The sequence below is a fragment of the Mytilus californianus genome, unplaced genomic scaffold (genome assembly GCF_021869535.1).
Source record: "Mytilus californianus isolate M0D057914Y unplaced genomic scaffold, xbMytCali1.0.p SCAF_62, whole genome shotgun sequence".
NCBI classification, from domain to species: Eukaryota; Metazoa; Mollusca; class Bivalvia; order Mytilida; family Mytilidae; genus Mytilus; species Mytilus californianus.
The window spans coordinates 315,563-387,651 of NW_026262715.1; the positions used below are offsets into that span (position 1 = coordinate 315,563).

Sequence of the window (72,089 nt, forward strand, 5' to 3'; positions counted from 1 at the left end):
ATCCAATGGAGGTCAATAATTTCCATTAAAATAAAAAAAATATTGCATTCTTATTCAACAAAGACAAAAGTTTATGCTTATATATCCTTATATTATTCACATCTTATACAAATGTACAAATCTAAATGCATTTATAATGTCTAATTGCATTTGAGGTTGCTTTATTTCTGATATAAAAGAAAAAATGTTTGCATTTTTATTCAACACGAAAAAAAATTTAGTACTGTATCTTTTCCCTAAAAGTTAGCATATTTTATGAAAAACAATCAATTCTGATGTACAAAAAATACTGAAATCTAATGGAATTTCGTAATTTCTATCAAAATAAAGAAATTGTTACATTCGTATTCACCGTATTCAACACAAAAAAAGTTGAAGTATTTTTCCCCTTACAATTTGAAATGAAGCATGAAACTCTTATAAAAAAGTCGTTACTTGAGGCCTTTTGATTTTGAATAAAACATACCACGTTCAAGTACAAGAGAATATTAAGTAATAAATATAATGCCTGAAAAGTAATTTATATATTATTTATGTGTTATTGCAACCCGTTGATTAAAAATTAACGAGCAAAGGTGTCTACCTAGAGGTCCGCGTTTATCGAATGTAAATACTGTGGAGTTCGTTTTACATAAGAATTTTGATTATATACATATCCGTCAGATCCGTGCATATAATTACTTTACTGATCGATCGCTGACCGTTGTCAAGGTAACTCTCACATAGCTTATTTGACGTATCTGACGGATTCTATGGGTCATCGATCACCGATCAGTCATCGATCAGTCAAACATCCGTCACCGATCATTCACCGATCAGTCAAGTTCACGTCAAACAGTAACGCCTAAGGTTGCAAGTACTGTAACATGTGTCTCTACACATGCACAGACTCACTATAAAATCCGGGAAATTGTTAGTTTTTAGTCTTTCTCCGTATATAAGAGCTCAAAATGAAGCTCGGGGTATTTTTAAGAGGTTGATTTCTGAATTTTTCGTCTCTGTTCTAAACCTCTAGTTTGCTTCAACCAAATGTTATAAAATTTATACGTAATGCTTTATAATGTTTTATGTTTATGCAAGAGGTGGCATCATCAGTGTCCCATGGACACATTCCCCATTTATTTCAAGCTCTAACGTATTATTTCTTTTTGTAACGCAATAGAATCGGAATAACATTACTGTGGTTGAAGAGTAGCCACAATCAATTTTGATTTGACCGTCGCAAATTTCCGTTTTACTGTCTCCGCTACGCATCGACAGTAAAACTGCATTTGCGAACATCAAATCGCATATTGACGGTGGGGACTCCTCAACTACAGTACCGTTACTCCTGTGAACTTCATTGAATTGATTTTAATTTAATGAAAGTATGTGGAAGATTTTCATATTACAGGTCTACATAACTTCATTTCTTATTTTATATATGAACAAAACACATACGGCTGGTCATTTGTATTCCCGGGCCATATTCTGTTTCGTCTATTATCATGGAGGGGCCTGATTTTGGGGGGGGGGTCTCATCACGATTCACGAGATGATTTTTTTGTCAATCACGATTCACAGAAAATAAATTTCCATGATCACGGATCACGAAAATATAAAAAAAAAAATCTGTAGAAAAACGGATCACGATAGCGAAAATGCGCCGATCACGAAGAACGAAAATAACCCATCAGGCCCCTCATCATGTATAGGAGCATGTAGTTTGTTTGTTTGGTCAAAGACTCCAAATCTGAACATCATGTGTAACAATTGGACAAATCAGATTTAAATGAATGGAATAAACACGGCTGCTGTAAATGACTTTACTAGTCAAAACTGATGTTTTTTCATCCAATTTCTGCATACAAACAATTAACAAAACATGGGGCAATAAAGCAATTTTCATTACTTTTAATGGCAATTAGAATGCTATCCTAATATTCAAAATATTACAGTTTGAAGCACTGAAAGAAAATAAGTGTTTCCTTCAAAATCAGAGTCTTGTACATGTATTAATACAAAAGTATGACCAAAGTTTAACACCTCCCCTTCGACTGATAGTTATGGGCATAAAAGTCAATGATAGACATCAAAAGTTCAATGTAGGATAAAAAAAACATAATTTACATAGTTTTTTATCCCCCCCTCCCCCCCCCCCCCCCCCCCCCCCCCCCTTAAGCCCCAAACTATTTGTTACAAGACAAAATGATTCTTTGTAAAAAGATGCTATTAAAGATGACATTCTTCTTTGCAGATCGACAAAAAAAATATTTTTGTGTTTTTAGAAATGACAAGATGAACACATCACGCCCATTTCCGTAAAATCAAATTCGGGGACATACCAATTTTATTAGCTCATTATAATGCAAATAGTTAAATCCTTAAGTTCAGAGTTTTTTACAAAAACGGTGGACCAGGAAAGGGGATGTTTTTGGCTTTTTGTTGTCATGGCAACGGAATTTTTTTAACCCAAAAATTAAAAAATCTTGTTTTTAGGAACTTTTTTAAGAACTTTTGAATTAAATTTGTCATTAATGAATGGACACAATTATTTATACATGTTTTATTCAGTTTTATTTTTTTTATAGTCACTTGTATATATTATTATTTCAGAAGAATTTAAATACAATTTTTCTCTAAAAAACGTCAAAAATTGCAATTTTGAGCTTTTCACTTGAAAAAACGGGACGGGCGATTTTCGATTTTTTTTCATTAAATGATTGGGCACTCCTCCCTGAACAAAATGATGTATCATATTGGTATAATACTACTAAGAAAAAAATCCAGGTATCATGCAAACCTTACCTTAAGAAATAAACACATTGATAAACTTAAAAAATGTGATATAGTTTGGTATGAATAACATAATTAATTGGTTTATCTGTTGGTTGTGTATCGTACAGTGGCAAATATATTATACATGTTCAGGATGAGAACAAATAAACGATGTATATATCTGAATTATTTGTATTTAAAATGTACATGTAAGACTACCGGGGTGAAAGAAGCAGATGGATTGGCAATGAAGGAAAAAGACAGCATCCCAACGACAAAATACAATTTTAAATTTGTAAAGATTTTATTTACAACCTACACATCCGTAAAGAGAATGTCTGTATTTCGAATAATTGTCTTAAACAATTTATATGTGGTTTTGAAAGATGTGATGATATATAACTTGAATTATATTTTTTCTCCAACTATCAAACCCTAAATTGACGTGAATCTAAGAACAACATGTCTTTGTAACATTTCTCTAAATTTCAATTTAAAGTTGATTTGTTGTCACACATTAAAATAAAAAGAGTTAATCACAAAAAACATGAACATAATAAAATTGTTAATATTGTCGTTACTTTGAATACAGAATACAACTGTACAGATCATGACAATCAGTAATTGATAGTATAGAAAATAAAAATAAAGAGAAGTTATTTTGAATGACAAAATGCACAAACAGACCCGAGTCCGAATAAACTCATTGTCTGAAAGAATTATTCATGTTTATTTATGTTGATTTCCTTTTCACGTCAAAAAGAAAAACCTTTCCGTCATCATGATTACAAACAAGCAGAATATTTTCTTTTTTGTCAAAATAAATTCCATACGGCTTATCCAGTCCATCTGATTTAGTAAGAAGTTCTCTGTGATGTTTACCATCATCTGATATAACTATTACAGTGTTGGTGTTATAATAAGTCACATACACATTCCTCTCATTATCTGTTGTCACACAACCTAAATCTTGAAATTTATCCTGTTTATACTTCCAAATTAGTTCTCCATCTAACGAGCAGCAGTATATTGATGTGTCTATACAAACCAACCTGTCTCTGTCTACTGTAATGTCGCGGATATTGTCTGAAGGTAAAGGTATAGTACGTATTACTTTACCTGTCAGGTCCATCACATGTATTATACTCCTATCAATAACAACGTACAGGTTATTATCATTATATGATATTCCGTAGCAGTCACCACTGGTGTTGATTGTACTGGTGACAGAACCTGTAGATATATTTATTATCAGTATGGTTCTGTGAAATAAACAGGTTACTGCTACAGTGTTACTATTTATCACTGTCATACAATATGGTTGATAGGACAGAGGAATGTGATAGATATCAGTACTGTCTGTATTACAAATAATAAGTCGGTTATTACTATAGTCGGTAAACACTAATGTATTGCCTGTTTTGATACAGCTAGTAATGAACAGATTTTCATTCTTTGACTTTTTTATATTGAACTGTTGACGCAAATTGACAGAAACAGGAAGGTTGTATTTGACAGGTGTTTGAGCTTGGATGAATGATTCTTTTGTGGTTGATAAATTTTCTGAAATAGAAAATGATGCATCGAATTTATTATTTTAAAACATAATTGGTTAAAAAATATAATGCAGTTAATGACTTAAAGAGATTGAAAGTTGAAAAATATTTTGTTGATGTGTACACTATATCAAATCTTTCACATCCCCAAACTTTGAAGGATTTTTTGAGGATTGATTTTTTTTCATCGGTTGCTACACATGCTTATTACTATTGTGCGGCCTAGACGCGCTCATATTTATCTTTTTTGTAGAATATATTTTTCGTCTTGTTTTGGGGAAAGATATTTATTTTGTTTTTCGGTCTGTGCGTCCGGTCGTCCGTCTGTCCCGCTTCATGTTAAAGTTTTTGGTCAAGGTAGTTTTTGTTGAAGTCGAAGTCCAATCAACTTGAAACTTAGTACACATGTTCCTTATGATATGATCTTTCTTATTTTAATGCCAAATTAGAGTTCTACCCCCAACTTCACGATCCACTGAACATGGAAAATGAAAGTGCGAGTGGGGCTTCCGTGTACTATTGACACATTCTTGTTTTTTAAGAATAACATACGAATTGATTGATTGATAGATTGTCGGTTGCTTGACGTCCAGTGGCAAATATTTCATGTATGTTCAGGACGAGAACAAATTAACATTAATTACAATAGGTAGGTCCGGAAAAAGAGGTCAACTGGGTTGCAGGTCGGGAAATTTGGACTGCCAATTGGAAAACGAGGGTATGTTGTAGGGACAGATATTTTGCCTTGCAACAGTCCACCGCGGACCCCTCAAAGCGTTGTCCTAACAGACGCATCGGATTTAAAGTCCTAATTCTGACCGCACGTGTCTGCGTACTTGATACCTCTCGCACAGTCAAACGGACGCCCCATTTTTGCAAGGGTTTTACTGTCGGTCGGAAAAGACCTGAAGTGACCATATTTCTTTTACCCAGTCACCGTTGGGGATCGAATTTATTGTCTTTTTCGTTTCTTTTCTACGGAAATTATAGAGCCAACTGTTAATAAACCACAAACACTGAGAAAACTTGGGTCACAATGAATAAAAATAGAAACACACAAAAGATATTGGATTGATTGATTTATTGATTGTTGGTTGTTTAACGTCCAGTGGCAAATATTTCATGCATGTTACGGACGAAAACAATTGAAAATAAATACAATAGGCAGGTCCTTTAAAAGAGGTCATCCGGGATAAAGGTCTTGAAAAATTAAGACTGCTACTGGAAAATGAGGGTATATTGGTAAGGAACAGGCAATTTGCCTTCTAACTGGCAACCTGTGAACCCCTCAAAGAGTTCTTAAGTTGTAGAGAGCGTTGCAATCCTTCTACGCAAGGCATCGGATTTAATTTCCCCTTTCTGACTAGACGTGGCTGCATACTTGTACATCCATCAGAGCAAAACGGACGACCACGTTGGCAAGGGTTTTTACTGCAGGTCGGAAGAACCATATTTCTATTCCCCGGTCACCCTTGGGGCGATATTGGACAGAAGAGTGGATTTGAAATAAGTTGCATTATTGCAGTCATATACGAGTTTAATACTGTATAGAACTACGATCAACGTGCCATGCTATAGAGAGACTTCTGTTTGGTATTGCCTTACTGTAAAGAACTAACGTTTTGGTTGTATTCTTAACACATTCCCGTCTTGAAAATGAACGAAATATTTGCAACTGGACGTATTAAGCAAACAACAATTAAACAATTGATCATTTATGAGCTGACCATTTTGAAAGGCTTTGTGTTGTTCGTGGAGTTCAATGTTTAGTTTAATGAATGATTCTTCATGAGTATTTTTTTCATAATAGGGATATTCAAATAGTAGTATAAATATATACATTATGATGTCTTTCGGTTACGCACAGATCTAAGAGGGAACAAGTTTAACAAGGAGGCTTCCTATCCCAGGATAGAGAAATTGGCACAAATCTCTCTAAGAAGCTTCGCCGCAAGGGACTTCAGGTGGATCTGTTGGATGTATAAAAACAAACCCACATCAGATCACGATTGGGGCGTTATATTAGTGACACTTATAGGAATTTCTGCATATTAACCTTTACAACGGTTTTGAAGATCCTTATGTTGCCTATTGCAAAGAAATAATTTTGACCATATGCACCATTCCCTTATTTTGTAGCTGTCAATATCTCAAAGCCATTTATACTAGTCGACCCTTTTTCAGGTTTGACCATACAATTTGTTCTTAGTTTGTGCTCTTTCTGATTAAGCCACTGATATTTAAACGAAAAATATAATCAGTCTTTACAAATATTATGTTATATGATTTCTCAAAAGGAAAATACAATACCACTGATATCTTATAAACCCAAAAGCTGGCTTTGGGTTTACAATATGGTCACCAAGACTTCTTCTGACTGGTAGTAACAACATTGCCAAAGTGAGGCGTATTTTAGTTGCATAGGGTGCAGAAATACGATGTCTCGTGTTAAGGTAATAATTTGAAGATATGGTATGATTGCCAATGAAACGAAAAAACTAACGGCCTGATTTATGTCTAAAATAATAAACGAAAAACAAATATGATATAGTACAACAAAAGACAACGACTGAATTACAAGTTACTGACTTTGGAAAGAAGCGTGGGGTTAAACATGTTTAAAAGTTTATTAAAAGTCAACGTACCCTTCAACCAAAGTCTACGTGTTGCGACATGTTGTAACACACAATAGAATAAAAATATTTTGTCGATATTTTATATATTTGAAAATCGAAATTCAAAACATGACCTTTGACATTGACCTCATTTTCTTGTTGGTGGACCCTGTTTTTCATATCCGAAGATCCTAGGTCTCATCACTTATGATTTACTAATTACAAGTACATATCACTTATATCAAAAGATAAGGGGAAATACCTATGATATGGAGTCCCCGTATCGCTACGGCCATACTTATTTTTGACATCCTAAGGTTTTTGACATCCTAAGGATGTAACGAGCAATTAGGTCAAATAATTATGTTAGTTTCTTTTATTGTTGCGAAGGATTAACAATCACAAGGAAAACAGTGTTTTGGAAGATAATTCTTACAAGGAATATTGTTCGGTTAATCGGTGTTAGTTTCAAAAGACAATAATCTGTTTGATATCATATACCAAATTTATCAAAGCGACAACTTGCCAAACAAAACAAAACAAAAACAGAAACTAAAAGTGGCGGAACCCCCCCCCCCCCCCCCCCCCCCAAAAAAAAACAATTGGTCTTTGCACATCAAAGAATAATTGATAAGAAGCTACTTTCGGTTTTCTCAAAGTTTCTATTGGTTTCCAATCATAGGTATCTTCATACGGTTTCAAAAAATATATAGGTTTCCATATACTCTTATCTGAAAAAGCAAGATTATTTGCTACTTCCGGTCTAGAATTTGTCACTTCTAGTCTCATGTGATAGCTATATACACACTCATTCTAAAAATATATAGTTTTTATTTTCTTTTGCCTGAAGAAAGGAGATAATTTTGCAACGTCCGGTCAAGAAAATGTCAATTGTGGTCTAAAACTTTAGCAGTTTTTACACTGATTCCAAAATATATGGTTTCTATATACTTTTGCATTTAAAAATGAAGATATAAGCCACTTCCGGTTTATTGAAGGTCACTTCCGAATGATAGGATAATGTATGCCTAATAAAAAACAAAATATGGTTTCTACGTACTTTTTGAAAAATGGCTACTTTAGGTTAACTAAAGAGCATGCGTCTTCTAACATTTGACAAAAGATCCTATGGCTTTATCATGAACAAAGTTAAAGTAAAAATCAATTAACCTTCAATTAGAACGTTTCGGGGGCAATAACTCCTGTAAGATTTCATTGGAATGATTCAGACCAAATCTATCATATTTTCATCACAATAAAGCAAACATGTTGCACTAGTTCTTTTATTGATATCTTTAGAAATGCCAAAGGAGATAATAAAACAGGCAAGTCAAAATTGAGAACATGACCCTGCCCTTTGACCTTGACCTCATTTTCAAGTTAACACCAACGGAGCTCAAATTAAAAGAATAGGTTTATGAATTACCAAATCAACATAAGGAAGTACACCACTAATTCATGGCCCCATTGCTTTCTATGTTAAATTCCTCAATTTCAAGCAGGCACAGCTCTTTTTTTTTTAAGTTCAAATAAAGTGACAATCATTGCTTTTCAAAGCAGCACTTTATGGTGTCTTGTACTGAAAAAATCAACATACCTTTAATGGCAAATAAGAAAGAACTGGTTCCCGGAACTTCTGATGTACCAAAACAGGTACTTCAGATCTGACAAACAGGCAAAATGTACCCTCTTTTTAAAATGTGGTGCAGTTTTTTTAATATTCAAAATTATCAGTCAAAAAGTGTTCTACAATGATCACCAGTCATTCAGCTTTCATTTGATACCAAAAATACCTAAATATTCTACATATTTTGAAAGTTACACTCATGCGTAGGAACTATTTTGTGTTAAATATGTACTACTTTCTGGTATGTGCTTTCTGGCCGAGCCCGAATTAGTGGTGTTACACCTATAATAGAACTTAACTTGCTATATTGACTTCAGCATTACTTTATTTTATTCTATGATCTATTGCAAGCAATAAAAAAACATATAAAGCTTTAGTCCAAATACTATTTTACTAGTTTTAAGCTCAAATTGGACTGGTAGTAACATATGGATTATTCAAAGAAAACAGCATATGGATATTACCAATGGCCAATATAGTTTTTTTCATTCTCAATACCATTGTTCTATTTATTAATTTCTATTAGGAAAGCAATGTACTTACCAATAGTCATCTCTTTACCAGAGGTTTTCATTTAATAAAAATATATTGGTCCAAACCTATGACATAATTGAGAATATTGTCCCCCCTTTTTACTTCAAATTGGAAAAGGGACATTTTTGGTATAAACCATACTTCTGTGGTACAACATAGATTATTAAGAGCAATTTATATATCCCTCAGCTGGATAACTTGCTAAACTGGTTCAAAAATGCATGTACAGTGAGATTTTGGAATTCTTATATGAGTATATACCAATAGCCTAGATTGTAAAAGACTACCATAAGAAAATCAATAAAACTTGAAAAATCATAGGATTATTTGACCAAGAGCTAGTTTTTTACCATGAACAAGTCATAATATACATGTTTTATTGATTTCAATCCCAAATAATGCAAAAAAAAAGAAATTGGAGTCAAGTCTTAACGGCATGCATGTTGTATGACCATAAAAGGCTGAAATACCTAATTATGTCATTTTAAGGGCTGAAATTTCCCATAAACAGAATTGTTCATCCAAAAAAGATGTTCAACATGATTACTGACATCAAATATGACTAATTTTCATTCGAATAGGTACAACTTCTAAAAATTGATATTCTGATAATGGTCTGTAATAGGAAGTTCACCACTAATGCATGGCCCCATTGCTTTCAATGTTAAATTTCTCAATTTCAAGTAGGCACAGCTCTTTTGTTTTAAGTTCAAATAAGCAGCACTTTATGGTGTCTTGTACTGAAAAAATCAACATACCTTTAATGGCATATAAGAAAGAACTGGTTCCCGGAACTTCGGATGTACCAAAACAGGTACTTCAGATCTGATAAACAGGCAAAATTACCCTCTTTTTAAAATTTGATGCAGTTTTTTAATATTCAAAATTATAAGTCAAAAAGTGTTCTACAATGATCACCAGTCATTCAATATTTTTTTGACACCAAAAATACCTAAATATTCTACATATTTTGAAAGTTACACTCTTGCGTAGGAACTATTTTTTGTTAAATATGTACTACTTTCTGGTATGTGCTTTCTGGCCGGGCCCGAATTAGTGGTGTTACACCTATAATAGAATTTAACTTGCTATATTGACTTCAGCATTACTTTATTTCATTCTATGATCTATTGCAAGCAATAAAAAAACATATAAAGCTTTAGTCCAAATACTATTTTACTAATTTTAAGCTCAAACTGGACTGGTAGTAACATATGGGTTATTCAAAGAAAACAGCATATGGATATAACCAATGGCCAATATACTTTTTTTCATTCTCAATATCATTGTTGTATTTATTAATTTCTATAAGGAAACAATGATCTTACCAATAGTCATCTGTTTATCAGAGGTTTTCCATTTAATAAAAATATATTGGTCCAAACCTATGACATAATTGAGAATATTGTACCTTTTTTTCTGCAAATTGGAAAAGCGACATTTTTGGTATAAACCATACCTCTGTGGTACAACATAGATTATTAAGAGCAATTTATATATCCCTCAGCTGGATAACTTGCTAAACTGGTTCAAAAATGCATGTACAGTGAGGTTTTGGAATTCTTATATGAGTATATACCAATAGCCTAGATTGTAAAAGACTACCATAAGAAAACCAATAAAACTTGAAAAATCATAGGATTATTTGACCAAGAGCTACTTTTTTACCATGAACAAGTCATAATATACATGTTTTATTGATTTCAATCCCAAATAATGCAAAAAAAAAGAAATTGGAGTCAAGTCTTAACTGCATGCATGTTGTATGACCATAAAAGGCTGAAATACCTAATTATATCATTTTAAGGGCTGAAATTTCCCATAAACAGAATTATTCATCCCAAAAAGATGTTTAACATGATTACTGACATCAAATATGACTAATTTTCACTGGAATTGGTACAACTTCTAAAAATTGATATTCTGATAATACTCTGTAATAGGAAGTACACCACTAATGCATGGCCTTATTGCTTTCTATGTTAAATTTCTCAATTTCAAGCAGGCACAGCTCTTTTGTTTTCAGTTCAAATAAGCAGCACTTTATGGTGTCTTGTACTGAAAAAATCAACATACCTTTAATGGCATATAAGAAAGAACTGGTTCCCGGAACTTCGGATGTACCAAAACAGGTACTTCAGATCTGATAAACAGGCAAAATTACCCTCTTTTTAAAATTTCATGCAGTTTTTTAATATTCAAAATTATAAGTCAAAAAGTGTTCTACAATGATCACCAGTCATTCAATATTTTTTTGACACCAAAAATACCTAAATATTCTACATATTTTGAAAGTTACACTCTTGCGTAGGAACTATTTTTTGTTAAATATGTACTACTTTCTGGTATGTGCTTTCTGGCCGTGCCCGAATTAGTGGTGTTACACCTATAATAGAATTTAACTTGCTATATTGACTTCAGCATTACTTTATTTCATTCTATGATCTATTGCAAGCAATAAAAAAACATATAAAGCTTTAGTCCAAATACTATTTTACTAATTTTAAGCTCAAACTGGACTGGTAGTAACATATGGGTTATTCAAAGAAAACAGCATATGGATATAACCAATGGCCAATATACTTTTTTTCATTCTCAATATCATTGTTGTATTTATTAATTTCTATAAGGAAACAATGATCTTACCAATAGTCATCTGTTTATCAGAGGTTTTCCATTTAATAAAAATATATTGGTTCAAACCTATGACATAATTGAGAATATTGTCCCCCTTTTTTCTTCAAATTGGAAAAGGGACATTTTTACTTCTGTCGTACAACATAGATTATTAAGAGCAATGTATATATCCCTCAGGTGGATAACCAGCTTTAGTCCAAATACTATTTTACTAATTTTAAGCTCAAATTGGACTGGTAGTAACATATGGGTTATTAAAAAAAAACAGCATATGGATATTACCAATGGCCAATATACTTTTTTTCATTCTCAATATCATTGTTCTATTTTTTAATTTCTATTAGGAAAGCAATCTGCTTACCAATAGTCATCTCTTTACCAGAGGTTTTTCATTTAATAAAAATATATTGATCCAAACCTATGACATAATTGAGAATATTGTCCCCCTTTTTCTTCAAATTGGAAAAGGGACATTTTTGGTATAAACCATACTTCTGTGGTACAACATAGATTATTAAGAGCAATGTATATATCCCTCAGCTGGATAACTTGCTAAACTGGTTCAAAAATGCATGTACAGTGAGATTTTGGAATTCTTATATGAGTATATACCAATAGCCTAGATTGTAAAAGACTACCATAAGAAAACCAATAAAACTTGAAAAATCATAGGATTATTTGACCAAGAGCTAGTTTTTTACCATGAACAAGTCATAATATACATGTTTTATTGATTTCAATCCCAAGTAATGTAAAAAAAAAAGAAATTGGAGTCAAGTCTTAACTGCATGCATGTTGTATGACCATTTAAGGCTGAAATACCTAATTATGTCATTTTAAGGGCTGAAATTTCCCATAAACAGAATTGTTCAACCAAAAAAGATGATTAAACATGATTACTGACATCAAATATGACTAATTTTCACTGGAATAGGTACAACTTCTAAAAATTGATATTCTGATAATGCTCTGTAATAGGAAGTACACCACTAATGCATGGCCCCATTGCTTTCTATGTTAAATTTCTCAATTTCAAGCAGGCACAGCTCTTTTGTTTTAAGTTCAAATAAGCAGTACTTTATGGTGTCTTGTACTGAAAAAATCAACATACCTTTAATGGCATATAAGAAAGAACTGGTTCCCGGAACTTCGGATGTACCAAAACAGGTACTTCAGATCTGACAAACAGGCAAAATTACCCTCTTTTTAAAATTTGATGCAGTTTTTTAATATTCAAAATTATAAGTCAAAAAGTGTTCTACAATGATCACCAGTCATTCAATATTGATTTGATACCAAAAATACCTAAATATTCTACATATTTTGAAAGTTAAACTCATGCGTAGGAACTATTTTGTGTTAAATATGTACTACTTTCTGGTATGTGCTTTCTGGCCGTGCCCGAATTAGTGGTGTTACACCTATAATAGAATTTAACTTGCTATAATGACTTCAGCATTACTTTATTTCATTCTATGATCTATTGCAAGCAATAAAAAAACATATAAAGCTTTAGTCCAAATACTATTTTACTAATTTTAAGCTCAAATTGGACTGGTAGTAACATATGGGTTATTCAAAGAAAACAGCATATGGATATTACCAATGGCCAATATACTTTTTTTCATTCTCAATAGCATTGTTCTATTTATTAATTTCTATTAGGAAAGCAATGTGCTTACCAATAGTCATCTGTTTATCAGAGGTTTTTCATTTAATAAAAATATATTGGTTCAAACCTATGACATAATTAAGAATATTGTCCCCCCTTTTTTCCTCAAATTGGAAAAGGGACATTTTTGGTATAAACCATACTTCTGTGGTACAACATAGATTATTAAGAGCAATTTATATATCCCTCAGCTGGATAACTTGCTAAACTGGTTCAAAAATGCATGTACAGTGAGATTTTGGAATTCTTATATGAGTATATACCAATAGCCTAGATTGTAAAAGACTACCATAAGAAAACCAATAAAACTTGAAAAATCATAGGATTAATTGACCAAAAGCTAGTTTTTTACCATGAACAGGTCATAATATACATGTTTTATTGATTTCAATCCCAAATAATGCAAAAAAAAATGAAATTGGAGTCAAGTCTTAACTGCATGCATGTTGTATGACCATAAAAGGCTGAAATACCTAATTATGTCATTTTAAGGGCTGAAATTTCCCATAAACAGAATTGTTCAACCAAAAAAGATGATTAAACATGATTACTGACATCAAATATGACTAATTTTCACTGGAATAGGTACAACTTCTAAAAATTGATATTCTGATAATGCTCTGTAATAGGAAGTACACCACTAATGCATGGCCCCATTGCTCTCTATGTTAAATTCCTCAATTTCAAGCAGGCACAGCTCTTTTGTTTTAAGTCCAAATAAGCAGCACTTTATGGTGTCTTGTACTGAAAAAATCAACAAACCTTTAATGGCATATCAGAAAGAACTGGTTCCCGGAACTTCGGATGTACCAAAACATGTACTTCAGATCTGACAAACAGGCAAAATGTACCCTCTTTTTAAAATTTGATGCAGTTTTTTTAATATTCAAAATTATAAGTCAAAAAGTGTTCTACAATGATCAACAGTCATTCAGTATTTATTTGATACCAAAAATACCTAAATATTCTACATATTTTGAAAGTTACACTCATGCGTAGGAACTATTTTTTGTTAAATATGTACTACTTTCTGGTATGTGCTTTCTGGCCGTGCCCGAATTAGTGGTGTTACACCTATAATAGAATTTAACTTGCTATTTTGACTTCAGCATTACTTTATTTCATTCTATGATCTAATGCAAGCAATAAAAAAACATATAAAGCTTTAGTCCAAATACTATTTTACTAATTTTAAGCTCAAATTGGACTGGTAGTAACATATGGGTTATTCAAAGAAAACAGCATATGGATATTACCAATGGCCAATATACTTTTTTTTATTCTCAATATCATTGTTCTATTTATTAATTTCTATAAGGAAAGCAATGATCTTACCAATAGTCATCTGTTTATCAGAAGTTTTCCATTTAATAAAAATATATTGGTCCAAACCTATGACATAATTGAGAATATTGTTCCCCTTTTTTCTTCAAATTGGAAAAGGGACGTTTTTACTTCTGTGGTACAACATAGATTATTAAGAGCAATGTATATATCCCTCAGCTGGATAACCAGCTTTAGTCCAACTAGTATTTTACTAATTTTAAGCTCAAATTGGACTGGTAGTAACATATGGGTTATTAAAAAAAAACAGCATATGGATATTACCAATGGCCAATATACTTTTTTTCATTCTCAATATCATTGTTCTATTTATTAATTTCTATTAGGAAAGCAATGTGCTTACCAATAGTCATCTCTTTACCAGAGGTTTTTTCATTTAATAAAAATATATTGGTCCAAACCTATGACATAATTGAGAATATTGTCCCCCTTTTTTCTTCAAATTGGAAAAGGGACATTTTTGGTATAAACCATACTTCTGTGGTACAACATAGATTATTAAGAGCAATGTATATATCCCTCAGCTGGATAACTTGCTAAACTGGTTCAAAAATGCATGTACAGTGAGATTTTGGAATTCTTATATGAGTATATACCAATAGCCTAGATTGTAAAAGACTACCATAAGAAAACCAATAAAACTTGAAAAATCATAGGATTATTTGACCAAGAGCTGGTTTTTTACCATGAACAAGTCATAATATACATGTTTTATTGATTTCAATCCCAAGTAATGCAAAAAAAAAAGAAATTGGAGTCATGTCTTAACTGCATGCATGTTGTATGACCATTAAAGGCTGAAATACCTAATTATGTCATTTTAAGGGCTGAAATTTCCCATAAACAGAATTGTTCAACCAAAAAAGATGATTAAACATGATTACTGACATCAAATATGACTAATTTTCACTGGAATAGGTACAACTTCTAAAAATTGATATTCTGATAATGCTCTGTAAAAGGAAGTACACCACTAATGCATGGCCCCATTGCTTTCTATGTTAAATTTCTCAATTTCAAGCAGGCACAGCTCTTTTGTTTTAAGTTCAAATAAGCAGTACTTTATGGTGTCTTGTACTGAAAAAATCAACATACCTTTAATGGCATATAAGAAAGAACTGGTTCCCGGAACTTCGGATGTACCAAAACAGGTACTTCAGATCTGACAAACAGGCAAAATTACCCTCTTTTTAAAATTTGATGCAGTTTTTTAATATTCAAAATTATAAGTCAAAAAGTGTTCTACAATGATCACCAGTCATTCAATATTTATTTGATACCAAAAATACCTAAATATTCTACATATTTTGAAAGTTACACTCATGCGTAGGAACTATTTTGTGTTAAATATGTACTACTTTCTGGTATGTGCTTTCTGGCCGTGCCCGAATTAGTGGTGTTACACCTATAATAGAATTTAACATGCTATAATGACTTCAGCATTACTTTATTTCATTCTATGATCTATTGCAAGCAATAAAAAAACATAACCAGCTTTAGTCCAAATACTATTTTACTAATTTTAAGCTCAAATTGGACTGGTAGTAACATATGGGTTATTCAAAGAAAACAGCATATGGATATTACCAATGGCCAATATACTTTTTTTTATTCTCAATATCATTGTTCTATTTATTAATTTCTATTAGGAAAGCAATGTGCTTACCAATAGTCATCTGTTTATCAGAGGTTTTTCATTTAATAAAAATATATTGGTTCAAACCTATGACATAATTAAGAATATTGTCCCCCCTTTTTTCCTCAAATTGGAAAAGGGACATTTTTGGTATAAACCATACTTCTGTGGTACAACATAGATTATTAAGAGCAATTTATATATCCCTCAGCTGGATAACTTGCTAAACTGGTTCAAAAATGCATGTACAGTGAGATTTTGGAATTCTTATATGAGTATATACCAATAGCCTAGATTGTAAAAGACTACCATAAGAAAACCAATAAAACTTGAAAAATCATAGGATTAATTGACCAAAAGCTAGTTTTTTACCATGAACAGGTCATAATATACATGTTTTATTGATTTCAATCCCAAATAATGCAAAAAAAAAAGAAATTGGAGTCAAGTCTTAACTGCATGCATGTTGTATGACCATAAAAGGCTGAAATACCTAATTATGTCATTTTAAGGGCTGAAATTTCCCATAAACAGAATTGTTCATCCAAAAAAGATGATTAAACATGATTACTGACATCAAATATGACTAATTTTCACTGGAATAGGTACAACTTCTAAAAATTGATATTCTGATAATGCTCTGTAATAGGAAGTACACCACTAATGCATGGCCCCATTGCTCTCTATGTTAAATTCCTCAATTTCAAGCAGGCACAGCTCTTTTGTTTTAAGTCCAAATAAGCAGCACTTTATGGTGTCTTGTACTGAAAAAATCAACATACCTTTAATGGCATATAAGAAAGAACTGGTTCCCGGAACTTCGGATGTACCAAAACAGGTACTTCAGATCTGACAAACAGGCAAAATTACCCTCTTTTTAAAATTTGATGCAGTTTTTTAATATTCAAAATTATAAGTCAAAAAGTGTTCTACAATGATCACCAGTCATTCAATATTTATTTGATAACAAAAATACCTAAATATTCTACATATTTTGAAAGTTACACTCATGCGTAGGAACTATTTTGTGTTAAATATGTACTACTTTCTGGTATGTGCTTTCTGGCCGTGCCCGAATTAGTGGTGTTACACCTATAATAGAATTTAACTTGCTATTTTGACTTCAGCATTACTTTATTTCATTCTATGATCTAATGCAAGCAATAAAAAAACATATAAAGCTTTAGTCCAAATACTATTTTACTAATTTTAAGCTCAAATTGGACTGGTAGTAACATATGGGTTATTAAAAAAAAACAGCATATGGATATTACCAATGGCCAATATACTTTTTTTCATTCTCAATATCATTGTTCTATTTATTAATTTCTATTAGGAAAGCAATGTGCTTACCAATAGTCATCTCTTTACCAGAGGTTTTTTCATTTAATAAAAATATATTGGTCCAAACCTATGACATAATTGAGAATATTGTCCCCCTTTTTTCTTCAAATTGGAAAAGGGACATTTTTGGTATAAACCATACTTCTGTGGTACAACATAGATTATTAAGAGCAATGTATATATCCCTCAGCTGGATAACTTGCTAAACTGGTTCAAAAATGCATGTACAGTGAGATTTTGGAATTCTTATATGAGTATATACCAATAGCCTAGATTGTAAAAGACTACCATAAGAAAACCAATAAAACTTGAAAAATCATAGGATTATTTGACCAAGAGCTGGTTTTTTACCATGAACAAGTCATAATATACATGTTTTATTGATTTCAATCCCAAGTAATGCAAAAAAAAAAGAAATTGGAGTCATGTCTTAACTGCATGCATGTTGTATGACCATTAAAGGCTGAAATACCTAATTATGTCATTTTAAGGGCTGAAATTTCCCATAAACAGAATTGTTCAACCAAAAAAGATGATTAAACATGATTACTGACATCAAATATGACTAATTTTCACTGGAATAGGTACAACTTCTAAAAATTGATATTCTGATAATGCTCTGTAATAGGAAGTACACCACTAATGCATGGCCCCATTGCTTTCTATGTTAAATTTCTCAATTTCAAGCAGGCACAGCTCTTTTGTTTTAAGTTCAAATAAGCAGTACTTTATGGTGTCTTGTACTGAAAAAATCAACATACCTTTAATGGCATATAAGAAAGAACTGGTTCCCGGAACTTCGGATGTACCAAAACAGGTACTTCAGATCTGACAAACAGGCAAAATTACCCTCTTTTTAAAATTTGATGCAGTTTTTTAATATTCAAAATTATAAGTCAAAAAGTGTTCTACAATGATCACCAGTCATTCAATATTTATTTGATACCAAAAATACCTAAATATTCTACATATTTTGAAAGTTACACTCATGCGTAGGAACTATTTTGTGTTAAATATGTACTACTTTCTGGTATGTGCTTTCTGGCCGTGCCCGAATTAGTGGTGTTACACCTATAATAGAATTTAACTTGCTATAATGACTTCAGCATTACTTTATTTCATTCTATGATCTATTGCAAGCAATAAAAAAACATAACCAGCTTTAGTCCAAATACTATTTTACTAATTTTAAGCTCAAATTGGACTGGTAGTAACATATGGGTTATTCAAAGAAAACAGCATATGGATATTACCAATGGCCAATATACTTTTTTTTATTCTCAATATCATTGTTCTATTTATTAATTTCTATTAGGAAAGCAATGTGCTTACCAATAGTCATCTGTTTATCAGAGGTTTTTCATTTAATAAAAATATATTGGTTCAAACCTATGACATAATTAAGAATATTGTCCCCCCTTTTTTCCTCAAATTGGAAAAGGGACATTTTTGGTATAAACCATACTTCTGTGGTACAACATAGATTATTAAGAGCAATTTATATATCCCTCAGCTGGATAACTTGCTAAACTGGTTCAAAAATGCATGTACAGTGAGATTTTGGAATTCTTATATGAGTATATACCAATAGCCTAGATTGTAAAAGACTACCATAAGAAAACCAATAAAACTTGAAAAATCATAGGATTAATTGACCAAAAGCTAGTTTTTTACCATGAACAGGTCATAATATACATGTTTTATTGATTTCAATCCCAAATAATGCAAAAAAAAAAGAAATTGGAGTCAAGTCTTAACTGCATGCATGTTGTATGACCATAAAAGGCTGAAATACCTAATTATGTCATTTTAAGGGCTGAAATTTCCCATAAACAGAATTGTTCATCCAAAAAAGATGATTAAACATGATTACTGACATCAAATATGACTAATTTTCACTGGAATAGGTACAACTTCTAAAAATTGATATTCTGATAATGCTCTGTAATAGGAAGTACACCACTAATGCATGGCCCCATTGCTCTCTATGTTAAATTCCTCAATTTCAAGCAGGCACAGCTCTTTTGTTTTAAGTCCAAATAAGCAGCACTTTATGGTGTCTTGTACTGAAAAAATCAACAAACCTTTAATGGCATATCAGAAAGAACTGGTTCCTGGAACTTCGGATGTACCAAAACATGTACTTCAGATCTGACAAACAGGCAAAATGTACCCTCTTTTTAAAATTTGATGCAGTTTTTTTAATATTCAAAATTATAAGTCAAAAAGTGTTCTACAATGATCAACAGTCATTCAGTATTTATTTGATACCAAAAATACCTAAATATTCTACATATTTTGAAAGTTACACTCATGCGTAGGAACTATTTTTTGTTAAATATGTACTACTTTCTGGTATGTGCTTTCTGGCCGTGCCCGAATTAGTGGTGTTACACCTATAATAGAATTTAACTTGCTATTTTGACTTCAGCATTACTTTATTTCATTCTATGATCTAATGCAAGCAATAAAAAAACATATAAAGCTTTAGTCCAAATACTATTTTACTAATTTTAAGCTCAAATTGGACTGGTAGTAACATATGGGTTATTCAAAGAAAACAGCATATGGATATTACCAATGGCCAATATACTTTTTTTTATTCTCAATATCATTGTTCTATTTATTAATTTCTATAAGGAAAGCAATGATCTTACCAATAGTCATCTGTTTATCAGAAGTTTTCCATTTAATAAAAATATATTGGTCCAAACCTATGACATAATTGAGAATATTGTTCCCCTTTTTTCTTCAAATTGGAAAAGGGACGTTTTTACTTCTGTGGTACAACATAGATTATTAAGAGCAATGTATATATCCCTCAGCTGGATAACCAGCTTTAGTCCAACTAGTATTTTACTAATTTTAAGCTCAAATTGGACTGGTAGTAACATATGGGTTATTAAAAAAAAACAGCATATGGATATTACCAATGGCCAATATACTTTTTTTCATTCTCAATATCATTGTTCTATTTATTAATTTCTATTAGGAAAGCAATGTGCTTACCAATAGTCATCTCTTTACCAGAGGTTTTTTCATTTAATAAAAATATATTGGTCCAAACCTATGACATAATTGAGAATATTGTCCCCCTTTTTTCTTCAAATTGGAAAAGGGACATTTTTGGTATAAACCATACTTCTGCGATACAACATAGATTATTAAGAGCAATGTATATATCCCTCAGCTGGATAACTTGCTAAACTGGTTCAAAAATGCATGTACAGTGAGATTTGGGAATTCTTATATGAGTATATACCAATAGCCTAGATTGTAAAAGACTACCATAAGAAAACCAATAAAACTTGAAAAATCATAGGATTATTTGACCAAGAGCTGGTTTTTTACCATGAACAAGTCATAATATACATGTTTTATTGATTTCAATCCCAAGTAATGCAAAAAAAAAAGAAATTGGAGTCAAGTCTTAACTGCATGCATGTTGTATGACCATTAAAGGCTGAAATACCTAATTATGTCATTTTAAGGGCTGAAATTTCCCATAAACAGAATTGTTCAACCAAAAAAGATGATTAAACATGATTACTGACATCAAATATGACTAATTTTCACTGGAATAGGTACAACTTCTAAAAATTGATATTCTGATAATGCTCTGTAATAGGAAGTACACCACTAATGCATGGCCCCATTGCTTTCTATGTTAAATTTCTCAATTTCAAGCAGGCACAGCTCTTTTGTTTTAAGTTCAAATAAGCAGTACTTTATGGTGTCTTGTACTGAAAAAATCAACATACCTTTAATGGCATATAAGAAAGAACTGGTTCCCGGAACTTCGGATGTACCAAAACAGGTACTTCAGATCTGACAAACAGGCAAAATTACCCTCTTTTTAAAATTTGATGCAGTTTTTTAATATTCAAAATTATAAGTCAAAAAGTGTTCTACAATGATCACCAGTCATTCAATATTTATTTGATACCAAAAATACCTAAATATTCTACATATTTTGAAAGTTACACTCATGCGTAGGAACTATTTTGTGTTAAATATGTACTACTTTCTGGTATGTGCTTTCTGGCCGTGCCCGAATTAGTGGTGTTACACCTATAATAGAATTTAACTTGCTATAATGACTTCAGCATTACTTTATTTCATTCTATGATCTATTGCAAGCAATAAAAAAACATATAAAGCTTTAGTCCAAATACTATTTTACTAATTTTAAGCTCAAATTGGACTGGTAGTAACATATGGGTTATTCAAAGAAAACAGCATATGCTTATTACCAATGGCCAATATACTTTTTTTCATTCTCAATATCATTGTTCTATTTATTAATTTCTATTAGGAAAGCAATGTGCTTACCAATAGTCATCTGTTTATCAGAGGTTTTTCATTTAATAAAAATATATTGGTTCAAACCTATGACATAATTAAGAATATTGTCCCCCCTTTTTTCCTCAAATTGGAAAAGGGACATTTTTGGTATAAACCATACTTCTGTGGTACAACATAGATTATTAAGAGCAATTTATATATCCCTCAGCTGGATAACTTGCTAAACTGGTTCAAAAATGCATGTACAGTGAGATTTTGGAATTCTTATATGAGTATATACCAATAGCCTAGATTGTAAAAGACTACCATAAGAAAACCAATAAAACTTGAAAAATCATAGGATTAATTGACCAAAAGCTAGTTTTTTACCATGAACAGGTCATAATATACATGTTTTATTGATTTCAATCCCAAATAATGCAAAAAAAAAAGAAATTGGAGTCAAGTCTTAACTGCATGCATGTTGTATGACCATAAAAGGCTGAAATACCTAATTATGTCATTTTAAGGGCTGAAATTTCCCATAAACAGAATTGTTCATCCAAAAAAGATGATTAAACATGATTACTGACATCAAATATGACTAATTTTCACTGGAATAGGTACAACTTCTAAAAATTGATATTCTGATAATGCTCTGTAATAGGAAGTACACCACTAATGCATGGCCCCATTGCTCTCTATGTTAAATTCCTCAATTTCAAGCAGGCACAGCTCTTTTGCTTTAAGTTCCAATAAGCAGCACTTTATGGTGTCTTGTACTGAAAAAATCAACAAACCTTTAATGGCATATCAGAAAGAACTGGTTCCCGGAACTTCGGATGTACCAAAACAGGTACTTCAGATCTGACAAACAGGCAAAATGTACCCTCTTTTTAAAATTTGATGCAGTTTTTTTAATATTCAAAATTATAAGTCAAAAAGTGTTCTACAATGATCAACAGTCATTCAGTATTTATTTGATACCAAAAATACCTAAATATTCTACATATTTTGAAAGTTACACTCATGCGTATGAACTATTTTGTGTTAAATATGTACTACTTTCTGGTATGTGCTTTCTGGCTGGGCCCGAATTAGTGGTGTTACACCTATAATAGAATTTAACTTGCTATTTTGACTTCAGCATTACTTTATTTCATTCTATGATCTATTGCAAGCAATAAAAAAACATATAAAGCTTTAGTCCAAATACTATTTTACTAATTTTAAGCTCAAATTGGACTGGTAGTAACATATGGGTTATTCAAAGAAAACAGCATATGGATATTACCAATGGCCAATATACTTTTTTTTATTCTCAATATCATTGTTCTATTTATTAATTTCTATAAGGAAATCAATGATCTTACCAATAGTCATCTGTTTATCAGAGGTTTTCCATTTAATAAAAATATATTGGTCCAAACCTATGACATAATTGAGAATATTGTTCCCCTTTTTTCTTCAAATTGGAAAAGGGACGTTTTTACTTCTGTGGTACAACATAGATTATTAAGAGCAATGTATATATCCCTCAGCTGGATAACCAGCTTTAGTCCAACTAGTATTTTACTAATTTTAAGCTGAAATTGGACTGGTAGTAACATATGGGTTATTAAAAAAAACCAGCATATGGATATTACCAATGGCCAATATACTTTTTTTCATTCTCAATATCATTGTTCTATTTATTAATTTCTATTAGGAAAGCAATGTGCTTACCAATAGTCATCTCTTTACCAGAGGTTTTTCATTTAATAAAAATATATTGGTCCAAACCTATGACATAATTGAGAATATTGTTCCCCTTTTTTCTTCAAATTGGAAAAGGGACATTTTTGGTATAAACCATACTTCTGTGGTACAACATAGATTATTAAGAGCAATGTATATATCCCTCAGCTGGATAACTTGCTAAACTGATTCAAAAATGCATGTACAGTGAGATTTTGGAATTCTTATATGAGTATATACCAATAGCCTAGATTGTAAAAGACTACCATAAGAAAACCAATAAAACTTGAAAAATCATAGGATTATTTGACCAATAGCTAGTTTTTTACCATGAACAAGTCATAGTATACATGTTTTATTGATTTCAATCCCAAATAATGCAAAAACAAGAAATTGCAGTCAAGTCTTAACTGCATGCATGTTGTATGACCATAAAAGGCTGAAATACCTAATTATGTCATTTTAAGGGCTGAAATTTCCCATAAACATAATTGTTCATCCAAACAAGATGATTAAACATGATTACTGACATCAAATATGACTAATTTTCACTGGAATAGGTACAACTTTTAAAAATTGATATTCTGATAATGCTCTTTAATAGGAAGTACACCACTAATGCATGGCTCCATTGCTTTCTATGTTAAATTTCTCAATTTCAAGCAGACACAGCTCTTTTGTTTTAAGTTCAAATAAGCAGCACTTTATGGTGTCTTGTACTGAAAAAATCAACATACCTTTAATGGCATATAAGAAAGAACTGGTTCCCGGAACTTCGGATGTACCAAAACAGGTACTTCAGATCTGACAAACAGGCAAAATTACCCTCTTTTTAAAATTTGATGCAGTTTTTTAATATTCAAAATTATAAGTCAAAAAGTGTTCTACAATTATCACCAGTCATTCAATATTTATTTGATACCAAAAATACCTAAATATTCTACATATTTTGAAAGTTACACTCATGCGTAGGAACTATTTTGTGTTAAATATCTACTACTTTCTGGTATGTGCTTTCTGGCCGTGCCCGAATTAGTGGTGTTACACCTATAATAGAGTTTAACTTGCTATATTGACTTCAGCATTACTTTATTTCATTCTATGATCTATTGCAAGCAATAAAAAAACATATAAAGCTTTAGTCCAAATACTATTTTACTAATTTTAAGCTCAAATTGGACTGGTAGTAACATATGGGTTATTCAAAGAAAACAGCATATGGATATTACCAATGGCCAATATACTTTTTTTCATTCTCAATATCATTGTTCTATTTATTAATTTCTATTAGGAAAGCAATGTGCTTACCAATAGTCATCTTTTTACCAGAGGTTTTTCATTTAATAAAAATATATTGGTCCAAACCTATGACATAATTGAGAATATTGTCCCCCTTTTTTCTTCAAATTGGAAAAGTGACATTTTTACTTCTGTGGTACAACATAGATTATTAAGAGCAATGTCTATATCCCTCAGCTGGATAACAAGCTTTAGTCCAAATACTATTTTACTAATTTTAAGCTCAAATTGGACTGGTAGTAACATATGGGTTATTAAAAAAAAACCAGCATATGGATATTACCAATGGCCAATATACTTTTTTTCATTCTCAATATCATTGTTCTATTTATTAATTTCTATTAGGAAAGCAATGTGCTTACCAATAGTCATCTCTTTACCAGAGGTTTTTCATTTAATAAAAATATATTGGTCCAAACCTATGACATAATTGAGAATATTGTCCCCCTTTTTTCTTCAAATTGGAAAAGGGACATTTTTGGTATAAACCATACTTCTGTGGTACAACATAGATTATTAAGAGCAATGTATACATCCCTCAGCTGGATAACATGCTAAACTGATTCAAAAATGCATGTACAGTGAGATTTTGGAATTCTTATATGAGTATATACCAATAGCCTAGATTGTAAAAGACTACCATAAGAAAACCAATAAAACTTGAAAAATCATAGGATTATTTGACCAAGAGCTAGTTTTTTACCATGAACAAGTCATAATATACATGTTTTATTGATTTCAATCCCAAATAATGCAAAAAAAAAAGAAATTGGAGTCAAGTCTTAACTGCATGCATGTTGTATGACCATCAAAGGCTGAAATACCTAATTATGTCATTTTAAGGGCTGAAATTTCCCATAAACAGAATTGTTCAACCAAAAAAGATGATTAAACATGATTACTGACATCAAATATGACTAAATTTCATTGGAATAGGTACAACTTTTAAAAATTGATATTCTGATAATGCTCTGTAATAGGAAGTACACCACTAATGCATGGCCCCATTGCTTTCTATGTTAAATTCCTCAATTTCAAGCAGGCACAGCTCTTTTGTTTTAAGTTCAAATAAGCAGCACTTTATGGTGTCTTATACTGAAAACACCAACATACCTTTAATGGCATATAAGAAAGAACTGGTTCCCGGAATTTCGGATGTACCAAAACAGATACTTCAGATCTGACAAACAGGCAAAATGTACCCTCTTTTTAAAATTTGATGCAGTTTTTTTAATATTAAAAATAATAAGTCAAAAAGTGTTCTACAATGATCACCAGTCAATCAGTATTTATTTGATACCAAAAATACCTAAATATTCTACATATTTTGCAAGTTACACTCATGGGTAGGAACTATTTTGTGTTAAATATGTACTACTTTCTGGTATGTGCTTTCTAGCCAGGCCCGAATTAGTGGTGTTACACCTATAATAGAACTTAACTTGCTATATTGACTTCAGCATTACTTTATTTCATTCCATGATCTATTGCAAGCAATAAAAAAACATATAAAGCTTTAGTCCAAATACTATTTTACTAATTTTAAGCTCAAATTGGACTGGTAGTAACATATGGGTTATTCAAAGAAAACAGCATATGGATATTACCAATGGCCAATATACTTTTTTTCATTCTCAATATCATTGTTCTATTTATTAATTTCTATTAGGAAAGTAATGTGCTTACCAATAGTCATCTCTTTACCAGATGTTTTTCATTTAATAAAAATATATTGGTCCAAACCTATGACATAATTGAGAATATTGTCCCCCTTTTTTTCTTCAAATTGGAAAAGGGACATTTTTGGTATAAACCATACTTCTGTGGTACAACATAGATTATTAAGAGCAATTTATATATCCCTCAGCTGGATAAATTGCTAAACTGGTTCAAAATTGCATGTACAGTGAGATTTTGGAATTCTTATATGAGTATATACCAATAGCCTAGATTGTAAAAGACTACCATAAGAAAACCAATAAAACTTGAAAAATCATAGGATTATTTGACCAAGAGCTAGTTTTTTACCATGAACAAGTCATAATATACATGTTTTATTGATTTCAATCCCAAATAATGCAAAAAAAAAAAGAAATTGGAGTCAAGTCTTAACTGCATGCATGTTGTATGACCATCAAAGGCTGAAATACCTAATTATGTCATTTTAAGGGCTGAAATTTCCCATAAACAGAATTGTTCAACCAAAAAAGATGATTAAACATGATTACTGACATCAAATATGACTAAATTTCATTGGAATAGGTACAACTTTTAAAAATTGATATTCTGATAATGCTCTGTAATAGGAAGTACACCACTAATGCATGGCCCCATTGCTTTCTATGTTAAATTCCTCAATTTCAAGCAGGCACAGCTCTTTTGTTTTAAGTTCAAATAAGCAGCACTTTATGGTGTCTTATACTGAAAACACCAACATACCTTTAATGGCATATAAGAAAGAACTGGTTCCCGGAATTTCGGATGTACCAAAACAGATACTTCAGATCTGACAAACAGGCAAAATGTACCCTCTTTTTAAAATTTGATGCAGTTTTTTTAATATTAAAAATAATAAGTCAAAAAGTGTTCTACAAAGATCACCAGTCAATCAGTATTTATTTGATACCAAAAATACCTAAATATTCTACATATTTTGCAAGTTACACTCATGGGTAGGAACTATTTTGTGTTAAATATGTACTACTTTCTGGTATGTGCTTTCTGGCCAGGCCCGAATTAGTGGTGTTACACCTATAATAGAACTTAACTTGCTATATTGACTTCAGCATTACTTTATTTCATTCCATGATCTATTGCAAGCAATAAAAAAACATATAAAGCTTTAGTCCAAATACTATTTTACTAATTTTAAGCTCAAATTGGACTGGTAGTAACATATGGGTTATTCAAAGAAAACAGCATATGGATATTACCAATGGCCAATATACTTTTTTTCATTCTCAATATCATTGTTCTATTTATTAATTTCTATTAGGAAAGTAATGTGCTTACCAATAGTCATCTCTTTACCAGATGTTTTTCATTTAATAAAAATATATTGGTCCAAACCTATGACATAATTGAGAATATTGTCCCCCTTTTTTTCTTCAAATTGGAAAAGGGACATTTTTGGTATAAACCATACTTCTGTGGTACAACATAGATTATTAAGAGCAATTTATATATCCCTCAGCTGGATAAATTGCTAAACTGGTTCAAAATTGCATGTACAGTGAGATTTTGGAATTCTTATATGAGTATATACCAATAGCCTAGATTGTAAAAGACTACCATAAGAAAACCAATAAAACTTGAAAAATCATAGGATTATTTGACCAAGAGCTAGTTTTTTACCATGAACAAGTCATAATGTACATGTTTTATTGATTTCAATCCCAAATAATGCAAAAAAAAAAACAAATTGGAGTCAAGTCTTAACTGCATGCATGTTGTATGACCATCAAAGGCTGAAATACCTAATTATGTCATTTTAAGGGCTGAAATTTCCCATAAACAGAATTGTTCTTCCAAAAAAGATGATTAAACATGATTACTGACATCAAATATGACTAATTTTCATTGGAATAGGTACAACTTCTAAAAATAGATATATAAAATCCTCCTGTCCTTCACACCAAAAGAGACAGAATAAGTGTATAAATGAAAGAGATTGAAATAAAAAAAAGGAATGTGTTTAGCATACTGGACATACCAATGCACCGGGGGACGTTATTTGTTTGATGCGATTTATTTATCTATTTAAGTCATGTTCTAGAAAAACACTGATGACTACATTTTTCTGACTTTAAACTTATTTATCATCTATTGGTGGGTTATTTAAGAAGCCATACTAATTGTCTCTTTTCCATTTTTTTCACACATTGTTGTCAATATAATGGAATTCAATGCGACTGTCATATAAGTTCAGGATTAGCTAGCTATAAAACTAGGTTTAATCAACCATTTTTTACTCAAGGAACTGCCTGTACCAAGTCAGGAAATGACAGTTGTTTTCCATTCGTTAGATGTGTTTGAGCTTTGGATTTATAATGGACTTCCCACTTTGAATTTCCCATGCAGTTCGGTGTTTTTGTTATTTTACACTTAACCAGCCGACCTACTTTAAGGAATACAATTTGTCCTTATTGTGTGCTCATTTTGAATATGCCACTGATCTTTAAGCGAAAAAGTTAGAATAATCAATCTTTAGAAATATTATTCTATATGGTTACTCGAAGATAAAATGCAATGTCACATAAATCTTGTGAACCCAAAAGTTGACTTTGGCTAAAGAGAAATGGTCTACTGGACTTCGGATAGGTATTAAAAACGTTGCCAAAGTGAGGAGTCTGTTTGGTTGCATGGGATGCAGAAATGTGGTATGATTGCTATTGAGACAACTCTCAACTAGAGACCGCATGTCATATCAGTTATCAACAATAGGTTACAATACGGCCTTCAACAAAAAGCAAAATATACACTGCACAGTAAGCTATATGACAAATTTAAATTAATTCAAACAAAAAAATTAACGGTCTAAAATAAATATAAAAAAAAATAATTAAACGAAAAATAAATATGATATATAACAACAAACGACAACCACTGAATTACAAGTTATTGACTTAGGAAAGACACGTACATCATGTGGTGGGGTTGAACATGTTTACTGGCGTCAAACCCTCCCCCTCACCTAGTACAGATGAGTAACAGTACGACATGATATCAAACTATAAAAATCAATTGGAATGCCCCAAAGGGAGACTAGGGAATAGAAACATGGTCACGACAGGTCATCTTCGGGCTGGCAGTAAAACCCTCGCTAAAGTGGGGCGTTCGTTTGGCTGTGCGGGATGTCTCAAGTACGCCGCCACGTCCGGTCGAAATGGGGAAGTTAAATCCGATGCCTTGTGTAAATAGAGAGCCACGGTCTCTCCAAGTGAAAAACCCTTGCAACAACTCTTTGAGGGGAGCGTAGGTGACCTGTTGCAAGGCAAAAGTTCTGTCACTATCATATATACACTCGTTTTCCTGTGGAAGTCCAAATTTCCCCGACCTTCATCCCTGGCGGCCTCTGTTACAGGATATTCCTTTTGTATTTATTGTAATTTGTCTCTGGAGTATAGCAATCAACAGTCAATCAATTGGAATTGGCTTTACTCCTCAGATAGATTAATAGCACATAAAAACCCTTACACAAACACAAAAAGACACAAAGTACATATCTGTCAGTACTCGCAGTTAACTATAAGCTAGTTTAAAGCAATTTACAAAACAACAAAAAATCATGTTGCTCATACTTAAGTTCGTTTAGAGTGAAAAGCAAGTTAGCATGTTACAAGTCTCAGTCGCCCATCCAACTTACCCTCCGGTGTTTGAGCTTGGGCACATGCTTCTTTTGTTGACATACTTTCTGAAATAGATAAAAAAAAAAAAAGCTTCGATTATATCAATTCAAAATGTTACATTTGAAAATGCCTGTACCAAGTCAGGAATATGACAGTTGTTGTCCATTCGTTTGATGTGTTTTATCATTTGATTTAGCCATTTGATTAATGACTTTCCGTTTTGAATTTTCCTCAGAGTTCAGTATTTTTGTGATTTTACTTTTTAAGGGGGTTTTTGTTTTATTATCCACCATTTTACAGTACATACATATTAAATGTATTCTTAATTTGTTCTGGTCTTGCAAATGAATGAAATATTTGCCACTGGTTGTAAATATCCCTTCTTTGACTTCGGAATAGAAATATGATCTTTATAGGTCTTCACTCGACCGGCAGTAAAACCCTTGTCAAAGTGGGACGTCTGTTTGGCTGTGCGGAATTTACAAGTACGCAGTCACGTCTAGTCAGAATTGGGACGATAAATTCCTTGCCTCGGGAATAGATAATGCCACGCTCTCTGCACGTTAAAAACCCTTCTGACAACTTTTTGAACGATCCGTAGGTGGCCTGTAACATTGCTAAATGTCTGTCCCTATCTAAAATACCTTCATTTTCGAGTGGAAGTCTAAATTTCCCCGACCGTCATCATAAATGGTCATATATAGGACGTACCTTTTGTATGTATTGTTAATTTGTTCTCGTCCTACAAATGCATGCAATACTTGTCACTTGTCGTTAAGCAATCAATCACTTATGAACTGCTTATCAATAAGAAAGTCTTTTTCTGTGGTTTGCTGTGTGAAATTTCTAATTTTATTAAATATTATTCCTGAATTATATTTTGTTGTTTGAAAGAAGGCCATAAAAAGATTATAAACCTAAGGAGAAATTTAATAATATAACAATGAAAACCATTCTATGATGTCTTTCGCTTTTGCAAAACTGCGAGGAAACTCGACTACCCAGGATACCAAAAATCGTTTAAAATCTCTCTTTCTGAGGGTGAAGTTTTGTCGAAAAGTTGCTCAGCACGATGTTTGAATACGCATCCATATCATAATAGAATAAGGAGGTTGAATAAGAAGATTTGTGTAGGGCAATGCCACACTTCCTGCAGTTAACCTCTCACAACATCGTTTACCAAATCCGTAGTTGGACTATTGCGAGTCTAAACTTTTGACCACATGTCACATTCCTAAAATTTTTGGCCGTCAAATCCCAAAGCCCTAAGTATAAGTCTTCACACTTAGAGGTGTGACTATTAAATATGTTCTTATTTTGTGCTCTTGCATTATATTCCATTGATATTTTTTTAAACAATCAATAATCGTAGACTTATTTTATGTTATTTGGTGCCTTATAGATACAATGCAATTTTTTTAATATCTGGAAATCAGAAAAAGTCAATAAAACTGTTACATTCACAATGAAAGAGATTCTTATAAGAGAGTTGTTAAAATGTTCTTGCCATGTTTGGTGTTTTTAAAGCCAATGATTACTTATCTTTGTCTCCTGTAACGAAGTCTAACATTCGATCAAGTGAGTGGGTATCTGTATAAATGACGGACCACGAAAACTCTGATCAGCTTGAATAACAAAGCGGGTAATTGCATAATTAAATAATAGGTAGGACCAAGTGATTCAAGAAGCCTAAAACCTAGGTCACACATTCACGGATTTGACGCCGGATTATCTACGGATACGATCCGGCGTCATTCGTGGCGATATGGGTTGATCCGTAAATTTCCGTATTGTAGCCGTAGTCATACGTAGTAGTACTTGTATATCCGTGACAATTTTTGAACATGCGCAAAATTTGACCATGGTTCAAACAACCGTAGTATATCCTTACTAAACTGTATTAGAACGTACTGATCTGTTTTAGTCCTGATTAAAACCGTATTAATCCGTACTTATTCGTATGCCAGAAGGATTTCTACCGTCAGTTCCGGAGAACTACGTACTAGTACGGTTACACCACGTATTTTTAAGGATACAATACGATTTGTCACGGAACGGCACGATTTCATTACATTGCAATACGGATAGATAGGGATCAGCGAGGGTTCTCAAAGTCTTTACGGTTTACTACGTTACAACACGAAAAAATACGGAAAATTACGGTCCACGACACACTTACATCAGGCTTCTGTATAAACACTCCCTACGTATAGGGCCCAACGTAGTATGTGTCTTGTCGTAGAGGTATACATAACATTACCCAACATGAACAATCAACAACTGATGCTTGCAAATAATTGGCTGTCATTGGATATTGATATGGCACAAAATGCCAGGGCAGTGGTCGAGCTACTTGATGACAGACGTAGAGGTGATCGGAGGGAGAGGAGATAGTGGACTAGAGACTGACTTCTCCGAAGACCTATCCATGGCCAGTACGAGGCCCTCATGGCTGAACTTTGTGCGGAAAATCCAGCTGAATTTAAGAACTTTGTAAGAAAAGACCCAAATGTGTTTCAAGAACTGTCGTTGGTCCGAGGATTACGAAGAATACCACCTAGTACAGACAGACCGATAAATAATTTAATAAAACAAAACAAAAATAATTCACTGCCATAAAGCAATGATAAATCACAAGCTTAATTAGAAATGATTAACAGCTTAGAAAATGTGGCGGTTCGTACTATTCCGTATCAGACCGTTCTCATTTGTACTTATACCGTAGCAAACCGCTGTTTATCCGCTATACATACGCCCCGACTCGTGTCGTTGCCTATCAAACCGTGTTATTTTCGTATTCAATCGTGTCGTACCGTAAGAATCCGTAATACTCATGCCGCCAAATGACCCCTTTCCTCCATTTCCCTTGGTAGATACGTCAAAACCCGTCGTCACACCTTCGTGCATCCGTATCGGACTACGGAAACTGCATTTCAGGGATCATCCGTGAGATTTAATCCGAAGTGGAACCGGCGAGATGATCCGTGAATGTGTGACCTAGGCATAACAGTGTAAAACTGGTTGTTAGAATTAAATTATACTATAAACTTCGATCATGCTTTATTTGATGATATAATTTGGGAGAACAAACAAGCTGCTTTCTTTAATAAAAAAAAAATTGGTGTGCTGTTCGACTTTACGATATATTAAATATTTATAAAAATGCATTCTTTGATGGGGCATTAGCTGTTTCAAATTCATGTTCACTGATTTGACCTCAATTATCATATTTGACTTTAAAACACTAAAACGTGTATCCAAATTACAAAAAGTCTAAAATAAACAATAATCAATGCATGGACTCGATATTTTGTATCGGCATTTATTGTGTATTTTTGTCTAGACGTCAAAGGGTGACTGGGAAATGTAAATATGGTCACTTCGTGAATTCTTCCGACCGGCAGTAAAACCCTTGTTTTAGTGGGGCGTTTGTTTGGCTGTGTGGACTGTACAAGTACGCAGTCACGTCCGGTCAAAACGAGGACGTTAAATCCGATGCCTCATGTAAGAGAGTGTCACATTCTGTCCACGTTAAGAAACCTTGCAACAACACTGTGAGGGGTCAATAGGTGCCCGGTTGCGAGGTAAAATCTCTGCCCACATCCAATATACCCTCATCCTAGGATAGTTCAAATTGCTCCTTCATTCCAGACGACCTCTATTGGAGGACCTACCTATTGTATTAATTATTAATTTGTCCTCGTCCTGAACAACCTCAAGGGTGACTGGGGAATAGAAGTATGGTCACCATTGGTCTTCCTCCGACCGTCAGTAAAACGCTTGCTAAAGTGGGGCGTCCGTTTGGCTGTGCGGGATGTACAAATTTGCAGCCACGTCCGGTCAGAATGGGGACGTTAAATCCGATGCCTCGTGTAAAGAGAATGCCACGCTCTTTGCACGTTAAGAACCCTTGCAACAACTCTTTGAGGGGTCCGTAGGTGACCTGTTGCAAGGCTAAATTTCTGACCCTATCCAATATACCCTCATTTCCCGTGGCAGTCTAAATTTCTCCGACCTTAATCCCGGACGCCCCTGTTACAGAACCTACCTTTTGTATTTATTGTTAATTTGTTCTCGTCCTGAATATGCATGAACTATTTGCCACTGGACGTTAAGCAACCAACAATCAATCAATCAATCGTCCTGAACATACATGAAGCATTTTCCACTGGACGTAAAGCAACAAACAATCAATTAATCATCTAGACGTCATCTAATTAACCATCGAGATTACCATCGAAGACTGCCGATGGTCATATAACCCGTGACATAAACGAATATAAATATTAAGCGACCACGTGCAATTGGATTTTTCTAGTTCTTGATTTCATATTGTAGGTTCAAAATATGTTTATCATCGTTTTTACCTGTAAAGGATGATTTTTTATGGATCGAATTAAATGGTTCATCCATGTTTAATTCTCAATGCTGGCATTATTTTCCTTTTTAAAAGCTGATTACATGCGTTAGCTATCTCCAGCTAAGGGGTCAAACTGAAGGTCACATGAATATGGATATAATGAGGTCGAATTATTTACTTGTTTTACTGAATTATTTACTTTATCATGTGTGTCAATGGCTGTCGATAACAATCATTTCGTGAATTTACAGTATGTCAGGGGCCTCTAAATGGGGATGTATATATTGACTATATGAACAAGTCTAATTTGAAAACAACGTTCAAACCTATGATTGCGTTGGATAAAAACCGCAATTTGTATACGTGTGCATTCAAAACAAATTTATTGGTAGAGGGATCTAGATACAGCACAAACAACATTTTCCAAAAGACCAAAAAAGTGACAAAATACATTTGAACAAAACACACTTGACTAGCAGGTCGAACAACGGATGTTCTTAAACCCTGCTGACTGCCATTGGCAATTGCCAAATAAACGGATCACCAGATGTAACAAAATATATCTTAACTTTATTAACTATATGTATATAATTCCAGTCATAAAATAAAAGGTTCTTTAATAAATGTTTTTAAAAAATAGTTTTGACAATAATTTTTGTAATCACATAAAAAAAGTTTCTTTTCAACGACCCCCCAAGGGTGACTTGGGAATAGAAGTATGGTCACCATTGGTTTTCCTCCAACCGGCAGTAAAACCCTGGCCAAAGTGGGGCGTCCGTTTGGCTGTGCGGAATGTACAAATTTGCTGCCACGTCCGGTCAGAATGTAGACGTTTAATCCAATGCCTCGTGAAAAGACAGTGCCATGCTCTTTCCACGTTAAGAACCCTTGCAACAACTCTTTGAGGGTTCCGTAGGTGATCTGTTGCAAGGTTTAATTTCTGTCCCTATCCACGAGGGACGAAAGATACCAGAGGGAGAGTCAAACTCATAAATCGAAAACAAACTGACAACGCCATGGCTAAAAATAAAAAGACAAACAGACAAATAATAGTACAGAAGACACAACATAGAAAACTAAAGACTAAGCAACACGAACCCCACCAAAAACTGGGGTGATCTCAGGTGCTCCGGAAGGGTAAGCAGATTTTGCTCCACATGTGACACCCGTCGTGTTGCTTATGTTATTACAAATCCGGTAAATAGTCTAATTCGGTAGGTCACATTCTTGAAAAGGGAAGGGGTATTGTAGTTACGACATAAGGAACATATCCGATATCATCTGTGAAACGGTTATTCGTTTCGTGCAAACAATTATCCAGTCCAAAAGACTTCAATGGTTTTTATAAAAGTCCAATGTTCTTTCCACTAAAAAAAAATCTCAAGATAAAAATTAACGTATTTTACTCATACGAATAGTTGTCTCGTATGTTTTGGTTTGCAGGAAAACAATAAAACTTATTTATTATCTCTTGATTTTTTGATGATGTTAACTATGAACATTTTTGATGTGATTATATAAATCATATTTCAAAACAAATTTCTGTGAATTTTCATGAGAAACAAATTTATGTTATAACCGGAAATTTGTTGATATACTTATTTCTGTTATCTTGATTATTTGATGATATTACCTCTAACATAGCTTTTTCTTCAAAAGATTTTTATATTTCATGCAAAACCCTTTTATTTTATAAATGGACACGTGTTCATATATATATTTGTTCCGGACCATATTAGTATTTTTTTTTCAAATATGTATTAGAAACGTTTTAGTATTACAACTTAAAGAAATAGCTAGCAAGAGTTGCAGAATAAATTGAAAGAAAAATATGGTTGAAGGCCTATAGATGTTAACTTTTACGTCATTTGGTCTCTGGTTGAGAGTTGTCTCATTGTCAATTGATAAGAATATAACTAGAAGCATATGAGTAGGATTTTAGTGTTCTTTTTACCACTATTATAAATTGTATGAGATGTGACGGTAGTAAGTAAAAGTAAAAACACACGTATAATATAAGATATTTTTATTATTTTTATTCCAATTAAAGGGCTCACAAAAAGCTAAGTAATTTATTACAATAATTTTAATAATTGACACAAATATTAATATGAATATTATCAAAAAATTTGTAAGATGTATAGAATACCGTATAGGAAACAAAATTCGGATTATTGCACTGCTAATGCTAATTATATAAAGTTTCAAAAGTAAGCAGAGCTGACATGCGTAGAATTCCAACCTCTTTCGTTGGAACACAAAGCTCGTTATTCAAGCTAAAAACGGTAGAAAACCTCTATCTGTCACATATTTTCTAAATCTGGGTGTATTTGTTTTCTTGTCTTCTCTAACGATAATATTAATGTTTAGACTCTTTATCCGGTCGACCTTTTTCGTCAGTGGATGACAAATCTGTAATGACCTTTATACAATGTGTTTACTATATAATTTTAACTGGTGAGTTCAACTCACTGGGTTAAGCTGCTCCTCTTTATTTAATTAATCATGCAATAATTCTAATTCAAGCAAATAACCATAAATTTCCTTTTGATAGTTTCTTTTTAAATGACATGGCAACTAGAAGGGTCATACCTTATGAAGAGTGAAGTATTAAAAGTAAACGTGTTAACTACCCGGACCATATGAGTATATACCCATTTGGTCATGACCATACGCGTATATTCCAAATACTCATATGGTCCGGAACATATTAATATAGTAATTATGTACATCCCATTGAAAGGCCCCTGACATACGGTAGTTGTGTGAAATCATTGTTATTGAATGTATTAAGTTTAATAGTTCGATGTTAGCAACAATATACCAGGTGTCCATATCTACACTGTTATGAACGTCATTCTATTACAAATATGCATTCTTTGACATGCACAGACATGGTTAATGCTTTAAATTACTCGCTTGAGAATGTACTGGTTCCGTCACAAGTTATGGCTAGATTTTATATCGTTGGATTATCATATTCGTATGGGTACAAATTATGGATCTTTTATTGCAAGTTTTTTTCTTTATTGTTATGCATATCCTTGTATTTAAAAAAAAATCAGAATTCGTAAATTTTGAACAATAATAAAATTGAGAATGGAAATGGGGAATGCATCAAAGAGACAACAACCCGACCATAGAGCAGACAACAGCCGAAGGCCACCAATGGGTCTTCAATGCAGCGAGAAACTCCCGCATCCGGAGGCGTCCTTCAGCTGGCCCCTAAACAAATATGTATACTAGTTCAGTGATAATGGACATCAAACTAAACTCCAAATTATACACAAGAAACTAAAATTAAAAATGATACAAGACTAACAAAGGCCAGAGGCTCCTGACTTGGGACAGGCGCAAAAATGCGGCGGGGTTAAACATGTTTTTTGAGATCTCAACCCTCCTCCTATACCTCTAGCCAATGTAGAAAAAACTAACATACAACAGTACGCACAGTAAAACTCAGTTTAGGAGAAGTCCGAGTCCGATGTCAGAATAGGAAACAAAAGAAAATAAACAAAATGACAATAATACATAAATAACAACAGACTACTAACAGTTACTGACATGTCAGCTCCAGACCTCAATTAAACTGATTGAAAGATTATGTCTTCATCAGGCACAATCCCTCCTGTTAGGGGTTTAGTATTATACCATCATAAAATATATGAGAAGAACATAACCCGTGTCATGCCAACAACTGGTTTTAGAATAAAAATGTTTAATTCCGATGCAAAGACCCTATAATATAGCAGACATTAACTGTTGGGTTGATCAGCCAGAGGCTCGAAAGAGCCTGTTTCTCACCTGCACCTTCAACTATGGCCACTTTTTAGTAAAATGTTAACTGACAATTTCAGTCATGTTGACATATTTGTAGATCTAGTCCTGATGATAGTGTTTATTTTTTAAAGTTTTTTAAGTTTCTATTTATCCATTATAGTTTTGAAGATATTTGGCAAAAAGTGCAAAAAAGGTAACAAAAAATATCATTCCAGGACAATAAGTCAAATAACAAGTCATTATAGCTTATTTGTAGATCTTCCCTTGCTTATTATTTTTGCTATTTAAAAATTCGTTTTATATATTATAGTTTTAAAGATATAAGGCAATAACGTAACAAATTGCTAAAAATCGTATCAACAGGGCAATAGCTAATCAGTCTGATGATTTTTTTATGTTAATTTATTTGTAGATCTTCTCTTGATCTTTGCTGATCATTTTTGAAATTTAAAATTTCTGCGCATCTATTATTTTAGAGATAATAAGCAAAATTCTAAAAAAATGATAAAATTTGTCATTTAAGGGCAATAACTCCTATCAGAAGTCGTCTGACAGTTTTGACGTACATGAACAAGAGGTAGATCTCAACATTCTAAACATTGATGCTTTTTCAGATTTTCTCTATTCACAGCGGTTTTCAAAATAGTAGGCAAAACAGTTTTATCCGACAAACGTCAAATGGCCAAATGCTAAATGTATTTATCTTAAAGATCTTTTGATAAATACAGAATAAGAACAGAAAGTTTTGTCCGTTTTTTTAAAATATCTGTTATGGTACATAAGGGACACACAATTACTCTAAGATATACGACTAACAAGTATTTTGATTTGCCATCACATACGTTCCCCTTCAGAACGGTAAATTGAAAGGTGTGTCCCGTTTACGGGACGTATTATGGTATACCGTCCGTCTCTTCGTCCGTCGTCAACATGTCGGACAAAACTCAAAAACGTTTTAACCAATTTGCATGAAACTTTGGTGAATTGTTTATATCTATTGACGTGAGCTCCCTTTCATTTTTTTTTTAAATTTTAGATTTTAAGTTTCCGAGTTATGGGGTTTTATTCATTAACAAAGTACTGTGGATTTCCATTTTTTTTTATAAAGAAACTTCCTTAAACCTGTTTGGAGTATTGTTTTTAATTTGTTTTTGAGCGGCACTATGAAACAAGTAGCTTTAGCTACATTAGATAACATTCTATAGTACAGAGTACATTTTGACCTGGCTTTCCCAATTCTGTCACTTTGTTTTATTTCAATGTTATCGTTAGTGGTTATCCTTTTTGTAGCTTCGCTGTGCATTTGTTTTTTAATTTAATTTTGTATTATCGTTTAACGACGTATGGTCAAGATAGGCAAAGGGAAAGGTGGGGTTTGTGTGAATGTTAAACAAATATTAAAGGACCACAAAAAAATCAGCTGAAAATTCAACCAAGTTATTTTTTTGTAAGAAACGGCCTGCCAATACAAAAGAGTTAAGATATAACAATGAAATGAACAATAGAAAGTTTTTCTTTTTCAGTCAAATATATGCACAAACAAAACAGCTGTTAAATAATATATTTTGGTTTCGGTTTTGTTGTGACATCTTCACCTATTTTTATTTCTAAGCCTTGTTTAATATAACAAGCAAAAGAGCAAATTAGATATCAATAAATCGAATAAAGATTCAGATTTAGGATAAATTATGAATATTCATAGAGAATATATAATCTAAATATTTAAACATAGAAAAATACTCCAAGAATTCAAACATAGAAAAATGTTCAAGTAGTGGCAAAACAACACATCAATTACAAATGACCGCAGTGCATGAATAAATTATCAGTGTTTTACGGTCACGCGTTGAATATTTTTCGATATTGGAATTCTTTGATATTGTTTTTTTTTTACAGTGACAATAGACTTATAAATGGAAATAAAGAAGAAAAATGCAAGGAACTATTTTTCCGTAACGCATCTCCAATTATTTTTTAATGTAAAGTTATCGAAAAGGTCTTGACTGCACCCAGTGTGGTATGACGCCTGAGGAATAATTTATCGGTTTTATTTTCCTGTTAAGTCACGATATGTGAATGCAACCAATGTTATAGATTTGCTTTATCAGCATAATTTTATAGATATTTCCATTTAGATTACATATTTACAAGAAATTAAGGTATTATTATAAACTAGTTACCAAGATAAAAAGGTAGGATAGCTCCAGTAATACTATTGTTTGTTCCGCTTCCGTTGGAACGTTTGAAGATGACGTCAGTTATTTTTCCTAATTGTTCTTCCATTATATCGTCGGTTTCAAATAACTGAGCCTCGATATCAAATTCTAGGTAAACTGGTTCTCTAATTGTTTTAGCTTCATTCCATTGCATGTACTCTGTAATGTAAATATTAGGACAAAATAATGTACTAAGCAGTCAATTTCATATTTTGTTATAAACCATTGATATAACTCCAACATATTCATTAAACATGGCGTCTTTTTCCCCAACAATGAACGATTTTCAAAGTAGCCCAATAAAATATACAATTGCTGACGTTGTGCGCTTTATTCTAGTTAGTTTAAACTAATTTCTGTTCACATATGGAATAAGTTTGAAAGTAGCCATTGATTTTTTTAAATATTCATATGCCGTTATTTTGTCTCTTACGCCTAGCTGATAGCATGTATATCGATGCAATTTCACGGCTACCTAATAGCTACCATTTAAAATTGGATTGTTCATGTGAATTTGTCCGTTCTTGTTGAATATCATGATTTGTATCTTTTTTATTCATTTAAGAGATATTAACTTCGGTAAATTACTGTTGCCTAACCTTATACATACTAATATGACCATTCTAGAATATTAATTTTTATATTATTCACGAAATCGTATGGTAAAATTAAGCTGACTTGCTTTAATGTTCATTTGTATGCATAAGTATACAACAAGGTATTCCTTGCCTTCTGCCTCAGCCCCTATGAATTTTTCTAACCCTCTATAGAACCGTAGGGGGGTCATTAGCGAACCATATAACTTATATTATAACCTAGATTTTTTTTAGTGAAATGAAATGTAGGATTAATTTACTGTAACTGTCAAATTCAAGGGAATATTTAAGTTGACCATTTTTCGAATGCCACTGGATGTGACGTACTATGATTTGGTGGTATTACACCTTCACTATCATAACTATTTTTTAGAATAATTGAGTATATTATATGAATAGCCTTACAAATCATGAATAAGATATCTAAGGAACATTAATGACAAACCTTCTACAGGTGATAGAACCATATCAATAGTCTCAGTAGTGAAGGTCATGATGAGTTCCAAAATCTTTTCTAGAAATAAAGCAAGGGTTGTGTGAAATTTCTCATCTGTTTCCAACATTTCCAGCAGTATATCTACAATCAGAACTACACTTCCCTTTGTAGCAACAATAAATTCTATTCCATGTAAACCTTCATTTATTTCGTCTTTAAGAGAATTAAGGATATGAATATTTCTCTCGACATCATCCTCACTCTGAAAGATTATCTGTACACGAATCTTCTGTCTTCCTACACAAATAATAAGAGATATAATAAAACTGTTCTGTATATACATAGTCACATACATTATGCAATAGACGATGTCGAGACAAGTGTAACGATTTGTTCAATTCTTTACATTTGTATAATTAACAAATTGTTGAACAGCTGTAAGTACTCGTCATAAGTGAAAACTAATTTAATAACAATGAATATGTCTTTTATACATACTAGTAAATGATTATGACTGGTGAAAATACATTTGCACCAATGAGAATTGCTATCTAAAAATTGTTTAAATATATTTTTTACCTGCATGCAGTAATGACAACATTAATATCTTTTTATATCCACACATGCTAGATAATACTGAATTATGTACCAAGTCATAAAAAAATGGCCATTGTTATATTATAGTTCGTTACTGTGTGTGTTACATTTTAATGTTGTGTTTCTGTTGTGTCGTAGTTCTGCTCTTATATTTGTTGTGTTTCCCTCAGTTTTAGTTTGTAACCCGGATTTGTTTTTTTCTCAATCGATTGACGAATTTCGAATAGCGGTTTACTACTGTTGCCTTTATTTATCAAAAAACAAAGCCAGACACCTTCATAATATCTTTTGCAGAGCCTTTAAAGCTTTTCGATTTATTTTTAGTTTTAAAGAGATTAGAAGTACAAGGAATTATTTATAAACTTTAACATAATATTTCTAATATAGTTAGTGTTCAATATAGCGCTGTTCCCTTGCTTTTTGTGTAATTATGATGAGCATGTACTGATTTTATGTCATGGTCAGTTACCCCATATTCTAAGTGTTCCCATGACAGAAATTGGTATAGTTTACATCACTAAATCTTAATCTAATTCAATATATGCTCAAGAAAACTGATTATAATGACTTAAACATTGTAAAATATTCAACTGAATATTGATCAATTGATACGCTTAATGCACCGAGTAAGTTACGGGATAGTCTATTTATTATATGTATGACTATTTCGATTATTCTACATTTACATACTAATGTATATGATATATTTGTTTTTAGTCAATCTTTATTTTCAATCGAAAATGAAAATAGGAAGACATATAACCTTCTGATTGTTCGTCCTTAAACAAAGATCTGAGGTTCTTCAAACATTTATTAAAACTTTCTCCCCAGTAAAACTTTATTGGCTTCTTCTCAAATCTCACTGTAAAAAAGAAAGATATTATAATCAATAGAACGTGATGCACATTTTAACAACGATAGTCTAAAGTGACCTATAGTTGTTAATTTCTGTGTCATTTTGGTCTCCTGTGGAAAGTTGTCTCATTGGCAATCATACCACGTCTTCTTTTTTATAAAATAGAAACATAACATTATTTTTTTTTTTTTTTATTACTTTTCTTGTTTCTTCTTTTCGTTTAATAAGATACGTCCACACATGTGATGCACCGAATAAGGCTTAACACCGCCATTGTACATACATGAGCAAAAAGACGGATGTCAAATGTTGACAAGGATCTGCTTACCCTTCCGGAGCACTTTGTTGTATTTCGGGTACTGTTTTTTTCTCTGTTGGTGTTTTTTTTTCTTTTTAAGTTATGGCGTTCAAATTTATTTTCGACTTATGAGTTTGAATGTCTCTTTGGTATGTATGATTTTTCTTTTAACCTTTAGTTATTATATTTTTTCAATATTTGAAAAGATTAGATGACTGAATGGTGAATGATATAAGGAAAATTGACTACGAAATTACGGAAGGCATGCATTAGGTTAACACGAGAAACCAATTTCTGCTAAGGTTACGAAATATTTTGTATGGCCTATTCACTTCAAACCAGTAAAAGTCTGAAATGGCCTATATTTGTACTCGACTGTACTGATTTTTACTCGACCAGTCTGAATTGGTCTGGGATTTACTTGATAATACTCGACTGAAGTCTGAACCATACTTAATAGTCTGAACTTGTACTTAACCATTTTAAACGCATCTGACCATGCTCGACCTAGTCTGAACCATGCTTGACCTAGTCTATATATATATCTTTATTTCTCAATAAACCATTTACATTAGAATGGTACAGAGAACACATAATATTAATAACAAATCAACATGTATGAGAGAGATGTCAGCCCGGATCACACAACCCTTTATTAACAATTTTAATAAACCATACAGTCTGAACCATACTCGACCTAGTCTGAACCATACTCGACCAAGTCCTAACCAACCTAGACCTATGTTTTGTATCTATACATTGTATTTTATCAATTTAGAAACTGGAAATTTGAACAACGATTTCAAATTATAAATGTATTCATTATAGCATTTAAACAAAAATTTCACAATAAACATAATTTTACTTCAACACCATATTTATCAACAGTTACACATATATATAACCTTTGAAATAAAGATAAAACAAGCTGATCAAATTATCTCAAAACTGAATTGTGACTAATATTTTCAATGGTATTCAAACATTTTGAATCTTTCAGATATATTTTATGGTTACTGGACAATTTTAATCATTTAAACTTAAGCAATTTAAAAAATGACACCTTTAATGTTTTGTTAAACAATGAATTTATATATCATTATAAATAAACTTCCATAGCAATCACTGATAACCTTTTAAAAAAGGAAATGTGTTTCAAAGTTGCAGTAATTTAAAAAAAAAAATATTTCATTTAAATTCAAATATTTTTTGTCAAAATTAAAGACATGGCATACAAGAAGCACTTAACTGTTGTCATGTCAGTTAAAAAGAAATTTATTTTAACAGTTAAAATTTAAAAGAAGTAGAGGTTATTTGGTCAAGTATGGTTCAGACAGGTCGAGTATTGTTCAGACCTTTGGTCGAGTATGGTTAAGACTGAACAAAATAGGTCGAGTACAGGTCGAGAACGGGTTAAGACTGTTTCAGACTGGTCGAGTAATACTTCAGACTATTTTCAATGTCAAAGATAAGGGTCAAGTACAAATCAGTACAGTCGAGTACGGTTAAGACTGGGGTCGAGTAATGTCAGGTAAAATTCAGACCAATTCAGACTGATCGAGTAAAAATCAGTACAATCTAGTACGGATGTAGGCCATTTCAGACTGTTACTGGTTTGTAGTGATTGTATACTACATGTCAATAGAGTTTTGTAAAAAAAAAACGGATACACCAACAAAATTGAAATTTATTTTGTTTACATATATACCTGTATACAAATAAAGCTAGTAATGATTTTTATGAGTTCAAATGAAATGCAGTTATTTTGAGAATTCAATGAAAACATAATTACAAAGTATTAAGGTAAATAGCATGCCTTACATTGTATCAATTCTTTCTCCTTCATAGCGTTTTCATATTTTTTCAGCATTTCAGTATCTATCCTACTTGTTCTGTGCCCAATTATTTGCTGTTCAAAATTTGTCTTCTGGAAAAAATTAAGATCCATTCTGCGACCAATATTCTGAAACTTGTCGAAGTAATCATCAAACACATTTGCGTCAATATTGGTGTCACATCGATGCGCAACTTGATTTCTGTAGCATCTTATTCGTTCAATGTCATCAGCTAATTTGGTATCTGCTTTGTTTGGAATAGCTCCCCATCCTTGTGTGGGAGGTGGTATCAGCTGAAACTGTCTTAAAAGTCTATAAATTAATGTAACATCCAACGAGCTGTATGTGCTTGAATACTGTAATTGTCGTAAGTTTGCCTGCTGTTCGGGGTTAAAGTAACCAATATAATTTATGCACCGCAGGTACAAATCGCTGGCAGAAATATTTGATCGAATGATATCTCTTAAAATGTTCGGAAAAGTGTCAATGAAGGCCATCGAGAGTCTAGAATATCTTTCCCTTTTTTCACTCCCAGTATCCGGTAGGAATTCTGCTTCTATAAAAATAAAATATTATTATATCATTGTACTGCTGTTTATATGATGTGGATTCATTATTATTTGTTGAGTACCAAGTTGTGTGGATTTCGTGTTACAGGTAAACCACGAATTTAAACAACGAATTACACATTTTCTATTATGTTGTTAAAACTCCAACTCAATATTCAAGTTTTCCTCCAGGAAAATTGGTACCCAACAAAGTAAATAATTCAACAGTAGGAAAATAGTTTTCAGTATATAATTTCAAACATAAACAAACACATTTTTTTTTTTAAATTGATTGATACATGTATCATATAACTGGGATATTTACCGAATGTATGTATGTGTAAGACTAATGTTTTCAGTAATTTAACCAGCACTAATTTGTTTGCGGATAATTGTGTATAAATATAATCATATGATATCGATTTCAGTGTACCCAACTAATCTGCATGCAATGATTCCATCGAGACTAGTGTCAAATTTGAAGTAGGAAATTATTAATGGACACATCACAGATATACCTTAATAGTATTTATATTTGATATACACGTATTCAATGATACCGATTTATTGTAAACTTACCATCAATTGCTTTTATCCTTATAAGATCTTGTAGGATGTCAATAGAATCTGTTTCGGATCTGCATAAACTGTTATACATACTTTCCAAGGTGTCTTGCTGCAAAAAGGAGTCACCTCTTGTGGCTATCAATCTAATTTCTTCCAGCAACTGTGCTAAATATTTCTCTGTCAATTCTTGAGATTTGATGTTTTTAATTGAATTTGTTGCATTAATCAGCCGTTGGATATCATCTGATATTTCTACTTCTGTAACGTGAGGAACATTTCCCCATTTGCATTTCGGTTCATCTAACCTGTTTTCAGATCTTAGTATTTTGTAGCATAGTTCTATTGTAAACTCGTTCATATTTGGAAGCTTGTCCATTAAATCGATTTCCTTTTCCGTAAAAACAAAACAAAAATGTTGCTTCAAATATTTTTGTTTTAACCCCGGTGGAGTTTCATAATATTTTAAAATCATCTGCATAAATTTGGGAAACAATTTCAAAACCATGCATCCTAACTTTGCATGTCGATCTCTATATATATCGGACATGATGCTATGATATGTCTGGTAGTCACTGCATTTCTTGCAGTCGAAACATAATGGAAAATACACAATTTGTCATGTTGCTTCATTCATCTGCAAAAGAAAACATTATGGTTGAAGCCTTAAGCCACCAATAACAACATACAATTTGGTATCGTCATAGAAACAAAACCCATGATTCATTATTTTGTTCAAACAAAACACGAGTATTACACATCCTTCTTTTACATTTTGAGTTCGATACCATTAACAATATATATATAGGCAGTTTTCAAAAATATGTTTGCTTTTGTACTTTTGTTCTTTCTTTCAACAGGCTGCCATCCGTCGTAAAGATGGATTATCAGCGTTATGCACATCTGTTTTAATTGGGTAATTGCCTTATTTTTATGAAGACCCCCATAAATAATTCATTAAAATATAACTTTGGTTGTGTTCTTAAACATGTTAAAATTTCAATCAGAACGAACTCGATGCGCTTTTTGTCACCTTTTCTGTTTGCCAGACTGATTTTATGTGCTTTAATTTGACCTTGAAAGTTCCTTATAAGAGTTAATTTAGAAACCCATCGAATTTACCATAATATTTATTTACATAGATCATTTGCATGCTTCCTTGATCGACTGTTGGTTGCATAACACCCAGTAGTAAATATTTCTTGCATGCTAATGACGGGAACAATTAAATAGTCAAACAATAAGTAGGTCCAGTAATAGATGCCGTCAGGGATGACAAGTCGGGAATATTTGAACTTGAACTGCCACTGGAAATTACGGACCCCTCATAGAGTTGTTGCAAAGGTTCATAACGTGCAGTGAGTGTGGCGCTTTTTCTACACGAGGCTATGAATTTAACGTCCCTATTCTTTTAGGTAAATTAAGGAAGTATATTTAGAAGACTTTGGAATTATTTAAATATTTAAAATATCATCAAGATAACGGTAGGTATTGTTGAATGTGTCAATCAAATGTAAGTTTGTTTAAATTTGGCCCTGTAGTTTCAGAGGAGAAGATATTTGTAAGATTAAACGACAAAAGACGACAAGTGATGAACTAAGCTCACGTAGAATTTCGGTCAGGTTAGCTAAAAAATGTCTTCAACAGGTAGCGCTCCCAAACTTCTAGATGATTAGTTAAACGAATTACGTCACATATATATACGAAGATGTGGTACGAGTGTCATTGATGCAACTCTCCATCCAAGTCACAATTTTTAAAAAGTAAACCGGTATAGGTCAAAGTATGGCCTTTAACACGTAGCCTTGGCTCACACAGATCAGCAAGCTATAATTGGCCCCAACATGACTATTGTAAATCGGGTTTTGCATGACAATATTATTAAAAACAATAACATGTTATATCCACGGAGGATATAACGTACATTTCGTGAATACCATGATGAGATTTGATTTTGATAGCACATTTTTAAAGCCTGCTATTTTAAATGCCTTTGTAAACTCAGGACAATTTTTACTTTAACGTACCTTTACAGGCTCCTGTCTAGTGTTGAATTATGTTTCATGACCTTTACATGTCTTATTTGTTTGGTATCAAATATCGTCCTATATTTGTATTTTACGTTTATTTTGTCTAGCGTAAATGTTGTACGATAATATCATACTTTACAGTAAACACGAATTCGTTCAATGTAGGATAATTTAAATGTAAGACTTTTAAATTTAAAGAGGTCTTTAATGAATAATTTTCATTGCCAAGGATTTTGAGAAATAGCAGGTACATTTGAGAATAACATTTGAAAAAAATTATATGCTGCTGTTTTAAACATGTATTTTTTTTTATGAAAACATAGTTCAATACATAAACATATGTTTCTATTGGACTTCACAGAGGTGTACTCCTTAATCGAAACTAAAAGATTATGATAGTTTCATCACCATCGTAACATTGGCGGGGTGTTGTATTGATGTCGTGTTGTGTATTGTCTTTTGGGAGATACTATAAGGATGTAAATTTTAATCAACACCATATATTACTTAAATATAAAGTTGAATTCTTTGATTCGTTTTTACGTCCTGTAGGCTAACAAACTGGACATCGTTACTTAAGTAGTATAGATATAAAAAAAGTCTTCAATATCTAATGAACTACCGTTAACGATATATATCTTCACAAAATTGATAATGTTAGATAGAATCTAATTTTGAAAACACTTTTCAGACAATAAAATAATCAAATTTTTATTTAAAAATAATATTTAAGAAAGAAAATATGTATCTTCCTAAATTTTTTAAATCAGCAAACAATATTTGCATTTGTTAAAAAAAATTAGAAAGCTAGTACATGTCAGTTTTCATGACACGTGAACTCGTTTGCAAAAATGTTAGGATATCAATTATTAAACACCTTTGTATTAAATCACTACAAGTACTCATTAACGTTATGAATGTTAAAATACCGGACAGAGTTTTTTTAAAGTGTGAAATGCTATCAGCTTTAATAAATCAATAAATTAAGATTGCAAGCAAATAATGAATTACTGAAGATGGCAAGTTTTATCAATGTAGTATCCGCTTTTACCACACCGCAAACACTTTTAAAAAGAGAAAAAAGTTAATTCGCAGCACAGAGACCAAGTCAAAAGCGATAATTACAAAATTATAATTTGTTATAATACGGTCCGCATGTGCACATGAATGAAACAGTGCCTATTGAATGAAAATAAGATACACACTGTTCGAACTTCAAAGTATCCTGACAGGTTTTTATTGAAAGTATAGTCAACACGCGGTTGTTAATAAACAGTATACATTAAGAATTATTTTCTATATAATTTAATTCATATAAACGGTGATTCATTTATGTGTTTGCCAATCGGCTTTATAGTACCATTCGGTTTGGTTTATTAGTTTGATGAACATAGAGGGGGTTTTATTTACAAACAACAATATAAAGATGAAAATGTTAGTATTAAATTTCCATAGATTTATGATAGAGAATCGTAACAATTCACGCATGACAGTTTAACAAAAAGTATTTTCAATTGTGTTGTAAATGTGCGTATTATTATGCTAGATAAATGTCTCATCATGCGTGTAGATCTTGTGATTATTTGGTGGTTTATTTAAAACAGTTTTCACCTGATCTCAATTTTATATATTAAATTTGAAAATGGATGGCTGAGTGTTCCAAGTTTTGTAAAACTTTATTTAAAGATTGACAATAGCAGAGTAGGATTTAAATATTTGATAAAATATTATTTCACATCTCAGTTTCACAAATTTGTAAAATAGTGTCTTCGTGTGTTCTTTTGTATATACAACATACATAAGCAAAAATATATACAAACTGTTATAAAGATTTAGTAGGGACCAAGGACATGTCATATGTCCGACTTATCATTAAAAAAACCCAAGCACTCATTATTTCGTTATAAGTCCTATTTTTATTAATAAGCATAGACACAATAAATGTACTGTTTTTTTCTGTAATAGTTGTCGCCCCTTTATGGATACCTTAAATTCCTTTTTATTTTCATTTTAAAAGGATGAATAGGGGACTATCGTATGTAATGATAATCGAATAAAAATCTGCTTTCGTTTAATAAAATGCAGTATTTAACTTCTAATATATGAGTAGAAAGGATTCTGCTGTGGGAATTCAGTTTTTATTTTATTGTTTGAGAGTAAAGTAACTTTGGAGGTTTGTTCTCTTAATATCATTATAGGATTTAAAATGTTATTTTACATACTCTTACGGGGAATAATGCATTATAAGAAAGGTTTGCTTTGATAATCATATAACAAGAGGAATACAAAGTCGGAATAATAGATGCAGATACATTAATCTCCTGGAATCTATACAAACAACATAACTCACATTTTTAATCGCTTGTCAACCATTCAACCAAATTTAACGACCCAATGATAGTAATACTTGGTTAGCTGTTGGGTGTAAACACTATCAAATGTTGACCCTCATGGTTGAAACAAATAAAGTGGTTACAGGCAAAAACACTTTAAAAATGATATAGACCTGCGTTATTTCATTGCATCATTATTTTGTGTCGTACCAAAAGTCAATCAATTTGAAGTGATAACCATTTGCACCTTTTAAAAAGGATATAAGTATCTGAAATATTAATCAATTAAGAGAGAATATCGAATGCTCCACAATAAAGCTCTTCCAAAACGTTGAAACACCAGACAAAAAAATCCATGAACGTGAATGCGAAAAGACAAGTTCAGATATGAAATTCTGTATCTTCTTTCGTGGTTATATTCTTAGGTCATGTGTTACAGTAGTTTTTTCTTATCAAAAGAATTAATTTGTTTTTAATAAAAGTGTTATGAACTGGCTGTTTCTGTATTGACCCTGTTATAGATTCTCGATCAGCTGTATTGGCCCTCGACTCTTCGGGTCCAATGCAGCTCACCTCGAATCTATATAAACAGGGCCAATACAGAAACAGCCAGTTGATAACACTTTAATATTCTTAGGTCATGTGTTACACATGTTACAGTAGTTTTTTCTTATTAAAAGAATTAATTTATTTTTATTAAAAGTGTTATCAACTGGCTGTTTCTGTATTGTCCAAGTACTTAATGTTATGCTATAACAATTCATTTTATCTAACAAATATAAAGTAGCGAAGAATAAATCAGACAGTTTTACTATTCTTACTCTTGGATCGTCTGCGTTCTGATGATTGATCAACGGAAATGAACCAGTGTCAATAATCGAAAGTCGTACTCGAAAAGACTGTGAAATATTTTCGTTTCAAGACATCAAGACGTTACAAAACTCTTAACACCATTTACACTTTATTAGAAAAATATAATACAAATGCTTTTTTGTATAACGATCGTATAAGATTAAGTAAGGCGTAAGAAAATTGAAACCGGAAGTGAACGTCCTGTATTAGCCCATGGGCCAACACGGCTTTTTCCGTATTGACCCTTCCGAAAAGCAGTATAAACTCTTGATTTATATCGACAGGGCAACGTCATCAGTATTGCACATGCTGATATATCCGTATCAAGGCTGATTTGCTCTTATCATTTACTGATAATAACCAATACAGTATGTGATATTTACAGAAAGAAAACTGTTATTTTCATTGTAATCTATGTCTGTGGATATAATGTATATTAGGAAATTACCACATATATCATAAAATTTAGAATGGAAATTGGGAATGTGTCAACGAGACAACAACCCGACCATAGAGCAGACAACAGCCGAAGGCCACCAATGGGTCTTCAATGCAGCGAGAAACTCCCGCACCCGGGGGAGTCATTCAGCTGGCCCTTAAACTAATATGTTTCTAGTTCAGTTATTATGGACGTCATACTAAACTCCGAAATATACACAAGAAACTAAAATTAAAAATCATACAAGACTAACAAAGGCCAGAGGCTCCTGACTTGGGACAGGCGCAAAAATGCGGCGGGGTTAAACATGTTTTTTGAGATCTCAACCCTCCCCCTATGCCTCTAGCCAATGTAGGAAAAACAAACGCACATTATGCTTCTTTCTACATTAGTACTTACCACATGTGCTTTATCCATTTATAATCCATACGTATATTCAAGAACAATTTCCAATTAAAATTATAACTCTCATTTTACTCAATCAAATATATAGTTTTCAAGTTTAAATCAACAAATGGTAGTCATTGAACTGGATGTACGATAATGATTATGTATTGCAGTGAGGTTTACCAGGTAAAATCAATTGTAAGGGTTATTTAAATATATGTGTGTAAAACCATGAGATTCTAAACTTGTTTGATTTTTTCCCGGTCGAGTGAGTTTTGTTAAAATACAGGGGTCCCTACGTTTGACCTTGGATACTTGGTGTTAATTTATCAGAAAATGATTGAATAAAAATATTTGTTATCGTTAAAAATAAACATACAATACAGAAATCAACTATTAAAGCCATTCATACATTTTCCTAAAACATTTATGTGATTTTCAACTATACAAAAAAAAATAAGTTTATAATAAAATTATGAAAACAGTAGATAATAAAAAGAATGTATATATTTTCACAATTTTGATGGAATAACCCCAAATAATGTTGCAAACATATTACTGTCTTGACGTTTTCCACCACACTATTAATCGATTCCTGTTACTTTCAAAATTAGTCTATGTATTGTCGGAATAATGGTACTTACTAACTTAAGTTCGATCGCTTAACAAACTAGATAAGTCCATTCCTTGCAAAATTATTCTGAATTGATATATGCTGAAAAAAGCAACACAATATTTAGTCCGGATATGTTTAATCGAAAAAAGAGTCACCATGAATGGCGACAAAGTGACGTGTTTTACATTTTTCATGTGTAGCTTTTTATATCATTCTATGCGATATGAGTTTTGCTCATTGATGAAGGCGGTACAGTTATTTGTAGTTTCTAATATCTACATTATACCTCATTTCGGTGTCTGGTGGACAGATGAAAGCTTTGCCCAATCATGCCACATCTTCTTGTGTATTCAATCCATTCAGGTAGTAGATCAGTTTGAAATAAACACAGTATGTTAACGGTGTAAAATCAAATATGCCTGTATTAGAATGTAACTTTAATTCGTTCATTACTGTTTACAAAAAAATTCAATGCATGTAATATTAACTAGATAAAAGTTTCATCATGCGTGTAGATCTCCTTTTGATAATTTAAAGGTTGAAATAAACTACTTTTCATCTTATCTTAATTATAAATATATATATATATACATATACAAAACGGATTTGTTCATCAGAATCAAAATTAAACCACCGATTGGGACAACTCAGACAGCAACTAAAATCAAGAGGTTACAAGAACAAAAATATTTCAGAAGCTTTCGGTAAAGCAAAAGAAAAAGACCAAACAAACCTACATGAGTACAAAGAAAAGACGGCACAGACAAATACAATTCCATTTGTTGTCAGCTTTCATCCTGACATCTATTGTCCACAAACACTTGCGTCCTATTGAAAATGATCCTTCCTTAAAAGAGATTTTTCCATCACCTCCCGTCATGGCTTACCGTAGACCCAAAAACCTCGAAGATATTCTTGTAACATCCAAATTATCTATTAATCAATAGATATCGACAATAGGAGGTTATAAACTATGCGGAAGGGGCAATTGTAAGTGCTGCAAAGTCGCCAACATCGAAACCCAATTCGTCAGCACAGTCACAAATAAACAATTCAACATATGTATAACATCAAATTGCAAAACGCAAAATTGTATTTGGTCCAAAGACACAGTTATCGTCCTTTGGTTTTCGTTGGTTTTCGTTGTCTACGAATATAGTCCCTAGTGTGAACAGTGTATAACTTGCATTTTTTTTTGATACACTTTCCCAATTTATTTCTTGATATTTTATGCATGAAATATTAAGTAAGGGGATGAAATTACATGTTAAAAAAATTTGGGTGCTGAATCTTTATGTTAAGTAGTGATTTGGTCCAATTAAAAAAGGTCAAAAATTCGAATGTCTGAAGCTGTCAAACTGAATTTTAGCCCCCCTTAACACAGAATTGTCAATATTTTGAGTTAAAGCTGGTAGAAGTTTCTATAATTTTGATATTATTTGTATCAATAATAGTACACTACACTGTAAAAATCTTTTTGAGATAGAGCAGGTGCGATTTTTTAAATTTGAATTTATTTTCTAAAAGAAATGCACTACTAAATAACTGTGTTCTCGGGCCTAAGAGATGAATTCCGTCAATGTAGATTCTGTACCTTGGCAACTTTCCTGAATGGTTTGCTGGTTTCAATTTGTCAAACTCAATAAAAGTAAAGGATTTACATCTTTGTTTGACAGAAATTCTGTTAAAATGTCCCATTTTAGTATTATACAGCTAAAATAAGCACTTTAAAGCAGTTTCCATTTTATGTTTAAGAGCCATGCTGAATTTCTATCTGACAGCTTTTTATGTTCCTGATATTTGTGTTTCTATGCCTTAATCAAATTTAATTAACCATTTGTGAACTCTGAATCTAGAGAAAAGTAGATTATCACAGAAAAAATGTGCAGAATATTTGTATTTATGTCCCTGGTTAAACGGCATGTTTGATGTATGTGAAATGTGAAGAGCTTTGTACATAAAATCTGTAGTCCATCACAAATATTTCACTAAATCTGTAAAAAAAAACCACTTTACAATGATCAGTACACCCTATTCATTTCATATGCTACCATAATTTTCTTCTTTAGGATAGTAAATATATGCCAATTGAGACTAAAACTACATGCAAGTTTTCCATTGAAAAGTGAAAAACTGGTCATCAGACTATACTGTCTGCAAAAAAAAGTTGAATTCAAGAGTCCTTTTGCAATTAGACTTCTTGTATCATAACATCTTCGCATAGAATTGAGCAAAAAGTAACAAATTTCCATTTCTTATAGCCTCTGTGTGCATTTTTATATGTAAATATGGGCTAAGGCCTAAATCGACTCTAAATAATTCTCAGTCTTACATGGCCGAAGACCATTTTATACTCATGTGGTATGCATTTTGTAACTTTTCTTTACATTTAAAGTACATTTAATATATATGGAAGAATAATGTATGGTTAAAAAACTTCAAAACCTTCAAATTGGTTGAAAAAAATGCATGTTTATGTAAGGCTTCCCTTAATTCGAAAATCTCTATTTTCAGGCACAGGCTCATATAAATTTGACTTTTGAATAACTGTGATAAATCTGATAAATCAAATGAGTGTTCCGTTGCTTTTAATACTTATTATCTTATATTCAAGAGTATTTAAAAAGCAAATTTTTGCAATATTTAAATTTTTTAGGCCAAAATCTTGACAGTTGAAAATATTTGATTTAAACGTCAAAAATAAACATCTAAATTTCAATATTAAAATGACACTAGTTTCTATAATATATATCCTATGGCCATGAAACTTGGCCAACTATCTTATAATTTCATAAACTTAAGTCGTGCAAAGTTTAATTAAAATTTGTCAAGTCAATCTATCCCATTAGGTCCAAGGACACAGTTATAGTCCTTTGGTTTTCGTTGTCTACGAATATAGTCCCTAGTGTGAACAGTGTATAACTTGCATTTTTTTGTATACACTTTCCCAATTCATTTCTTGATATTTTATGCATGAAATATTAAATAAGGGGATGAAATTACCTGTTAAAAAAATTTGGGTGCTGAATCTTTATGTTAAGTAGTGATTTGGTCCTGTTAAAAAAGGTCAAAAATTCGAATGTCTGAAGCTGTCAAACTGAATTTTAGCCCCCCTTAACACAGACTTGTCAATATTTTGAGTTAGAGCTGGTAGAAGTTTCTATAATTTTGATATTATTTGTATCAATAGTAGAACACTACACTGTAAAAAACCTTTTTGAGATAGAGCAGGTGCGATTTTTTTAATTTGAATTTATTGTCTAAAAGAAATGCACTACGAAATAACTGTGTTCTCGGGCCAATTATGCAAGTTGCAATATGTTGGTGAAACAGAAACATCATTTAACATCCGACTTAATAATCATCGGTCATTTTATACTAAAGAAAGAAACTGCCCAATCACAAGACATCTTTTAAGAGCAGGGCTTGATTTTGAAAACGTCACATTTCAAATCATTAAGAAAAACCAAAATTGGGATCCACAAGGAGGACAAAAATGAGAGGGATTTTGAATGCACCAGTTACGAACTCTTTAATCTGATGGACTAAATGAGAGAGACGAAAAATGATTTAAAAACAAATCTAAATAATAATCTTGAAATCATACAAATTAATTTATTGAAATTCATACAATTTATCAAATATCAATAAATATGTTAAACTTTTACTCCAACTTTATGAAGTTGTAGCTACAAACATATTTTTTTATAGAACATCAATAAATATGCTTAACTTTTACTCAAATTTTGTGTAGTTCAAGCTACACAAATATTTTTTTTGTCATGCATCCGATTTTAACTTGAGAGATGCACACGCATGATGAAGCTAATTTGTTTAGCGAAATATTGCGTATTTTTAATTAAAATCTAATAGAACTTTTTAATTTATTAATTAGCGTGCTTAAGTTATATTCTTAGACATTTATATAATTTTAATTCAGTAACTGTATCAGTTTATTTTCACGAACTGATCCACGTCTAAATAGATTGAACCCCCCAAGGGTGACTGGGGAATAGAAGTACGGTCACCATTGGTCTTCCTCCGACCGGCAGTAAAACCCTTGCTAAAGTGGGGCGTCCGTTTGGCTGTGCGGGATGTACAAATTTGCAGCCACGTCCGGTCAGAATGGGGACGTTAAATCCGATGCCTCGTGTAAAGAGAATGCTACGCTCTTTGCACGTTAAGAACCCTTGCAAAAACTCTTTGAGGTGTCCGTAGGCGATCTGTAGCGAGGCTAAATTTCTGTCCTTATCCAATATACCCTCATTTCCCGTGGCAGTCTAAATTTCTCCGACCTTATTCCCGGACGCCCCTATTACAGAACCTACCTATTGTATTTATTGTTAATTTGTTCTCGTCCTGAATATGCATGAAATATTTGCCACTGGACGTTAAGCAACCAACAATCAATCAATCAATAAATAGATTGAATGTTGATTGTTGCTATTTTTAGACATTATATATATATATATACATATATATTCATTGTCCACAAACACTGGCGTCTTATTGAAAATGATCCTTCCTTAAACGAGATTTTTCCATCACCTCCCGTCATGGCTTACCGTAGACCCAAAAACCTCGAAGATATTCTAGTAACATCCAAATAATTTATTAATCAGGAGATATCGACATATATATATGCTCATTGATGTAGGCGGTACAGTTACCTGTAGTTTCTAATATCTACATTGTACCTCATTTCGGTGTCTGGTGGACATTAAAAAATTTTGCGATTTGCAATTTGATGATATAAATATGTTGTATTGTTTCTTTGTGATTGTGCTGACGAATTGGGTTTCGATGTTGGCGACTTTGCAGTACTTACAATTATATATATATATATATATATATATATATATATATAATCAACAAAAGAGTGCGTCTTGTGATGACTTACCATCCCTAATTCGACTAGTTAACTCACCTCATTGCCGAAAATTGGAAAGAAATCGAAAAACATCCAAAATTATACATATCTTTCCCGAGCCACCTGTAATGTCATTCCGTATGCCCAAAAAACTTTTAAAAACTTGTTGGTGAGAGTTGATTTATCCTCTAAAACTGGCACTTCGTCTGTGGGTTCTTGCAAGGGATGCGGAAACAAACGATGTCTGACTTGCCAAAATATTCACTACACTGGTACGGAATACACCATATTTTGCAATGTTAATTGCAATACTACAAATGCTGTGTATCTTCCACAGTGTAAATGTAGTAAACAGTACGTAGGCGAGTCAGAACAGCCATTTCACAAACGATTGAACGGCAATATTAGCGACTATGAATGAAAGCCAGACTTTCTTCTCAGTCGACATTTGATACTTGGTATACTAAGGCAGATCTCAATCGACTTACCATTACAATATAAGACCACAACACTGCTTAGTCTAGGGAGGATAGACTCACTCGGGAAAGATTTTGGATAAGAAAATTAAAAATTTTGGACCCAAATGGGATAAATGAAAAGATGTAGTTCTAAATTCACGCATTACATTTCGTTTTGGTTATATTGTATATTAATACGCAGTCTCTGTTGCAATTCCTCTATTTTTGTCTACTCTAAAAATTCTTGAAAACTTGTACCAGTTTAAATCGCAGGGTTCTGTTCATTTGGGATATTTAAGTACGCAGCCACTTTCAATTACTTAACCTTTGTTAAAATCAATTTTTGTTTTCTCATTATCAAACTGCAATTATTTGGGATGTTTAAATACGCAGCCTTTGTTGTTAAAACTTAACTGTTGTCAAATATAAAATATTATACCAGCTTAGATCGGTCAGTGGTGTTCATTTGGAAATGCTTGTCACCTAGTCTTTGTTCTAGCATCTCAACTGTCGTCATCTTTGAAATTTAAAAAATATACCAGTTCATATCGGACAGTACTAATTTTATAAGAAGCATATCTATGCAGTCTATGTTGTAGATACCTATATAACCTACTTTATTTTTGAATACCTAATATGTTTTGAAATTTTTGAATTGAACAATCGTGTTTGTGTTCGGTTTTAATTTAATAAGTTCAAGATTGTTACAGTAAAATCAGAATAGATTGATATGGTTCAGTTTACATCATAATCATACTGAAGAAGGATATCTGTTATCCGAAATAAATATAAATAATTGTATTTAATGTTTCCTTTTTTATTACTGGTGTTAATTTATACACTTTTTAGGCGTTAATATAATTTATTTATTGTGAACATGTATCGTTACTCGTTTAAACGATCCAGCGCCCTATAAAGATAGATCGTCGACTAATTTCCAGACGTTTTATATAATGATGAAATACATATTTTATATATAAAGTACCACTCAAATGAGAGCGAATTGTTAAATCGGTATAACATTTGGCTAGAACCAAGGAATGATACCAAAAAAAACAACAAATCAATATTTCCAATATGTCAATACTTTACAAATAACTCAAGAAACATTTGTTGTACTGATTGTGTAATATTGGTTCAAAACCAATCCTTTTGAGGGAGTTCATAATTTTGTTTTTGTTCAATGAATAATATTTGAAAAGCTATTACTTTGAATCAAAGAAATATCACACATCATATTTTCGCACATACTGGTAACTCAACACAACCTACATAATATATAAAAATAATGATACAAATCGAACGAATTGTCTACTTCAAGATGAGCTGTCACTATCCTCTTCTGCGTCGCTGTTCGACGAATCAGAATCTATTATAATTAAAGATATATCAATACTTGGTTTCTGCTCATTGACGTCCTCAGAATTATTAGCTATATTAATACAAAATGTTGTTTAAACGGACATTGACATTTTATATGTGTCCACTGTTTTTCTAGTTGATACATCACTGGTCAGCAAATCGGTACTTGTGGCAAGGTCTGCAATTGTCCATACCACATTCGGCTTTGTGTTAGTGGAGGTTTCCTAAGTGTCACTGTTATTCATCTGTATGTTAGTACTCTGCATTTCTACCAGCCTGGAATCAGCCAAGAGAGTAAATGGTCCCTTCGGGGAAGACCACTTTCTCCTCCTTTTTTACAGACCATAGCCAAATTGAATGACTAAACCCACGTCGCTAGCACTCTGAACGACTTCCTTCTTTGTTTAATTGATCTTTGTTCGATTTTAAGATTAGTAAATCTGACTGATGGGAGCTAAGCTCGTCTGTCAATTTTGTTTTCTTGTGCTACTGTTGCTTTGTCAAGCACTGCCAAATGACAGGTAATTTTCTTTGTATGTTCAATTGTTCTTTGTCTTTTTGGAGTTGGGGGAATAGACGACATTATATTCCTGGGCATGTCGAACACATTCATCAAATCTCTTTTTATTGATAGTGTTCTTTGATACCCAAATTTATGGTCACTGGTTATGCCGTGGTGCTAGATCCCCTCATTGAATATAATACCAAGTCAATTTAGGGTCACTAATGACTGATTTTATTTGGACTGGTAATGGTTTTAGTTATTGACGATTTAATTCGGGTCATGCAGATATAAAATCTTCATTAAATGAACTGACGCTTTTCCTTGGTCTCTCTGTCCCGGCAAAGGGTTTTGCAAGTATTGTAACTTTAGTTACACTAGGATTGTTTACATCATGACGATCAAAAGTATTGAATATTTTGTTCTTTTAGTAAAGACATGTATATATATATACCGAGAAATATAGAAAACATTATTTTTTGTTTTTTATTCGTGTATATATTTATTCTGAACAACAGTGCGTCATTAGATCTTGCTTGTATCCTAACCATTAAAACAATATTTTGAACCCTTGTAGGTGTTTATAAATGCCAATGTGCCTAGTCATTTTGAACTACAGTTACAAAATAGTAACATTGCATGAATACACTTGTGTCACTATCCCTATCGCGCCTCAATATGAGAAACATATTGAAAGTTATGCGTCAACAAAACATCTATGTGTAGTGATATTGACATGTTTCTATTTTAACACGTGACTGAGCTTAACCATTTGTGTTTATTTTAAAATTAGAGGACCATAGAATAAATGTGTGAAAACTTTGGATTTATTAAATGAATGCAGAATACTAAATTTTCAAAGTACTCAATGTGTGAAAAAGATAATTTTTTTACCTCGAGCAGCCGTAACACGAAAATATTTTCGGGATGTGCTAGTTTACGGAAAATGAATTTCACTTCATACCACGAAAATTTAACCACATATTTGAAAATATGTCAGCTCCGAAACAGCCATCATACATATCCAAGTTAACGATATGGATTGAGCTGCAGAAGCAAATGTTACCATTACCGACTATGGGAAATCAATTACGCATACAGACCAACTTATGAATCCATAACTGTGCGTTCCAACTGAGAACAACATTTTGAAATTGGACAGTTTCAACAGCGATATGTCTTGTTTTATACACTTTTGCATTGTGTTAAACTCAGAAAGAATCAAATTTTGGTTTTGAGGCTCGGACATTTCTCTTTCTGTTTTATATTTAAACTAGTGTTGTCAACGGTTAACTGGTTAACCGTCGGAAGGACCGAATACTGAAACCAAAAACGCTAACCGGTTAACCGGGCATTTTTTCAATTGTAATAGATTTGATATAAATGAGTATTGAGATCATTAAATAATTTTGTTCTATTCAACAAATTATCGTCGTGGTAATTAATTTGATTTGACAGATTTATTGTCCAGTATATTGATTGATATTGTTACTCCTAAAAACATCATATTAATTAGAATTCAGACAAGTTGTCTATCAGCTCGGGGCAAGATCTTAAGGAAACATAATTAGCATACATGTTGTTAAACAGTAACTTTAAATCAGTTATCCGATTAAATTTTACGATTTACTCCATTATTTTATTTTTGATTTGCTATTGCGTAGACCTACATCTGAATGTACAACCTCCATCGTGCAAGGCTTTGTCATACTTTAAACGAAATGCCAACTCATAAATTGTGAAATGCAAATCAGCTTGGATGTAATTAATGTATAATTGATGCTACGAGTAACAGGTTTAATTATTTCAAATTGAAACTCCCCACATTATTCTTAGACATCAAGAAAAAATGAAAGAATCATCGGTTTCAGACATTTTAAATTCGACGTGATCAAGAAGGTTTTTTATTTATCAATCTGAAGTCAGTACAAACGTCCCAGGTTAGGGGGAGGATTGGGATCCCGCTAACATGTTTAACCCCGCCACATTATGTATGTATGTGTCTGTCCCAAGTCAGGAGCCTGTAATACAGTGGTTGTCGTTTGTTTATGTGTTACATATTTGTTTTTCGTTCATTTTTTGTACATAAATAAGGCCGTTAGTTTTCTCTTTTTAATTGTTTTACATTGTCATTTCGAGGACTTTTATAGCTGAATATGCGGTATGGGCTCTACTCATTGTTGAAGGCCGTACGGTGGCCTATAGTTGTTAATTTCTGTGTCATTTTGGTCTCTTGTGGACAGTTGTCTCATTGGCAATCATACCACATCTTCTTTATTATAGTTGATACAGGAAATTGGATTATTAAAAGTCAAACTTCGCCAGAAATCCTCACAGACAAGCCTTATAATGCCAACTTCAATTCATCGTATTACAAAAATGTACATTTGTAGGGTACTATATACATGTATATAGATAAGGCCTTCAAACATCAACATAAAGTACCGGTTAACCGGTTAATCGGTCGAACGATTACCCAAGTAACCGGCTAGTCAAAACTGTACGATTTGACAACACTAATTTAAACCAAATGTTGATGATGTCGTCTTTATTGTAAAAGTTTATGTGCTAGACGTTTTCTTTGTTCTAAAACATCCACGAGGCTATAATTTTGAAAGCTTTGATATTCATTTTGCTCTTGCTTAGCGCAAGGACGACGTAACAAACCGGCAGCGTTGCCATGTTGTTTGTCTGGGCGATGTTGCAGCTTAAACTGATAGATGTCATAATAATGCCAGCCATCTGGCCATTTTACCTTCGGTTTTTAGAAATCTAAGCAGCAAGATTAGGCCACCATGATCTGTACCTATCAAAAAATGGTCCCATACAGATAATGATGAAACTGGTATAACAATATTGGGCTTAGTTAAGTGACTAAAGTAGGCAACAACAGTTTCTTTACCATCGTGAATTAGGACAGTTTTGCCCCCAATGAAAAAAGCCCACTGGAATCTGTGTCCAGAATAGAGATTTCAGGTTAATAAAGGCATATATCATGCCGACTGTTCAAATTTTCCGCAATGGTCAAGCGCAAACGAACGCATTATCAGCTTGAGGGGAAACAATAATAAAGAATTAAAGGTTACACAACCCTGCACCAACAAAAACCAAAAATAAAACAGAGGTCATTTCTAAATGCGCCAAGCTGCACCAGTCTTCGTCGGCCGCAAGTCACAGTCACCTACTTTTATATTTCAGACTACTACTTCAAATTGTATGGAAAGTCCTGTATTGGACCTACGAGTTTGAATATCACTTTGATATCTTCCGCCTCTCTTTTGGTACTGATTAAATGTGAATAACTTTATCGTCTCACAGAAGAAGCAGAGACGCAGGTCCGTCAACCCGGAAGTGGTTGCATTACAAATAGAAAAAAACAAAATATACATACAAATATATTCAATTACAGAATTTAGAGACAGAATGACAACCATATGTGTATCACGAATGGCAGTTTTAGTCTTGACTCTGTTAGGTCAGTTTGTACCTAAAATCTAAAATTAAAGAATGATGTGAATTTGAGAGGTCAAATTAAAACGGATTTGAATCAGACTCTGAACTTGATTGACAAACTTCTACATGAAATGAAGACTACACACTTTATTGTAGATAGACCCTTTTTTGTATTATTGAAAATGTACAAACTTAAACTAGTCTGAAAAGTTATTCTGTAAAGATATCACCTTACCTATCTATACACAATCGTTGCTTTATACCTCACAATCACTTCCATTATATAAAACAGACGTTTAAGTAAAACTCAAACACATAAATAACAATTTCCTGGTAAACGAGTAGCAACGTACTTGTCAAGATCAAAACAAAGATAGATATTTACTTCAAATGTTTTATATTTAATTTCCCGGTGGTCAACTATAGTTCAAATGATTCTTTGTATGTCTTTCCACTTTTGGTGAAAAAACCTCTTGATTTATTCTGATCATATTTTTTTTTATTCCGACACTTTTACTTTTTGCAAGAAGAATTGTATCGCAAGATGTCGTTTAGACATTTGGCATATGATATGGAACAGAATATACGCTTTTGATATATTTTTACTGAATAATTTTCCTTGTAAGAGTTACACTACCAACAATTTGCCTAACGTTTACATGTACATTAAATGCCGCTATATAAACAGTACTTTAAGAAACATCACCAATCAGTACATTAAATGCCGTTATATAAACAGTACTTTTAGGAAAAAAAAACACTAATCAGTACATTAAATGCCACTATATAAACAGTACGCTTAGGAAACATCACTAATCAGAACATTTAATGCCGCTATATAAACAGTACTTTTAGAAAACATCACTAATCAGTACATTAAATGCCGATATATAAAAAGTACTTTTAAGAAACATCACTAATCAGTACATTTATTTATATATCATGTTTAGTAATGTTGAGAAAAAAATGTTTTCAGTACTGAAAATTTCAATCACTTTTCAGTACTGAAAATTTCAGTCACTTTTCAGTACTGAAAATTTCAGTCACTTTTCAGTACTGAAAATTTCAGTCATTTTTCAGTAATGAAAATTTCAGTCATTTTACAGTACAGTAAATTTCAGTCATTTCACAGCACTGAATATTTTAGTCATTTTTCAGTACTGAAAATTTCAGTCATTTTTCAGTACTTCTTTAAGTTCTTCTACACATACAATATTAGGTCAATGTCAGAAAAATATAAAATGTTTGTATGAGGCTGAGAAACTGGGGAAGGGCGAGGTTTTACTGAGCCCTTCCCCAGTTTTGTGCCAATACAAAAAAGTTTATATCTTTATGACATTGACCTAATATTGTTTTTATACTGCAACTTAAATTAATACATTGATAGCTTTTTAAATCGTAACTATTTTATATTAATAACATAAATATCAAACTTATTTTTATCCCCTATTGAACCCCTGATTGTGGAGAAAGTGTTCCATGATGAAATTGACATTGCACAAAATATAGAAATCAACGACAACGGAAGCCCGCAATAGAACGGTGTTTAAATCTTTTGCTGATGACAACTTTAAAATGTACTCAGGACCAGGATTCTTTAAGGTAAAAAGTTACGAATTATATCAAAGTAGTTCACATTTCATTTGGTTAGTATGGTATGGTGGTCATGAAATTGAATACAGTGTTCAAACTTGGGCCATTTTAGTTGGGTGCAAGACAAGTCCGCCCTGGGACAACTCGGACCGTCTCAAAAAAAGACAACTCGGACCATCTATAATGACAACTCAGACTAAGTTAAAGTATAAAATTAGACTTTGGAAGAAATAAATGATGCAAGGAAAAATAACGAGTCTGAAGAGAAGTATCTAAATTGATACTTTTTTTATTCCAATTTTGAGCATGTTGAGTATATATAAAATTATAACGTCAACTAGGGGCGTGATTTTTGTTCTTCGGTAGTGAGCCAGAAGAGGTCCTTTTCTGTTTTTTTTTTTTTTTTGCATTGGTGAGATCTTCTGGCTCTCTTCTACCTCTTCTTTTTTAATAGGTAGTTTAGACGGCAGACACATAACAAACATCACGTCGCTTCGTCTTATTGACATTAAAAGATTGATAAATGCAGAAATAATAAAATATGAGCTGTGTGATAAACGTGTTTATGGTATGGCAACCTTAGTAGGACATTATAAAGACAACTAGCTGGATAAATAATAAAAACACACGGATAATAACAGTAAGGGTACGACCTTTTGATATTCTAAGGAGGGGAATGGGGCAGGAGGATCTTCTGCGGAATTTTTTATTCATTTAAAATTTTTAACTTCTCGCTAAGCATGCCTATTTTTTCCAGCTCTTACCAGGCCACCATATTCATATTCAAAATCCTCCTGCCCCCCCCCCTCCCATTTTCCCCCAAAAATCAAATGATGTTCTCCTTATTTAACACGAGTTGAAATTGATTGATTGTTGGTTGGTTGTTTTTAACGTCCAGCGATTAATATTCCATACATGTTTAGACAAGACGCGAAATTTAAAGGCATGTATAGAATATCAAAACACAAGTAAGGAGATGTGGTATGATTGTCAATTAGGCAACTATCAACCGGAGTTCAATGAAGTAGCGTAAGCAATTATAACCAACCGTGCGGCCTTCAAAAATGACAAATACACATACTGTATATCAGTTGTAAAAGGCCCCGACATAAAGAATGTGAAACAATTAAAACATATATAACAAACCCATTCTGAAAAAATCAAATATAAGTCGACAGATATGAACAACCAATAACTACTGAACTACAGGCTCATGATAATGTGGCAGGATTCAACATGTTTGTGAGCGCTCAACCCATCCCTAAACGTAGACAGTGGTGTAACAGTACAACACAAACACAACGTGTAAAAGTCAGTTGCAATTGGATTAACCCAAAAGATCGGTAAGAGACACAACAACAACTAACATTAACTAAAGATGATAAACGTGAAGCACCGAAATAAGAGTATTTGTAGTAACTGAAAACTTGTTAAAAGCCAATTAAAACCAACATATAAATCCTGCTCTTCCAGACTTAAGTATCAATCAGTGGCGGATCAAGAAATGTTCATAAGAGGGGTGGGGCAAGAGGAAACTCGCTCTAATCATGCTTCAGTAATTCCCTATATAATCAACCTAATTTTTCCCTCAAAAGGGGATTGGGCACCCCGCCTCTGTCAATCATTACATAACAAACGGATTTAGTCATAAACAGTCTGAAAAACGCCATTACCTTGTATACTTGTACCTTGAAAACATATACATTTGTACGACCAAGGTTCTGGAAAAATGGTAGTCCGAAGGTTTTGACCAGTAGATTTTTCTTCAAGGACCAACAGGGAATAAAGATTTTGAGAACTCTGCAATATCTTTTATATACAATTTCTAAAGGAAAGATGTCCTTTTTGGTCATATATATACCAGTAAAATATTGACATTTTTTTGTATAATTTCAGATTATTTTAAAAAGATAAATAGTCTGAGCTTTAAGCCGTATTTGGTTATCTTAATTAAGTTAGAAAAACATTAAGAAACAATATCACGTACACAACGATTTCTTCCAACCATTTTTTTGTCTTTACACTTATCAAATTACATCAATGTCAAAACAGAGAACACTATTAAAGTCATGTCTACCAAATGAACTGGCGTAACTAAATTTTCTAATAAATTATCGTAAACTTTGTTTATGTAATCCAACATAAAAAAAATGTGCTATATTCGACGGCAAATTATATTGTTGTTTTGTAACTTCTTCATCAGAATATCTCCTGAATAGGTCCGGATTCATTATTTTGAACTATTCACTAGAAGACATTCTGGAGATATACAGAAGATACCAATAAAACACGCCCTAGGTCCGTACATGGAGAGACGTCTATATCAACAGTTGAGTACTAGTGTTCAAAAGTATTTTTAGAATTTAAGGTTTGCACTCCGCCGATCTGTCTGTCTGTCTGTTTGTCTGTCTGTCTGTCTGTCTGTCAATCCAGCACATCAGCGTTCAACTATTTTTTTCTTCATGCTTGAAGATATTAATTTGACATTTGGTGTATTGTTTTATCATGACAAGTTACAGATCAAGTTTGAATTTTGTTCCGGTCGGATGATTTTGTGCAGAGTTATGGCCCTTGGACAGAAAATTCACTTAAATAATTTCCGCACCTTTTTCGTTATGCTTGAAGTATTGACTTGATATTTGTTATATTCAATGTAGTTTAAAGATCAAGATTTTCACCGGTAGGGGACTATATATTGCCATGCAATACTCACAGATGCTTGTTATTTCTGTTGTTTGAAAGCTGTATGAGAAAATTTTGTAATGTTTTGATAGATTCTCTTTTTTCTGTTTTGTTACATTACTGATTGTTGATTCAATTTAATTATTATGACAAAATGAATACTTTAATTAACAGATTAATTAAAGGGCACTAGCTACGAGATATATAAAAAATCTAAAATATGATATTTTTTTTTGTTCAATTATTAATGAAAGTGAAATAGTGAAATAATTATTCGCTTTTAGCAGCCAGTATAGTTCAATTTTGTCCTGAAATTGCCTCCGTTGAAAGTATGCGAACATCCCATAGAGCAAATTACATGGATGATTAATATTGACCATTTCGTATTGGTAGTCCAATTTTCTCGCTCTTAATCCCGTTAGACCCATATTTCCGGACTTTCCAATGGTATTTATTTTTAATTTATTCTCGTCTTGACAATCGACAAATTATTTGAAACTGAACGTTAAGAAAACACCATCAATCAATCAATATTAAATTGTTGAGGGACAAGAGTTCTTTTAAAACGCTGAAATAATTCTGAATGAAAATAAATATTCATGCAGTATTGTCTCAAATTAAAATATCAGTGCAAGTCAGACCAAAATAAATCTTCATTTTTAGTTAAGAATATAGATTTCATAACTTGATATACGTAAAAAATTAATACTTAATGAAAAAAAAAATATAATGGTTTCAACAAAAGTTACTCTGAATACATTGGTAACTGAAACAAATGTTCTTTCACAAGAGAAATGCAACTGTACATCATAAATTTGGACAAATGCAGTCGACAAGTACTTGACGAAAATCACGGTGTTCGTATGGTATGTTTGATATCTGACCTATTATAATATCTAACTCAATTTTTTATCCGTCCCATGTGATCATACCGCGGGACAGATAGATGCATTTTATTGCAAAAACATTTCAAATTGTTTTTGTTTATAATTTTGTCATTTCCTTGGAATTATGTTACATTTTTTTTGTACGTAAAAAAGAGGGACGAAAGATACCAGAGGGACAGTCAATTAAATGTCTTTAATTGTTTGTGTCGCTGAACATCTGTCTCAATGACACATATCCGACCTCTCTCTTTTATTAGGATGTTACTGCATTTAAAACTGTAGTCACTGTTCATGAATTGTATATTAATTAATACACCGAAACACACTTAAAATGAAGAACCTTGATATTTGTATCAATCATATCTTATAAAGCAAAGTTTTCCCTTAAGAAACCGGATTCACATGCTACTTGAATGATATTGCATCAATGAGTTAAATTTTTAACGTATGATAATTGAATATTCAAGAAAAATCTGACCAGTGGTGTTTTCAATGAGAAATCCAATTGTTCCGTGCAAACAATTATTTATTCCAGAGGACTTACATAATGTTGATGACAGTCCGTGGTTCTTTCAATAAAAACTAAATTTCACACAAAGAGTTTTTTCTCGTATTGTTTTGCAGGAAAACAAATACACTTGTTTCTTATCTCTTGATTATTTGATGATATTAATTCTGAACATTTAAACTGTTTGATGTGATTATATACATTCCACCAAAAGTTAAGCATCACCTATTTTTTGCATCTTTTTTTTCATTTAAAAGTAATGAGTTATAGCTCGAAAAAGAGAAATAATTCTATAAGCAATTTTGCTAACATATACCATAAACAAACCATAACTTAAGTTTGGTCACTCATGTTGATTCTGTGCATTTAAATTTTGCGTTCATAGAAATAGTGCAGATTTCACAAATAAGAAGTTGAATTTAAGTTTCACTGTGATTTAATTTTTTTACAACAATTGATCATCCAATATCATTAAAATTCTCTGCAAATAATCTTTGGTATGTTCAGCAAATTTACTGTCAATATTTGAGACAATATGATGTGTAACCACCTCTCTTCCGGTACAGTTCCATAACATGGCGTCTAATACTTTGTACAAGCCTTCTGAGCTCTATTCCATTCATCAATAATTGCCCTCTTAAATCTCCAAGATTTTGCAAAGGTTGTTTTTTGCGATTGAGATTTCTGCCAATGGCATCCCAGACATGTTCGAAAGGGTTCATGTCTGAAGACACGAAAGGCCAATAAATAAAGTGTCAATGGCTTCTTGCTCTTTGTACTCGGTAAACAATCCTTGCTCTGTATGGTTTTGTCGTTCATGTACAAGGGTCTGGACGCAAGTGGGTGATTATCTATATTAGGGACTACAGCGTTTCTAAGCACCAAATCCCTATATGTATGTCCGTTCTTGTTACCCTGCAGAATATGCAAACCCAGCTAACAAATGTTTGAGAAACAACCCCATACTGTAACACCACCAGCAACGAGTGCAGTCATTGGTCAAATGTTGTTTTGGTCAAAGGTAGTTTTATTTTCTCGCCAAACTTGTTTTTGCCGTCTACTGGTCGTAACAAAAATCGACTCATCTGACCAACGAACTCTTTGCTAGTTTCTCATGTCCCAGCGTCGATGGCCATTAACCCATTGAAACCTGAATATACGGTGCCTGGCTGTTAGAACAGGTCTCTTGACAATACGACATGCTCTTGGGTTGCCTCTATGCAGTCGACGGAACAATGTTTGAACATTAACATGACCACCATGAGGTCAGTGGTGTTTGGCTACGGGGCAGGAGTAAAAAGATTGGCTTTGGTACGACGAATAAGCAGTCTGTCTTCACGACGGAAAGTTAAACGAGGTCTTCCGGACCTAGGTCTAATATTTACAGTTCCTGTGTCATCATGACGTTGTAAAAGTCTGACAATGACCGTGTGATTAACATTGAAAGGTAACCTTTGCTTCTAGTGCTCCTACCGGTCTTTGATATGCCAATTGCTTGCTAAAGTACAGCAACAAATAACTTACGCCTTGCCATATTACACAATGACTTGATGAAGGTCCAATTTCACCTGTACGCGGGACAATAGGAAGCTGATTTAATGTATCAAAACAATATTTTGTTCGCATTAGTAACAAAAACATTGCCAGTTTTATTTAGGTTTTGCTTAACTTTTGGCGGACTGTATATAAATCATATTTGTAACAAATTTCTGTACATTTTCATGCACAATACATTATTTTATGAACGGAAATGTGTTGATATACTTATTTCTTTTTTCTTGATTATTTCATGAAATAACCTCCGGTCATGGCATATTTCTTCAAAAAACACGTTTTATTTTTAATGCAAAACACTTTTATGTTATGAATGGAAATGTGTAAATATATAATAATAATATTGTTATTATGTACATCCCATTGAGAGGACCTGCCATATTTTAGTTGTGTGAAGTCATATTTATTGTATGAAGTTTAATAGTTTGGTGTTTAATTGTATGAACGTTGATCTGTAACAAGTAACGTTTCAAATACGCACTTTAGACATGCGCTGACATGGTACACGCTTTAAATTGCTGGCTTGAAAATGTACCTGTTCCGTCAATGTTATGGGTAGATTTTGTATCGTTTAATTATCAAAATCATATGGGTACTATTAACATGATAAACAATAATATCAGATACCTGTGTCACTTACATGTACCTGCATCTTCAACAATAGTAACTTTTTAGTAAAAATCCTCATTGACGGGCTATACATGTAATACTATAAAGAGAAAACAGACAATTTCAGTCATGTTGACATCTTTGTAGATTTTCTCATGATGATAATTTTCACTTTTTAAAGTTTCTATTTATCAATTATAGTTGTCAGGATATTTGGCAAATATACAAACAAAATGTAAAATAATATCATTACAGGAAAATAACTCCAATAACAAGTCGACTGAAGATTTAAGCCATTAAACTTATTTGTAGATTTTGCATTCCTGGTCATATTTGCTACTTGAAAACTATATCAAATATACCCGAGGTGAAGCTATAGGTGTGGACTGGTGCTTCCTCAAATTCGCAATTTTTCACAAAATATATTTTGGAGTTGAATGCACCGCATAATTACAATACAAATGAAAAGGAATTGAAC

General features: G+C 32.4%; 1 protein-coding gene across 3 annotated transcripts; it reads right to left on the bottom strand.

Moving 5' to 3' along the window:
• Window positions 1-30,325: 30,325 nt before the first annotated feature.
• Window positions 30,326-57,879, bottom strand: LOC127707295 (uncharacterized). 3 transcript variants are annotated; one of them, XM_052211828.1, is made up of 8 exons: window positions 56,347-57,879; window positions 53,162-54,606; window positions 46,492-47,113; window positions 45,351-45,920; window positions 43,139-43,237; window positions 41,788-42,075; window positions 40,711-40,905; window positions 30,326-30,455 (listed from the first exon to the last, which is right to left on the bottom strand). In XM_052211828.1, exons 3-8 carry the CDS (start codon window positions 47,024-47,026, stop codon window positions 30,370-30,372), a joined length of 1,773 nt encoding a protein of 590 aa, XP_052067788.1. In that variant the 5' UTR covers window positions 47,027-47,113; window positions 53,162-54,606; window positions 56,347-57,879; the 3' UTR covers window positions 30,326-30,369. The 3 variants fall into 3 exon arrangements, with proteins under 3 accessions (XP_052067788.1, XP_052067787.1, XP_052067789.1); XM_052211827.1 differs by having other exon boundaries at window positions 53,162-57,879; XM_052211829.1 differs by lacking the exons at window positions 53,162-54,606; window positions 56,347-57,879 and adding an exon at window positions 52,530-52,703.
• Between the last annotated feature and the right edge of the window lie 14,210 nt (window positions 57,880-72,089).

Excerpts from the sequence above, each read along its gene's own strand:
- LOC127707295 (XM_052211828.1), bottom strand. The coding sequence starts at position 47,026 with ATGTCCGATATATATAGAGATCGACATGCAAAGTTAGGATGCATGGTT. Across the intron at positions 42,076-43,138 it reads TAAGGACGAACAATCAGAAG|GAAGACAGAAGATTCGTGTA; the intron begins GTTATATGTCTT and ends TTATTTGTGTAG. Across the intron at positions 30,456-40,710 it reads TATCCTACCTTTTTATCTTG|AAAGTATGTCAACAAAAGAA; the intron begins GTAACTAGTTTA and ends TATCTATTTCAG.